Source organism: Erpetoichthys calabaricus, chromosome 11 (assembly GCF_900747795.2).
Source record: "Erpetoichthys calabaricus chromosome 11, fErpCal1.3, whole genome shotgun sequence".
Classification (NCBI taxonomy): domain Eukaryota; kingdom Metazoa; phylum Chordata; class Cladistia; order Polypteriformes; family Polypteridae; genus Erpetoichthys; species Erpetoichthys calabaricus.
The window spans coordinates 39,091,526-39,163,614 of NC_041404.2; the positions used below are offsets into that span (position 1 = coordinate 39,091,526).

Genomic DNA, 72,089 nt, shown 5'->3' on the forward strand with positions numbered 1-72,089 from the left:
AAAAAAGAAGAGCGTGTGTGGTGATATTTTAGAGGTAGATGAGCAGTTGAGACACAGGATTTCAGTCTAGAATTTTTGGTTTTGGTATTTTGTCTTCTCTCTTTATATCCTAATCCTATGCATTAATCATTGGATATTTGTGGCTCTCTTGACATTATTCCAGTTGTGCAGCAACCACACTAAGGCATTGTGAGAGAGCGTCAGTTACAGCATTATGTGGCGCATTTCCCTGAGGGTGATCCAGCTTGTAAGATCCTTATTGTTGGGAACCCGAGTGGCTGACCAGGCCAAGGGGTCACCCACGTAACACCTGGCGGCGGCAGATGGAGGGTCATTTCTGGAGTGTGGGACTGGACCGCGTGTCTAGCTGGGGGGGTTGCCAACCAGGATCCTGAGTTGTATCGTTGTGTGGTGCGTGTGGCAATGCACTGTACCAATGCATGATCCCCAACTTGACTTGACTTGTATTGTCAGACACATGAGCTTAGAGTGTGTTTTACAGAAAATGAAATTAAATGAATGAAAAGAGTGTGACACCACCATTAACTTCTCTTCTGTCTGTTTCTCCAGACTGAAAGAAGGGAATTCCCAGGAGAACCTCTGAGGTTACTTCCTTTTCCCTATGAGGTCTCCACCACATTTGACTGACAGCTCTAATGGAGGATGCCATTGAATGTTTTTGATGTGCTCACTTTTAATTTCGGTCCTTTGGACAACACAATTAATCCTTCAGAACCCTAACACTTATTTTCTTGTCCAATTTGAACTTTTTACATTACAGAGGCAAAGACAATGTGAAAAAGAAAGAACAGGGTCTAATTCAGTGAATACAACAAGGAAAGATACATGCATGAAAGTAAAAATGTGACTGGTAAATAAATTAATATCCTTTGATTGTGCAGATGGGGTGGTATCATTCTCAAAATTATTCTGTAAACCACCAGAATTTGAAATGATTCTTGTTTTAGTTATTAAAATTTTAAATTATTATCACTACTCTTATTATTATCATATCACGTGAGGAATACAATCCTAAACATCACATATACAGGAACATCATGTATAGCTAAATATGCCTAGAAACCTCATGCATTCTCAACTTCACTTTTCCTATACTTATTAACTTGTACATTATGCATATACTGTATGTTAATAGCTTCAAAGACAAAAGTACATCAGTAGCTTTAGATATAATGTAGCTGTATACAGTGATGTTATTTGGGAAGAACCCATGGCTAGAGTAGAAGCAGACAAAGCAGCTGTGCAGTCTCTGTGTAGTCTCACAAAAATCCATTAACCTGGTGAGGAAAAAGACATCTTGCTATTTCTTGCTATTCACGTGCAGCATCTCTACTTCCTGTGCCACCCCATGTTAGACCCAGCAAGAGTTCATGGTGATGCGCTTCTCTTGCCCCTGAAGATGAAATGATACAAGAGCACAGGAGACACACATCTCTCTGTCCTTCTAGCATCTTCATGTGCAACAGTGAATGGGTATGCGAGAGTGCTGACGCACACATCTGTAACTTTCTCATGCTACTGTGTGTCAGAGTGGGTGAGATAGAATGAGAGTACTTCATTGACTGTAGGATACAAAAGTGGTGAAGGTGAAGGGGGTAAATGAGCATGTAATTATTGTTAAGATGATCACTGGTAAGTGACTGATGAACACTCCAGGAGCGACAAAGAGAAAGGTGACTTTTGGAAAAAGTTGATGGGGTTGACATCTGTTGGGCCTCAGTTGTAGTTGATTGTAATGTTGATCACCATGTTGGACGTAGTGCTTATGTTTATGAAGGAATCAAAGGTTATTTTTAGCTTTGGAACCAGGGATGATGAAGGCAAAAGGATTTTGGATCATTGGCGAAGCAATGAAAATGGCAGCGTGTAAGACTGTGTTTAAGATGGAGGAAAATGAGTTAGTGACATTTCAGTCTGATGGTGTAAGGAACACAATAGACTACCTGCTTGTGAGGAGAGGGTACTGGGGCATTGTGAAAAATGTAAAGATGATCTTAAAAGAAAAGTATGTATCAAACACTGCTTGTCTATGAGAGATCTTTCAGTCAGAGACATGAAGAAAAGTAAGAGGAAGTGTATACTAAAACTGAAGTGTTAAGATTTGTAGGCAGAAGAAACTGCTAACAGAGAAAGAAAAACTAGAAAACAGAAAACATTTCAAAGTGTTAGATAAGGAATTGTCATAAGTGAGCAATGGTTGAATGCCAGAAAAAGGACAGGAAAAAAACTATTGTCACACTACCATATGTAATCCAAAAGTAGTAGGTAGAAATGTTAAATTCATAATATAAATTTCCTTTTCCTGGATTCTGAAGCCAAAAAAGGTTTTCTCGTTGACCTTTACATACAGTAGTAACTTTAAATAAGAGGATGCAAAGATGAAGGCCAATCACGTGTTAGTAACAGTACACAGTAACCAACTAGTGCACATATTATTATGGGAATGCAAAAATTCAAAATAATGGTGGATGTAAAGCTAATGAATAAGAAGGTATCTCAATGAAATAATTGTCATAACGACTAAAATATTTAACATAAATAAAATATACTAACACAATGATCGCAAACCTAGAGAGTGTGTTAGTAGCAAGGGTGTGTGAGGTTTCCAAAGCACCAGGTGTGAATTGGCAATGGGAAGAAATGAAGAAAATGTTGTTGGAAACAACAAAGAAAGTTTGTGGTTGGCAAGGAGGCCAACAAGATATAAGGAAACATGAGGGAGTAGCACTGATAAAGAGAAAGAAATTTAGGGGAAGTGGAGATGATGAAAATTGTGTCAAAGAAAAGGATGAAAGTAACAAGGCAATCAATATGGAAACAACATAAAATGTAAAAAAAAGCAACTGAGAGCATGTGAGAAACAAGACAGAAGTTTTGAGTGAGCTGGAAAATGAGGAAGGAAAGAGGAATCTGTTCAGAATCATAAAAGAGAACGCAAAAGACAGGATGTAGTAATGTGAGAAATGCTGAAAAGAAAGCCAAGATCGATAGCAGTGGGATTAAGGATATCTGCAAAAGTACATGGACAGTTACTGAAAGAAGAGAATGACTGGGACAATGATGTTCACTGGAAGAAAACAGAAGGACCCACAGTAGCTGTAAGTTTTCAAAAACAGTGGGCCCAATTGGAGTGGTGTCAAATATGTTCAAGGTGCTTGAATGTTCTGGGGTGGAATGGTTGACAGAACTTTGTAAGATGATTAAATGTGAAGGAAGTATTCTTGAAAACTGGAAAATAAGTGCTTCTTTCAGTATACAAAGGAAAAGAGTGATCCATTGAAGTGTAGGTCATATTGAGTAAATCCGACTTTTAAAGGAAGTGATCATGAAAAAGCTAAATAGAAAAGTCAGGGATCACGTAAACATTAACGAAATACAGTTTGCTTTCATGCTAGGAAATGCAACAAATCGATGTGATCTTTGTTGTCAGGAAAATGAAGGAGGAGAAACATTAGCCAAAACAAGGACACTGCATTTTCCAATTTTGGATCTGGAGAAGGTTTCTGACAAGGTGCTGTGAGAGGCAGGTAATGAGAAAGGTAGGTGTGCAGGAACGGTTAGTGTCTGTGTTGAGGACAGCAGATGTGGATAGTAAAAGTTTTGAAGTGAAGAATGGATTCATCCATTCAGAGTTCATTGCTTTTCGTGATAGTGACTAGTTTAGTTTTACATACTGTTGTGTGGAATTGGCACTAAAATTCATTTTCATGTGATTTTTGACTTCACAAAATGGAAAAGTCAGCAAAAAAAGAGTTTTTTGAGGATTACTTAAGGTTTTTTGGGTTCAAAAACAAGGAATATTCTTTCTTAAAACCTCATTCACATTACTGTGTTTAAGTACATTTTTTTCTGCAGCTGTGTAATGCAGGTAATCCACAGCACTCCAATAAAATTAATTCACATCAACACAGACGAACATGCAGCATTTTTTAAAATGGCGACATGCTGCGTATTTTCCATGCTAAGACAAGCCAAAATACATAATCTGTGTTGTCTCCTCAAGAGAACTCAGTATGTGGACAACCCACCCTTACCATCACCTAGTAACCACTCTATCCTGTTTCTTGATTCCTGCAGATGATCTTGAGAATATCCATGCTTCAAGTGCAGTGGAGGAATGAAATGAATATTGCTTGTCTCTCTGACACAACTTTAGAATTGTGATCGTTAAGGTTTGCTTCACAATTGGCACACAGGATATTGTAGTACCAGAATAATCACAACACACATCTCATGGCTCAAGAAAATGTCCACATGCTACATGCGACAGGGAAGTAGTCCTGTAATGTTTTTTGCTTTTCCAGTAGAGAATATTTTTTTAAAGGGAGGCACATATCAAATTAACACAGAAAATTGTTTCCAGATAAGAACTAAACACTTTCATTCCTGAATCAATAGCACACATCTTTTGGCAGGGTTTTTGCTGGAAATTCAGTGGTTCATAACATTGCTAAAAGTGATGGAGAAGTTGACCAGAGAATTGCATGAATGGTTGTCACAGGAACTCTTGTACACTCATAATGATATGGCAATGTCATAATGATGACACAAACAAATAGAATTAAATAAGAAGATACTGAAATGTGAAGCTAGTTTCAGAAGTGAGGGCCTCAAGGGGGGCAGGCATTGAAGAAGAAGTGAGTGTATGGCCATGCAGCAAGTGTAGTAAAGATATTGGGAGAAACTCAATCCAATGTGTACAGTTTGTCAGAAGTGGACACATAAAAGATGTTGTGGTATGAAGGGAAGTCGGCATGTATAGAGTGCAATCTTTGTTTGTAGAGAGTATGAGACAGGATTGCAGAATACTAATAATGTAAAGCTAGAGATGTTTTAGAGAAAGTAGGGAGCATCTGCTACAAAGGTGACATGTTGAGATGCAGGCGCAGCAGTGATAGGCAAGGTGAGTAACATTTTGAAGAAATTTCAATATTTTTCTGACACTGGACAGTCAAGTTTATGAAAGCTGTATGAGAAGTAGTATGCTCTATGGGAGAGAGACATGGGCAGTGAAAGCAGAAGATAGATAGATACAGTAGGTAAGAAAGATCTGAAGAATATGTGGAGTGTCATGGAGTGGGAGGAAGATGAATGCCAAATAAAGACTTGGTGTGGTGTTTTGTGAGGAGAACTAGACTAAGGTTGTTTTGGCAAGTAGAACAAAAGCGAGAAGATGAAATGGATGAAGAGATGCACCAAGATGGAGGTAGAGGGGATGAGACCAAGACTGAAGGTAAAAAGATGGTGTAGTTACATTTCAATGGCAACCAGCCAACCTTGGTAAATAAACATGGAAAATGCCCTTTAAGCCAGTGGTGATGATAATCATGATGCTGATAACGATGATAACAGAGTATTTCGAATAAATGTTGAAACTGTTTTTGTGCGGATCACACATACAACATAGTAGTCGAGTATTTTGTGACATGGATGTGACATCCTTGGCTCCAACTCCATTCACAATGGCATTGTTTGTGACTTTTGTACATTCTTTTTGCATCTGCATGGGCTTTTCTTCACATACTCCATTTTTTTTCTCACATTTCCAAAGCCTTTCATGCCAAGTTATTAATAATGCCAAATTGGCCTGGAAGAAAGTTGCTATATTTGTTAGTGGTTCCTGCCATGAGATACCATTCTGTCTAGGGTTGATCCCTCTCTTGATCCTGATACTGCCACAAAAGACTCTTGCCTACCATGACCCTTAATTAGATTAACTGGGTTTGACAATGTTACATTATTTTTATGTGACAAAATATTAGTTATTTAAAGTGAAACTCTTAATAGAATCAAGAATTGAAAAGAACCTAAAGCAAAAGCATCCATCATCAGAACTTGACTAGCTGTGTACTTACGGATTGAACTGTGGTTCCCAGCTAAAAATGTCACAAACTGGAAATGTCCCAAAGACATACAAGTCACCATCTTTTGCCAGCACACAATCTGGATCTGATGATCCTGGGTTCCAACAGAAACATCCCAGAACAATTAAAAATAACATAGTTGATAATTTTTGCATTTCCACAATTCTCCTAAAAAACAAAAGATTAATAAACAAAAAAATATTAGAACATCAAATCTTAAATTAAAACTGTTACAGTACTTCAATTATCAGAAACAGTAAAGACCATTTAACCATTTTAGTTATTTATTCATCTATTTTCTATCACCACTAAAATCTAAGGCGTCTTATGTTAATAATCAAATCTGAAGAACGGACAAGCACTTACACAAAATAGGATTGCCGTGGATCTCGTTTGCTTACAAGTGGCACCATTCTGGTTTATTGCACACTGATGGCTCTTTTTAAGCCGCAGGGTTTTTACCTGGGAAACTTGTTTGAGGCTCATTCTTCATTGTCTCTTCCTTTAATCATTTGTTACGGTCTATGTCCTTTCTCAGCTTGAACCCAAAGCCATCCATAACCAAGAACACACACAGACAAGATGTGTTGTAAAGTGTTTCATGTTTTTATTCTACAAAATCCAAAATGTGCAAATGGATATATGCATTACACATTGCCTGAATAAGAGGCCTAAGCTGCCTCGAAAGATAGCATATTGTAATCTGTTCAGTTTGCCAATAAAAGGTGTCATTTTGCTTGACTTCTCATTTTGAAAATAAGGAAATTCTGTGTATGATATTTGTTCTTTATTTCGCCTTATACAATTTCTTGTATTAGGAATTTGTTAGTTTCCGCATACCCCTTGGGGTCAGAGCGCAGGGTCAGCCATTGTACAGCGCCCCTGGAGCAATTACAGGTTAAGGGTCTTGCTCAAGGGCCCAGCAGAGTTGGATCTCTTTTGGCAGTGACGGGGATTCGAACAGGCAACCTTCGGGATACCGGCGCAGATTCTAATAGTAAAACTCATTTCCGACTTAGAAGACAGAAACACTTTCTAATCAACATCTTTAAATAAATAAGGATCACCAATACTAAGTACAGCATTACTCACTCTCAATAACAATATGGTGATAAATAATAATGATAATACAGCAATTGCTAATTACTATTGATCTGCCAGTGATTTTCACAAAATTAAATTTACAAGGATACTTTGGGTTTTAATTGAGAAAAAAAACTGTGAAACAGTGAAATTTATGACATTGACACAGGAACTGTCATTTAACATTTAAACAGTTAACTCTAGTAAAGCTCTAGTAAAAAGTAAACAATTAATTATTAAATCACTACACTTATTTCCAGACGCATGTAGACATTTTACTGAGCCATGAGAGGTGGTTTGTGGTTATTCTGTTAGTAGGATGCTCACTTTGTCAATTATGATGCCAATCTTGGCAATCACGACCTTAAAGATAAGTCAGTAACAAACAAAACTCAGCACATTCCTCCACAGTGCTTGAAGTGTGAATGTCCTCGGCCTCATCCGTAGGAATCAAGAAACAGGAAAAGGCCACTGCTAGTTAATGACAAGGAGGAAATTCCCATGTTGAGAATTGTCTGTGAAGAAAACATACAGTGTGCATGATGGTACATTTTGCTACACTTCATGTGAAAAATATACAGTGCGTCTCATTTTTAAAAAGTGCAGTATGCTGCTCTGCAGTGATGTGAATGAGAGCCTTAAGAACATTATTGATGTTACTGCCGTGTTTCATATTACCTGCATTATGCAGCTGCCAAATAAAGATGATAAAAGCAAAAGTATGAATGTGGCTTTAGGGAGCAATATTCCTTCTTCTCAACACCACTGGAAATGAACGGTTGTGTCAGTTTCATAAAACTGCATGCAAAATGAAACTCTGAGCTGTTTTGCACATTACTACTACTAACTGAATTAGTATTTTTCTCTAACAGAGTTTAATAATTAATGTATGATGAGCATGCCGGTGCAAAATGGCTGCCATCACATCATATATTGTAGGTGGGTGCTGCACATTGGTGGTGATTGAAGTGGCTCCCCCTCTCTATATTAAGTGCTTTGATTGTCATGAAAAATGCTACATAAATGCAATGGTGTCTTCTTCTTCATCTAATACAACTGATATCAAATCCCTCTAATAAATTAGTAATTCCCACATAATGTACATATTTGGATAAATACGAAATTATGCAGTTTGCCATGTCATTTGGTATTAGCTTGCAAATCTATAACTCTCATAATGGTGGCAATAAGAAAGTATCTCATTAAAGTAATGCAGACTGGCAGTTACCCTACTTACAAAATGGGTCACATGTCATGATATAAATCAGTGTTCTTGGCCTGCAAATTTGTTTTAACATAACGTAGCATAGCATAACATTATTAAACTAACTTACCCCAATTTACAGCCATAAGAAGTGTTGCCGGGATCAACTTTTTTTTTGTAATTAGCAATTTCATTACAGTATGAATAGCCTTATAGTAATAATAAAAATACATTTTATTTATGTAGCACCTCTCCCATGCTCCTTCAAAAGCACATTTAAAATGAATCAATGCCCTAGGGAGCATACTTACACACATGCTAATAACCTTGCACATATATGATGTCTTTAGTCTTTATTCTAAACTCCCTGTCTCTCTCCCCAATCCATAATTTAAAAAGTCATCAAATACCCAGCAGATAGACCTTAATAACAGATCAGTCACTGTTTTTATTAAATTTAAAACCACAAAATTACTTCAAGATTACTTCAGTTACCCAACTAAAATTTCAAAAAATATGTTCATCTTTGCCACATTACAGCATGATCCTTGCCCTTAACATTTTGATTGCCTTTCTTTTTTGTCCCATGAGCTTCAGTTTGGCAATGACTCTAGCACCAATAAAAAAGCCTTATGAGTCTGTTTATTAATTTGTCAACTTATTTCTTTGACTCAGATTTACAGATTTACTGATATCCTATGCTAACTCTTGCCAAAGTGTCTGGAGAGGCTTATTCTTTCTCGTCTTACTTCACAGGTCGGCTCCTCCTTGGATTCATCGTGGTTTGTAAACAGACAGAATCGTTCATTGAAGTATGCACTCATGATTGTCCTTCTTACCAGTTATAGACATTTGGAAAAACAATGCTCCTTTGTGAGAACACTGTTTATTGACATATGAAAAAGTCTGGGAACCCATCTTAATTCTTTAGATTTTTATTTATCATTGGCTGAGCTTTCAAAGTAGCAACTTCCTTTTAATATAGGACATGCCTTATGGAAACAGTAGTATTTCAGCAGTGACATTAAGTTTATTGGATTAACAGAAAATATGCAATATGTATCATAACAAAATTAGACAGGTGCATAAATTTGGGTACCCCAACAGAGATATGACATCAATACTTAGTTGAGCCTCCTTTTGCAAATAACTCTAGACGCCTCCTATAGCATTTGATGAGTGTCTGGATTCTGGATGGAGGTATTTCTGACCATACTTCCATACAAAATCTCTCCAGTTCAGTTAAATTTGATGGCTGCCGAGCATGGACAGCCTGCTTCAAATCATCCCATAGATTTTCGTTGATATTCAAGTCAGGGGACTGTGATGGCCATTCCAGAACATTGTACTTCTCCCTCTGCATGAATGCCTTTGTAGATTTCCAACTGTGTTTTGGCTCATTGTATTGTTGGAATATCCAACTCCTGCGTAACTTCAACTTCGTGACTGATGCTTGAACATTATCCTGAAGAATTTGTTGATATTGGGTTGAATTCATCCGACCCTTGACTTTAACAAGGGCCCCAGTCCCTGAACTAGCCACATAGCCCCACAGCATGATGGAACCTCCACCAAATTTGATGGTAGGTAGCAAGTGTTTTTCTTGGAATACGGTGTTCTTCTTCCACCATGCAAAGTGCTTTTTGCTATGACCAAATAACTCAATTTTTGTCTCATCAGTCCAAAGCACTTTGTTCCAAAATTAATCTGGCTTGTCTAAATGAGCATTTGCATACAACAAGCGACTCTGTTTGTCGCGTGAGTGCAGAAAGGGCTTCTTTCTCATCACCCTGCCATACAGATGTTCTTTGTGCAAATTGTGCTGAATTGTAGAACGATGTACAGATACACCATCTGCAGCAAGATGTTCTTGCAGCTCTTTGGAGGTGATCTGTGGATTATCTGTAACCATTCTCACAATCCTGCGCATATGCCGCTCCTGTATTTTTCTTGGCCTGCCAGACCTGGGTTTAACAGCAACTGTGCCTGTGGCCTTCCATTTCCTGATTACATTCCTTACAGTTGAAACTGACAGTTTAAACCTCTGAGAGAGCTTTTTGTAGCCTTCCCCTAAACCATGATACTGAACAATCTTTGTTTTCAGATCTTCTGAGAGTTGCTTTGAGGATCCCATGCTGTCACTCTTCAGAGGAAAGGGAAGCACAACTTGCAATTGACCACCTTAAATACCCTTTGTCATGGTTGGACACACCTGTTTATGAACTTCAAGGCTTAACGAGCTAATCCAACCAATTTGGTGTTGCCAGTAATAAGTATTGAGGAGTTACATGCATTCAAATCAGTAAAATTACAAGGGGACCCACATTTTTGCACACCCAGCTTTTCACATTTGATTTAATTTCATACAACTAAATACTGGTTCAGTAAAAATCTTTGTTCGGAAAACACACCAGTACCCCTTCCCTTCCATTTATTTCAGGCCCCTCCTCTTCGGAGTAGCAGTGAGCAGAAGCAGCGGAAGCACAGAGCAGCAGCATCTCCCACTGGCACGTAGCCCTTCACAAACACCTGAGTAAGTTCAACTGAACTAAAGCCGACAGCTGACCAGAAGAAATAACCGGCAGTGAGAAATGAAAGTTGATCGCTCAGCGGGTGGTGGAAACTTAAAGCCGACGGTCTCTTAGTGATTCAGCTGAACGCAGAAAGCGTTGAAGCACTGAAGTTACTACAAAAACTGAGAAGATGATATCAGCGCTAAATGTAAGTTCTATCTGCTCGCTGCCCATTGAGGGCACGTTTATATGTTGTGTGTCCTGCAGCATGTACAGTTCTGGTTTTCCGGCCGACAGTGTAGATAGCTTCACCTGCCAAAAGTGTTTAGTTAATTTAGAGTTGGTCGGGAAAATACGCGAATTGGAGGACCGTGTTAGGAACCTGATAGCAATTAGGCAAACCGAAAATTGAATTGATTCAGTTTGTTTAGACAATTCGGCTACGCCAGCCTTCTAAGGAAGTATAGTCGGCTCTGTACTTTCTTACACAGAGCATCAGTATTGGCTGTCCAGTCCAATTTATCATCCAGCTGCATTCCCAGGTATTTATAGGTCTGTACCCTCTGCACACAGTCACCTCTGATGATCACAGGGTACAGGAGGGGCCTGGGCCTCCTAAAATCCACCACCAGCTCCTTGGTTTTGCTGGCGTTCAGGTTTAGGTGGTTTGAGTTGCACCATTTAACAAAGTCCTTGATTAGGTTCCTATACTCCTCCTCCTGCCCACTCCTGATGCAGCCCACTATAGCAGTGTCGTCAGCGAACTTTTGCACTTGGCAGGACTCCAAGTTGTATTGGAAGTCCGATGTATATAGGCTGAACAGGACCGGAGAAAGTACAGTCCCCTGCGGCGCTCCTGTGTTGCTGACCACAATGTCAATTTGAGGCGTTCATTTAAAATATTAAAACAGATTCGAATACAATTATAGTGCTAGTCTACAGACCACCAGGGCCATATTCATTGTTCATGACTGAATTTAGCAACCTTTTATCTGATTTGCTTATAAATTATGATCACGTGGTACTGATGGGGATTTTAATGTACACATTGATGTGGAAACTGACACTTTTAGCAAATGTTTAACTTATTTATTAAATTTAGTAGGATTTTGTCAGATTGTCAAAGGTCCAACACATAATCATAACCACACATTAGATTTTAATTATAACTTGTATAAGTTGAAATTCAAAATTTAAATATTACTCCATTAAATGAAGTTATTTCCGATCACTACTTAATTACATTTGATTTAGTCCTGCCCTTGCCAATGCACTCACAGTTTAAAACAAAGACAGTGTGACATCTAGATTGTAATTCTGCTTCAAAATTTATAGATACTTTGAGTAAGTTGAGTGTAATTGTGGAAAACTATTTAGATCAGTTAACATCAAATGTAAACATGGCTAACAATTTAGATCAGCTAAAAGTACATTATAATTTGACCTTGACAGATGCTCTGGACGCAGTGGCTTCCCTTAAAACAAAAGTGATCAAAGCACATAGAAACTCTCCCTGGTTTAATGAAAACACTCGAGCTCTTAAATTAGAGTGTCGAAAACTGGAGCGCAGATGGAGAACAACAAAGCTACATGTCTTTCAAATTGCATGGACATAGAGTGTTAATAAATATAAAAAAGCTCTCTTTAAAGCTCGCTCAGAATACTATTCTACAATAATAGATAGCAATAATAAAAATCCTTGGGTACTGTACAGTTGCTAAATTATCAAGTGGGAATTCAGATCTACAGTGTATAATACCAACAGATATTAGCAGTACAGACTTTATGAACTTCTTCAATGAGAAAATTAAAAACTATAAGATCCCAGATCTCAGCATCACAGTACAAACTGCATACTAGCTTAGCAGACCCTGCCTCATTTGCATTCAGCACTTTAGTAATTTTAATCCTGTAACTGAGCAGGAAGTCTTAACTTTAATTGCTAAAATGAAACCCACTACTTGTTCCTTAGATCCAGTGCCAACAAAACTAGTAAAATGTGCAATGGATGCACATGCAGCACCTATCGTAAACATTCTCAATAGTTCATTATTGCATGGCACAGTACCTGATGCACTAAAAGTGTCAGTCATTAAACCATTACTTAAAAAGTCAGACCTAGACCCACACATACTAAATAAATATATGCCTATTTCAAATTTACCCTTTTTCTCTAAAATACTAGAAAAAGTAGTCGCCAATCAGCTTCAGTCACACTTTACGCATTACAATTTATTTGAGAAATTCCAGTCTGGTTTCCGCACTGGTCATAGTACAGAAACGGCACTAACATGGGTTGTAAACGACATTCTCATATCCGGTGATGAAGGAAACTCCACTGTAATTGTGTTGTTAGACTTAAGTGCAGCATTTGACACCATTGACCATTCTATTTTACTGCACAGGCTAGAATATGATGTTGGCCTTACAGGCACTGTGCTCGCTTGGTTTAGTTCTTATTTATCAAATCAATTCCAATATGAACAGAAATGTGCTGATAGTACTCCATCATTATACACAGAAGTGAGATATGGTATCCCGCAGGGCTCAGTACTGGGACCTTTACTGTTTTCACTTTACATGCTACCACTGGGATCTCTCATTAGGAAACACGATGTCAATTTTCATTAATATGCAGACGACACCCAGTTATACATTTCATTTAGATCAAATGAAGTTTCTCCAATGTTGTCTTTAATTAGTTGTGTTAGTGAATTAAAGGAGTGAATGGATGAGAACGACTTGTCTTTAAACACCGATAAAACAGAGATGTTAATTGTTGGAGGGAATGATGCTGATCACAACAATATTTTGTCATCATTTAACTCAGTTTAAGTCACCATTAATTTCACTGAATCAGCCCGCAATCTAGGAGTTATCTTTGACTCTAGCATGTCATTTAAAGCGCATATTACAAAGCTGCCCAAATCATGTTTCTTCCATCTTAAAAATGTTGGGAAATTAAGGCACTTTCTAAATAAACAGGATTCTGAGAAATTAATTCATGCATTTATTTCTACTAGGATTGATTACTGCAATGCGGTGTTCACTGGATGTTCAAACTGTTCTTTATACAGCCTCCAGTTAATACAAAATGCTGCTGCAAGAATTATTACAAGAACAAGAAAATATGAACACATAACTCCAGTTCTTAAATCCTTACACTCGCTCCCGATTAAGTTTAGGGCAGATTTCAAAATCCTCCTTTTAACATCTATATATATAATTCACTAAGCCGGAAGACAAGTAGCCACCCATGGAAAGCACGCCGGAAGGGGCGTGGATTCACTAAACCGCCGACAAGTAAGACGCCAATGGCGCACGCAGGAAGAAGCCACGCCCACCAACTCTTAGACCATTGGATACAACGAAAAAAATCACAGAGCCACGCCCACCAATTCGGACGCGACGCCTCGGAAAACATGCCGTCATTTCTGTTTGTCTGTGCCACAGTCCACTTGCAGCTCTGAGCCACGTTGACTTTTCATTAGTCAACCTCAGTGGAACCTCGGTTCACACAGAGGCAGCGCCAGAGAGAGAGCCACGCAATCCTTTAAAACTGAGGTTAAAACACAATGAAGGAAGCAGTCTTTAAAAACCAATAAGCCCTGTGCCTCTTTTTCATTAGCGTCTCACCTGCCTCACCGCCCTGCAACAGTCGAGACGCTTTCTCAGCAGCTGACCTTCTCTGTGCCTGACTCCACTACTGTCAGTCGCCTGATTAAAAATGGTGAACTCCTGCAATGTTACTATCTTGGTTGGCTTTTAAATAAAGTTCGGATTTGTTCAAATGTTCCTTTTTTTCCCTCTGTGCTTAAAATTCATTTTAAAAAAAAGTGTTTATACAACTGCTGCAATGTTACAGAGAGAGAGAGGGCTTGCGTGCTTCTGAGAGACAGAGGGGGAGGGGGCTCGCATGCTGCTGAGAGAGAGAGGGGGGGGGCTGGGGAGGCTCTGCTGAGAGAGAGAGAGGGGGGCTGGGGAGGCTCTGCTGAGAGAGAGAGAGAGAGAGAGAGAGAGGCGGGGCGGGGGGGTTATGGGGGGGCTGGGGAGGCTCTGCTGAGAGAGAGAGAGGGGGGGGCTGGGGAGGCTCGTGTGCTGCTGAGACAGAGAGAGAGAGAGAGGGGGTTGGCTGGGGAGGCTGCTGCTGAGAGAGAGAGCCTGCCCATGCAGCTGAGCAGGTAGCCTGGGTGTTTGTGTCAGTGTTATTCAATGTTTTTACTATTACACTGTGCATTCTATGGTGTAATTAACTATATTTGTGCTTAAAAATCTTTAAAAATATATATTTACATACAGTTCGTACGGTCTGGAATGGATTAATTGTATTTACATACAATCCTATGGGGGAAATTGCTTCAGTTCACGACCAAATCGGTTTACGACCAGAGGTTTGGAACGAATTATGGTCGTGAACCGAGGTTCCACTGTATATTGAGTCTAGAAAACATGATCAGCAAGTCTTTGATAGGCTGCAACAAAATGATGAAAGAACGGGCACATTTTTTCTCACCAGCTGGGTGGGTGGGTGTTAGTTAATTAGTTACTCAAAGGATTTCAAGATTTAATATGCAAAAGTGGTAACACTGCAAAAGCAGCCCAAACCAGAAAAGACGGCTGGCAAAATCTGGCTGACAAATTAAACGCGTGTGCATTGTACTTACTGAAAGCGGCGTTACGGATTTTGCAAATGTTCATTTTTTCCCTCTGCTTAAAAAACATTAAAAATGCGGCGTGATTATGCGGCATATGCCGCAGGTTGGTATGCAGCGTGTAAAACAGTTTGTTTGTCGCAGATAATTTGCCTTTTACTTTAACACGAAGACAATTTCCTGTTAGATTTGCCTTTGCGATGACAATTGATAAGGCACAGGGCCAAACTTTCAAAAAGATGTGCATGTATCTGCCAAACCCAGTTTTCAGTCACGGACAGTTGTATGTTGCTCTCTCCAGAGTTCCATCTTTTCATTCACTTACTGGTATGCCTGCAGGAACACGTGCAGCGAGCGAGAGAGAGCGAGCGACACACACACACGCATACAGGCGCGCGTGAGAAAGAGCGCTGGATGCATAAGAATAATAATACTTCATTACATTGATATACCGGTGTTTTCAGTATTCAAAGTGCTATCCACACAGGGAGAAACCGGGAAGCGAACCCAAAATCTTCCACAGTCTCCTTACTGCAAAACAGCAGCACTATCATTGCGCTACAAGGCAGTTAAAGAATGCACCGGCCTCGATTTTGTTTTCACTTCTGTTTACAGCGATCAGATCATAGCATGCATTGTTACAATGTTACTTTTCTTGGTGGCTTATTACATTACGGATGTTTCACATGTTAATTTTTTTCCCTGTGCTTAAAAGACATTAAAAAAGTGTTTCTCAACTGTGACTCCTGAACAACTCGCAAGCTATATTAAGCGTCAACAACGAAGATTTGCTACACCTTAATGAACAAGTGCTGAAACTTATCCCTACCGACGAAGTAACTTTCACCAGCGTGGCCTCCATCGTCACAGACGATCCCGCTTTCAGTCACGGACAATTGTATGTTGCTCTCTCCAGAGGTCCATCTTTTCATTCACTCACAGTGGTATCCACAAACCCACCCCATTTGGACAACTGTGTCGTTCAGCAAGTGTTCACCCATCAATACATAATTATGCGGCGTATGTTACACCGTGGGTTGGCTAGTATAAAGCATTAAATGGCCAAGGTCTGGCTTACTTGTCTGAACTTATCATGACTTACAAACCAAAGCGCACATTAAGGTCTCAAGATGCTGGTCAGCTTATTATTCCAAGGATTAATAAAATAACGGTGGGACGTCAAGCTTTTAGTTACAGGGCCCCTAAACTGTGGACTGGTCTGCCTGCTATTATAAGAGATGCCCCTTAGGTCTCAGCTTTTAAATCCTGGCTGAAGACTCACTACTTCAGTTTAGCATATCCTGACTAGAGCTGCTGATTAACTTTACAGACTGCATCTTTGTTGTTAGTCATTAGCACTAAAACGTAAGTAACATGATCGTTATAATTTGTTACTTCTTCTTCTTCTTCTTTCGGCTGCTCCCGTTAGGGGTTGCCACAGTGGATCATCTTCTTCCATAGTTATAATTTGTTACTAACCCTCACCTATTCTGTTTCTCTTCTCGGTACTCAAATGTGGCACTTGGAGCCATGGCCCACCTACCAAGTTATTTTGCCTGCCTAAGGTAAAGTCATCCCTGATGGGGGATCGCAGGAATCGTGGGGTAGAGGGATCCTTTCATCAGATTGGCTGGCCCAGCACTGTTTCAGCTGTGGAATGGCCAAATCCGGGAAACAGCTTGATGGCTGAAGTCTCCAGGACTCTAAACAAATCCAAATCATATTATGTGATATCATCTACTGTTAAATTCTGCTCTGTACTTGTAACGTTTTTATTTTTATACTGTATTGAGGATTTGTTCTGTTCTGTGTATTGTATTGTATTGTATTGACCCCCTTCTTTTTGACAGCCACTGCATGCCCAACCTACCTGGAAAGATTTCTTCCATTTTTTTCCCTACAGGGGTTTTTTTTGGGAGTTTTTCCTTGTCTTCTTAGAGAGTCGAGGCTGGGGGGCTGTCAAGAAGCAGGGCCTGTTAAAGCCCATTGCGGCACTTCTTGTGTGATTTTGGGCTATACAAAAATAAATTGTATTGTATTGTATTGTACTCAGATGTTCCTAGGAAATGAAAGACATACCACTGTTATCTTTTTTGTTGAAAGTAGAGTAAATTATTGTGCAGGCTGAGAGGGGTTCCCAAACTCTTTCATATGACTGTACTTCTCCTGTTAATTAACATGAAACCTGATATCCTTTGCAGTAAATTACAGGAGTTACAGGTGGATCCCTATCCAACCCTATGGATTATGGACATTCTCCTTAACAGGGAGCAGTTTGTTAAGGTCGATAATTATATCTCTACAGTCCATTAAACATCAACAAGAGCCCCAATAGTAGTTGCCCCTATACTCTATCTATACTAATAGCAGGAGAGGGTCTGACAGCAATTTGCAAGCTTTAATGTTTGCAGATGATAGAACTTTGAATGACACCTCTAACAATGTGACCAAGAGGTGATGCCAGGAGAAGAACCTCCAACTAAATGTGAGGAACACAAAAGAGCTACTCATTGATTTTAGGAAGAACTCTGAACCAGTGCATCCACTGGTCCTCAGTGGAGAACAAGTTGAGAGATTTAATGGCTTTAAGTGCTTGGGAACCATATAGAATAACAGCTTGAACTTGAATGAAAATATTCAATATATTTTTATGTATAAATGCTAACAGCACAGTCATTTAACATTTGCTTATTTGGCTGACACCTTTATCCAAAGCAACTTACAACATTTATGATACAATTGGTTACATTTTTTTTTTTTTGGTTTTCCAATTGGAGCCCAAGCGGATCAAGTAAGTTGTTCATGGTCACACAGTGTCAGTAGCCACATTTGAACCCGTAAACCTCAGGGTTTGAAGTCCAAAGCCTTAACCACTGCACAACACTGCCTGGCTCACTGTCTTTATTAAGAAGGCTGAAGAAAATTAACATTTATACTAGCAACCTACAGAACTATATTAGATATGTCATATTGAGAGCATAATAACTTTTTCATTCTTGGCTCGGACTGTTTGTTACTAATATAAATAAACTTAGGAAAATAATCCAATTGGGGTCTGCTTTCTGTGGACAATCAAAATTAGGACTTCAAGAATGATATAACAAAATAGCAAAAGAAAAGTGAATATTATTGTAAAGGACCAAACACCTTGCTTAAATAATTGTTTCTGAATTCTACCTTCTACACAGTTAAAAATCAAAGTGCCAGAGTCATTCTTCTGAGCAATACCTCGGGGGAACCATTTTTGGTTCCAAAAATACCCTCCACATGAAGATTCCAGAAGGAATTTTTATTTATTTAGATCTGTAACAGTGAATTACCATGAATAGATGATCACAGATTTGTGAAATACCAATTGGTTAGGATTTTAAAAGGACTCTTGCTGCACAGGTTCAGTAATAAAGGATAAGTTCAGGTTTTCTTATTCTTTTATTGACCTGCTCAGTAGCTTACTATACATTAAAGATTTCATGTTTTTCAACATTTAAGGAAGTTTTTCAAAGCACAAAGAACCAACTTCATATGCAAAGAACCCTTCCCAGAATGAAACAGAGCTTTGTCAAGCAATGGTTCAACGAGGAGCCACATAGCCCAGTAAACAGCCTTAAAATGCCATTAAAGAATCAGGATTTTAAGGAGTGCATGACATAATACTTGGTGCCAAAACTTTAATCAAATAGAAGTAGAAATAGTTTTATACCAAGGATAATAAAACTTTTAACTGCGCCAAATTCAATTTTGTTGAAATAAGCAAGTATTCTAGAGTTCTGTTGTATTTGTATCAGTAGAAATATGTCATTAATGTGTCATTTATTGCATGCCTCATACATAGGAATGTGCCCTTGTACGCTGCTGATTGAGTTCAAAGCAAATTTCCACTTGTGGAAAATAAAGGTGAGTTAAACTAAATGAACTTCCTCCATTTGATTTCTGAACACTCTTATAAGTCCACTAAGTACTGGCCAGAGGTGCAGAAGCCCTTCATTTTTCCCCACTTGCTGATCGCAACTCAATAACGTTAATTCTGACCTTTGTTTCCCTGGATAGTGTTCACCTGGTCTCTTGTGTGTAGCCAACCTCCTTCAACTGTTTTGATCGCGTGGTCCTGAAGAAGCTGATAACACTCAGACGTGTTATATTTTTAGAGTTCTTCATCTGTCAATCTTAACATCTAATGATCCAGATAATTCCAAGAATGCTTTCCTAACAAAAAGAAATAAAGTCATTTTTCTTACAATAAAACATGTCAAAATAGCACTTGACCATGCATTTATATCTACGCTTGGTTAAACCAGCACCAGTCTCAAGGTCGACGTCCCTTCAATTAAAGAGGGTCCTGCTATGCACCTGCATTTACACTGGACTGAAATTGACCTGGATGCACAGCTTTGATGCGTATGAAATGATATGGGAGAGAAAACGTTATAAAAATACCCATATGTTTTATTACTGGCATTCAAGTTTCTTAATAAATAATACAAATGAAAATGATTGTTTATTTAACACATATCCCTGAGAAGACACATGCATCAAACACAACACAGTAACTCCAAATAAACCCAAAACAAGCAGAAGAAACCAAGCTTACTCTACACAGCAGCAGCATACAATCCCGAAAGCTGAATGGAGTCATTACGCAGGAAAGGACAAACACAAAGCAGGCAATGCGAGTAGCACTGAGGTGTCCCATGGCAGCAGCAAGAAGAGTCAGCCTAGCTTTACTGTTTGAACGACTCCTTTGTGCACAAGGCTCACTCTTCTTTGCATGCGTCGTAATGGTGTCTTTTCCCAAAAGGAAATGATTATTAAGAAAAAAACTTTGCATATTTGAGCACTCTCTCTTTCCATGGAAACTACTTCTTTGTTTTTAATATTAAACTTAAATACTAATATTAAATTAGCAGCTGGGCAGCAAAAGGATAAATGTTTGTGTCATATCAACAGGGTCCAGGCTCAAGTCGCATGTTACATTTTCTCCCATTTGTTGATGAACGACTCTGAATTGACCAGTATGAGTGATCACAAGTGTGTCCCCTGGTGGACTTGCTTTCCTAACTAGTGCATGATGGTGCCAGATAGACCCGGGCCTGCCATGGACTTAAAATAGTAATAAGTTGGTTTATAAAATGGATGGATGTAAGGATTTTACACATTTGACTACTTTAAGACAATTTCAGTCTTTCTGAGGAAAACAAAATGAATTTTGCATCATGATATTAAATTTGGTGGGGCAGCATGGCTGTGCAAATGCAGCAGGCACATCACCTGAAATCCATATTTGTAGCAATTGCATGTCTGCATGTGTTTTTCAATATTTCATAAAAAAAATTTCTAGGAAATGGCCTTGTAAAGCCAACATTTTGTTATATTTCTGATTTTTTTTACAATATGCTTTTTCAATAGTTACATTTTATTCATTTTCAGATATGTACAGCCTCATAGTACAAAGGCCAGGATTTGTGCCCCAGTCCTTCCTACATGGAGTTTTCATGTTTTCCATAGTGTCTACATGGATCTCCTCCATTGTGCTCCAGTTTCATCCCTTTGTCCAAAGACAGGAAGGATAAATGAATTGACGACACTATAATGGCCCTGGTGTGTGTAGTCACCCTGTGACGGACTGGCTCCTTGTCTGGGGTTTGTTCCTATACCTTGTTCCCTGTGCTTGCTGGGATAGGCTCCAGCTCCCCTCAGGCCCCTGGTCTGGATTACGTGGGTTAGAAAACAACATGACTTGAGATATATTCATTAGGATAGATAAATTATGATGCAGCAATAAAACACACATTTTTATAAACAAAACCTGGAAAATCAGTCCAATCCAAGGTATGGTAACATCTTGTAAATCTCTGAACAATCTTAACATTCTTTAATATTAACACTAAAAATCCCCTCCCTGCCCAACGTGGAATGCTACGGTAATTAATAAAGAAAAGGCCATCATGTTATGCTTTTTCATACTGATTGAAACAAACGATAGGAAGTTCAACAGCAGTGTTAGCAGGATGCCAGATGACTTCTTTTAGAATAATTCATATTTTTCATGCTGCACGTGAACGTCTTTTTATTCCCTTTATGCTGCAAAAAGCTGGCAAGCACTGGAGTGGTGAAACTGGAAATGGGGGTGGTAGAAGTTTTAATTTAGTTGTTTATGGATTTTGTTTTTATTTTTTGAAAGTTAAGAAGCAATCCCCGGGGATTTTGAAATGTAGTTAAGTTAGTTACTGTGTGTAAGAGCAAAGTGATCATAAGGGAATGGATTCCCCCTTTTTGTTTTGAGTGGATCCATTGCCTTATGGCGAGTGGGGTGGAAGATGTTAAAAAGCCCCTGTGCCATTAGTTCAGGGTGGTCAGTGGTGAGTACAGGTGTCGCTGTTGTGCACATTGCAAAGATTTTTATTTAAATAAAGTGCTGTTGTCTGTGTTAAAGGTGAATTTCAACCTTGTAACACCAGAGTACCTCCTATTTTTTTTAGGAGTGCTTCAGAACTGGTTTGAAATATTCATTTTTGGGTTGCTACAGAGTCACTTCATCAATTATCTGACTTTTTTCATTATTATTATTATTTATATTTGGCAGCATTGGATTATCTGCATTTACAAAGCCCTTGCCAGTAATTACAGTTATTGAAAGTTTTAGTTATTTATTTAATTTATCATCTTTTCTTTGAGGCTTTGGATTTTTCTGGATTGCTGCATATTATTTTTGCAGATTGTTACCATTTTATTGCACATTTTCTTGTTATCTTTTTTTGTTCTTGTTCATTTTCTCACCAACAAATACTGGATTGAGACTGTTCATCCAATGAACATCTATGACTTTGGTTTATACAGTAACTACTGTAATCTTGTAAGGCTTTCTCTAAGTCCAATGAGAGAAGACAACTTCTACATTTACTTCTCTGACCTGCCAAAATGTTGTGGAGAGGGTGACTGCTATTGTCAAGGATGGCCTGTACCTTCTTCCCCATACACCTTTGCACCATCTTTCCCATTGAGCCAACCTTCTTCACCAGCTTATCCAGCCTCTTCATGTTCTTATCTGTGACATTCAGTGAGCTGTCTAATTGTTCAAACCCACTTTTAATCACAATTCACACATGGCTGTCTCCAGACAGACATATTATACGTCTGGCTTCAGTAAGATTAAAGGCAAGTAATCAGGTAAAGATATAGACTTCTGCACAACATGCTGTCACTGTTCATGTAGTTATAAAGAAAATGAGATTGGAAAGATGCAGTGTTGTGGAACTATAAATGGATGGTCGATCAGCTGAAAGTTGATCAATAGCCGAGGTTTTAGAAAGGTGTCAAACATTTTACTCAAATTGTTTTCCTATGTGTAAAGATAAGGTAACTCTCACAGTAAGGAAAAGTGTCGGAACAAAAGCATGTGGTTCCTCAAAGCAAAATATCCCAGTTAGTTTGAAATGGTGAGAGACAGACAGAGTGGATCTGTGGAACTTCACCGTCACCCAGGTTGAGAGTACATGGCTTTTTAATGCAAGTTTCTTCAGTTTAACAAGAGTCCATAAAGGATGTAGTTCAATTGTATTTTAAACCAGAAAACAAATTAAAAAAATAAATAATGCTGCTGGGCGGCACGGTGGCGCAGTGGGTAGCGCTGCTGCCTCGCAGTTGGGAGACCTGGGGACCTGGGTTCGATTCCCGGGTCCTCCCTGCGTGGAGTTTGCTTGTTCTCCCCGTGTCTGCGTGGGTTTCCTCCGGGCGCTCCGGTTTCCTCCCACAGTCCAAAGACATGCAGGTTAGGTGGATTGGCGATTCTAAATTGGCCCTAGTGTGTGCTTGGTGTGTTTGTGTTTGTCCTGCGGTGGGTTGGCACCCTGCCCAGGATTGTTTCCTGCCTTGTGCCCTATGTTGACTGGGATTGGCTCCAGCAGACCCCCGTGACCCTGTGTTCGGATTCAGCGGGTTGGAAAATGGATGGATGGATAGAAATAATGCTGCTACAAAGTATTTCATGTGGTCTATAGCTTTAAGCGTTTACAACTTTGAAGGAAAAAGTATACAAGTGAATATTTGTCAAAAATATCTGCAGAAACTTAAAGCCGCATTCAGTAATACAAATGTATAAAAATGTGCTACAATTAAAAATAAATTTTAGCCAATTTTTACAAGAGCCCAAACATCTACTGAAGTTTGAGGGGTGGGAATGGTGATTGTAATAGTAGTAGTAGTAATATTGTCACATGAAAGTGAAATTCATGTGCAACCTGCTTGCAACACATCACCACTCTTTGGTGCTATGACAAAAGAGAATGTACGGTATGAAGATAAAGCAAACAGCTCACAGCCACTTCACTAACAGACAAAAAATACACAAAACATTTAAAATGCTTTCAAATAAGAAGTACAGGATATATATGAGGCGGCAGTGGTAGCGCTGCTGCCTCCCAGTAAGGAGACCCGGGTTCGCTTCCCGGGTCCTCCCTGCGTGGAGTTTGCATGTTCTCCCCGTGTCTGCGTAAGTTTCCTCTGGGTACTCCGGTTTCCTCACACAGTCCAAAGAAATACATTTTAGGTGCATTGACGATCCTAAATTGTCCCTAGTGTGTGCTTGGTGTGTGGGTGTGTGTCCTGCTGTGGGTTGGCGTCCTGCCCAGGGATTTGTTCCTGTCTTGTGCCCTTGTGCTGGCTGGGATTGGCTCCAGCAGACCCCCATGACCCTGTAATTAGGATATGACTGGTTAGAAAATGGATGGATGGATGGATATATATGAGAGAAGCAATTACAGAAGACAACTGTTAATAAAGAGTGGATTCACCTCAGCAGAGCAACTCCAATCACGCATCTGTAACGGGGTTATGGTTGCGTTATCGACACCGTACCATGGATTCTTATCCTGCACCAATTCGTTGTGTATGTGGGTCTTGTGCTTTCTCCCGATGTATGCATGAATTGTCTTCCTGGTCCTCCAGTTGTCCTCCTATATTGTCAAGCATTTGCATAGTACCTGGGATAGGGAACTCAAAATTGGCCCCAGTTTGAGTGAGTGGTGTTGCTCATGTGTGTATGTGCCCTGTGATTGAGTGGCATCCTGTCCAGTGTTTCTTGCCTTGCATTTTATGGTGCTGGGGTAGCCCCCCCATAACCCTGAAATAGGGTTGAGGTTTGAGAATGCATGTATGTAGTTCTACCCATTACATATAAGCATGATCTAAACCCAGATTAAAACCTATTGAAAAAAATAAGCTGGAAATGAAAGCCTAAAACAGCAATGAGTCCATTCATTCACGTGTGCTGTGGTATCTTGAGACCTCACAAAGATGTTGTAGAGAAAACTTCTTCAGAAAAAACGAGCAGAGTCTTCAGAAAGGTAGTCAGAATTAGACTTTATTGCACAGTATAGGGAACCATTGCAGAGCACATCAAGCCTGTCTCAGTTCAATTGAAGTGAGCCTTTTGCTTAAGGTGAGCCTCAAATTTATTACAATTCTTATCTCAGAATATCCCCCCTTCACAGTGTTCCCCATCATCTGTTTTACAGGGTTTCTACATGATAATACGTTTTTCATAACAATCACCTGGTTTTGCAGACTTTCTCATAGCAATACCCTTGCCCCTTGGACTTCCCCATAGTAATCTTCTTCTTAGTGGACCTTCTGATTACAATTTTCTTTCCCAGTCCATCTTCTTTTAACAATCTCTTTGGCTTGAAGGACATTATTTGCCACCTGGAGGTGAGCATCACTAATCACCCCTGCCTTCATTCTAACATCCCTAATTCTGAGCTGTTAAAAACTGATAGCCTTTTGGTTAATCAATTCTCACCACTGAGTTGGAATCAGCAGACCCACATGTGAAAGCTGGACTGCTCAATTAATAATTCAATTAATAATAATTACTTGTTGCACTAGCATCCCTTAAGGCTAAAATAATAGGCAGAAATGCCGGTAAGGCAGCAGCACACAGCTTCACTGAAAAAGGCTAAGCTGTAGACAGCCTTGGCATGGTGCTTCCTGGTAACTTGAAGGAAAGGAAAAATACAAGCCTTTAACAATCAATTCTTACATAGCTAAAAGCTAACTAGTTTAACACATTCTGCTCTAACTTTATTTATTATCATTATGATTCATAAAGAAGCATTGACGTATAAAATTAAACGCTGTCTAAAATATATGTACTGTATGAGTGGCAATGTGAAAGCCTGCGAACAAAGGCTGTCTGACTTGCTAGCACAGGGGCTGAGCTGCTGGGTATTGAAGCAGGCAATCACCGCACCCCTCTCCTCGAGCTCACAGGCATCAGCTTAAAAAAAGGGAAAAGTCCCTAGCCTTCAATAATCAATTCTTTAACTCCTATTAAGCTCAGACTAGTTAACATAATGCATTTTACTTTAACCTGCTCACCTAAGGTATTAAGGAACCTTAATATATCAATTTAAATGCCATGTAAGTGCTTATGTGTTTATGCGCTAACGTGAGAACCCACTTAGTTTTCTTAAAATTAAAGGCCTTGAATGCATGCAGAAGCCTGTTCAGTCTACTGTCAGTCGGAAAGCTCAGCACCTGCATTCCCAAAACAAAATCTGCCTGCTTGCAAGCTCAGCTCTTTCAGAGAATACAACATCCTTGACTCACAGAAATTCAAAACAAAGGGAGATCTGGGGACCTGGGTTCGATTCCCGGGTCCTCCCTGCGTGGAGTTTGCATGTTCTCCCCGTGTCTGCGTGGGTTTCCTCCGGACACTCCGGTTTCCTCCCACAGTCCAAAGGCATGCAGGTTAGGTGGATTGGCGATTCTAAATTGGCCCTAGTGTGTGCTTGGTGTGTGGGTGTGTTTGTGTGTGTCCTGCGGTGGGTTGGCACCCTGCCCAGGATTGGTTCCTGCCTTGTGCCCTGTGTTGGCTGGGATTGGCTCCAGCAGACCCCCGTGACCCTGTGTTTGGATTCAGCGGGTTGGAAAATGGATGGATGGATGGAAGTAAAAAGACAGGCAGGCTAACAACCCTCATGCTAAAATAGATAGTGACCTTTTAATGGTGCCTCGGGCCTAAGCTTTTCATAGCTAATAGCACTAAAACAAGTAATAAAGCACATTGATCCTTAATCGAAATTCTCAACAAGTGGAGTTGCACATGTGTGTGTGCGTACTCTGCAATTGAGTAGTATCCTGGCCAGTGTTTCCAGCTTTGAAGTTTATGGTGCTGGGTTAGGCTTCATCCCCCTATAACCCTGAATTAGATTAAGTAGGTTTGAGAATGCATGTATGTTGTTCTGCCCATTACATATAAGCATGATCTAAAGGCCAATTTAAACCAATTTGGAAGTGAAAGCCTAAAACAGGAACGAGTCCATGCATTCACGGGTGCTGTGGTATCTTGAGACCTCATAAAGAAACTCAATGCTGTTTTACACGTCAACAGAAAACACAGTTTCTGCTGAAGAGGCATTCAAATGCTGAGCCTTAAAATTCAAATCAGCTTCGTAAGCGACATGCCGGCAGTACTCATAAGTTAGGTAGTTTATCCACTGTTGGGTATTCTTCTCTGGTCTCCACAGGATGATGAATACCTTAGGAAGGGTGATGCAACCCAAGATACACCAAGAAGACAAGACAATGGACACTCCAAACATTATGTCTTGTAGGTCTTTGCTTTGGTCCAGAGTGACAAGCAGTGTGCAGCCCCAAATGGTGAGGAAGAACAGCATGCTGAAGGAGATGGAGTGGGACTCAATAAAGCTTGGAGGAAGAGCTGTGCTCTTGATGGCCAAGCTCCATGTTGCCAAACACAGTAGCGCCAGATAGCCAAAACAAAGAATGTACCAAAGTGAATCAGTGCAGTCACACACCACGTTAGTGAACCGCTGTCCTTCTGGCAGATACACAGATCTCAGAGGGTCAATCAGCATCCACATCAAGCAAATGACAGCCTTTCCCAGAGTGCCCAATACAATAATAACAATGTAGAAATGCAGCTGAAACTTGCTTGGTCTTTCTGAAGTGCTGGAAAAAGCAAGAAGTATGCGGCAAGACTTGGCCAGAATACTGGAGACACAGAGTGAGAACCCCAGGGCAGGCAGAGGCAGACGTATGAGACATACACCATCTGTTGGCATTCCAGTGAATAAGAAAGCACTGGAGAAAGCAATGATGAGACCTGCTAGATAGCAGTAGAAGATACTCCCTCCGGAGGATTTAGCAATGGGCGTGTTGGCATGTTTCAGGAAGATGAAGAGTGCCACAGCACACACGAGGATTCCAGCTGGTGACAGAATATAGATCACATACTTATGGGCAACCATGATGGGCAGGCACTCTGCAAAGATGGCAAGATGCACAGAAGAAAGGAAGATTAGAAAAGATAAAGTATGCAGACAATTCCTAAACTTTGGACCGAGTGATCACTGAGATCCAGTCCATTAAGAGCAGAGCTTGCTCATTTTATTTTATAGAACATTTCATAATGATCCCTTCAACACTGGAATGCTGTGCTATGACATGTGAATGAACTTCTTAAACTCTGAGCTGGGTGATCTGCTCCTTCAGAAGGTTTTCAGGCCCCTTTTCCTTTTACACATTTTTATTACGTTGGTGCCTGGTGCTAAATCATTTATGTTCATTTTTTTCCTCATCAAGTAATACTCAATACCCAGGAATGACATAGCAAAAATGGGATTTTAGAAATTTTTGCAAATTTATTAAAAAAAAAACTGAAATATCACCTTGACAGAAGTATTCAGACTCTTTATTATGGCGCTTAAAATCTGGCTCATGTGTATCCCATTCTGTTCATCACTGGTTAGATGTTTCTACAAATTGTTTGGAGTCCACCTGTCATCAATTTAATTGATTGGACCTGATTAGGAAAGGCACACACCTGTCTATAAAACAGTCCAACAGTTGAACAAAAAACACAGAAGTCTCTCCTCAGTCAAAGACAAATGGAAGCCCGCTTGTGTTGCATACAGCAATAGAACAGATGTGAAATTGACACTGCAATTCATCTTTATTCAACTCACAAAAGCCCTTCTTCTTCCAGGTAGCTTCTTTCACCCCCCAGATTATCTCACAGCTTGGAGTTTACAAAACTACACCTAAATAAATATCAGACTGTGAAAACAAGATTCTTTCGTCTTCTGGAAAAAAGATTAGAGTCACGTCTTTAGGAAACCACTCATCACCTATGCAATGCTGTGAAGCCTGGTGGTGGCAACATCACGCTGTGGGGTTGTTTTTCAGCAGCACAGACCAAGAGACTAGTATAGTATAGAGATATCCTTAATGAAAAATCCTGGGAATAGCACTCTGGACCTCAGAATGGGATGAAGATTCACTTTCCAACAGGACAAAGTAGGGTCACCTCTGTGCCATAGCCAAGTCTTCAAGCCAATTGAACATCTCTGGGGAGACCTCAAAATAGCTGTCCACAGACAATCTCCATCCAACCTGACAGAGCTTGAGAAGATCAGCAGAGAAGAAAGGCACATAACCCCCCAAATCCAGGTGTGTGAAGTTTGTCCCATCAAACCCAAGTAGACTTCAGGCTGGAATCTCTGACAAAGGGGCTTCAACTAAGTACTGAGCAAAGGGTCTGAATACTTGTGTCAGTGTGATATTTCAGTTTTTGGTTTAAAAAAAAATTGCAAAAAATTCTGAAATCTTTTATTTGCTTTGTCATTTTGGGGTATTGAGTGTTTTTGATGAGGGAAAAAATGAATTTAAATGATTTTAACATTAGGTTGGAACATACCAAAATGTGAAAAACTGAAGGTATCTGTAGACCTTCTGAATCCACTTTATTTTTTCCACATTACCTGTTCCATTGCTGAAGGTTCCTTTGGGGCAATCATAACACTTGGCACAACAGGTCCCATATGTCACCTTTTTTGTCCATTTGGGACAGACGTTATTGCAGCTTGAAGGCGACAACTAATGCATCAAAGAATATGTCATATAGTTAGTTTTTGGAATAAAAATGCACTTTTGGAATCATTATACACTTGAAGTAACTCTCTGAAGAAATCACACATTATTTATAATATTTATCTATATATGTACTATATCTGCATATATATATATACTGTATATATATATATATTTATATATATATATATATATATAGTATACATACTACAGTGGTTTCCAAACTCAGTCCTGAGGACCCCCTGTGGCTGTGGGTTTTTTTTGTGTTTTACCATATACAGTATACTCACGTATAAGTCAGGTCTTGAAACCCGAAAAATCGATCATAAAATCAGACCCCGACTTATACACCTGTTCAAAAATGTGACACTTACATTTTTTTTTTACATCTTCTTGCCTCCTCCAATCTCACATCAGTTTCTCACACACATCAAATTTTGTGGCAGCAGCAGTTACCAATTTCTTTCACCACTTCAACTACTTTTAATTTAAAACCAGCTTCATATTTTCTTCTGATCGAATACTCCATCATAGATAAGGGATGCTCTTATGATAAAGGTATATGAGGATGTACAAAAAACACAAAACAGTGCCAACGTCGCTTTGGAATAGTTTGGGTATGACCATGTGGTCACGTAGGCGGCACAACACATAGAAGAAAAAAAAAAGGCCGTGTGCTCTGTGGTTACTCTCTCAGGTGCGCGTTAGAATATCACAATCTCTTGGACCAATAGTGTGAGTTTTCCGCATTCGACTTATACGAACGACATTAGAAATTATACGGTAAAATCAAGCCCCGACTTATCCGTGGGAGAACTTAAATGCAAGTAGATATGGTAATTAGAATCCTAGTCTAATTAAGTGAACGGTTATTTCCCAGTTCCTGTGTTTTGGGTCAATGTTGAAATTACAAAGCTAAATCTGGTGATTTTTTTTACTAAAATGTACTAGGCAGTTAAAATGGAATACATTTTGTATAGTTTAAACAATGGTTTCATACTAATTTTCTGCTTTTCCAGGTTATATTATTCACTAATTAGTGTTTCTGATGCTAAAGTAGCTGCAGCCTTTCATCATTCAGTGTTGTTTGCGCAGGTGTCTGCTTTGTATGTTTTTAATTGTCTTTATTAGGATACAATGATGGGAGTAAACTACTGTACATGAAAAAGGTCAATATAATAGAAAGGAACAAAAGAGAGTTAAGTATCTAACGCTGTAGCAAAAATAGAAATATTTGTAAATGTATTATAAATATAAAAATTCTGTTTCTCTGCTTTTCTGAATGTAGAATACGAGAAGGGAAAAAAGAGCAGCTAATTAAATGAGATCAATGATTGTCTGATCTGGTTGGAACAACAACCCACAGCCACAGTGGGTCCCAAGGACCAAGTTTGGGATCAAGTGACATATACTATATACTATGTACTACATACTCCATATTGTATGTACTATATACTGTATACTATATACTACTTACTGTATATACTATCTATACTATATATTACATGCTATATATACTAGATACTACATAGCATATACCATTTTCTACATACTATATGCTAAATCCTACTATATACTATGCTCTCATAGCCAAAATTGTTTTCTAGAGCCAACATATAGACAAATCTGTAATTTATTTATTTATTTTGGTACTTGGTGCACTTATTACAAAATAAAGCACAGAAAGAACACTTTATATTTAAAAACATGGAAGAAAAAGAGAATAGTGCCTGTTTTGTTTCCAGAGAACTGCCTCATAATTAAGACTGCTGAATTAAAATCTCCTCCCACGCGCGTGTTCTCCCTTATCTGTGTTATATTATTTCCATATATTCCACCTCTGGGTCAGGAAAGCTGTAGCCTTCCCCAGTTACACTGAGCACCATCTGAGAACCATAGGGTGTCAGTCCAACACAGGCCACACTCGTGTGCACAATCGCACACACTCACACACACCTGCCCAACAAGTGATTTCTATTTTAACCCCAAATGCAACTGTAAACTGGCTTTAGCTAAAGGCTTCATTGAGCTTACATTTTTGTCCAATATCCACTTATTAAAGGTACAGTACTGCCAGAAACAGCATCATCCTTACAATTTTAAGTAAAATCCTATAAGCATTCTACTCACAGGTAGACTGAGGTCTTTGCTGCAGGTCAAGGTGATTTCCAATTTGTCTTCTTGCACATAGTAAGCACTGAAGTTGCTTGCAACTTTGAAGTTCTTCAGATTTTCAATAGCTCTCTTAAATTTTGTCATCTTACTCTAAACAAATAATAATTGAGATACATTTAAAGTTTAAATTAACATTGTAATCAGTACACTTACATTGTTGGCTACTTTTATAGAATCCTGAGTGTTAGTAAAGCTGAATTCAACCTAAAAATTTAAACTGAGCTTTATTTAATGGCATTAAGTCTTTAAAATGATAAGGCATTGTGCTGACCTCATCAAGATGGGCAAGCTGTTCTAGACCTTAGGACCCTCCACTGCATGTACTGACTGCACAAGAAAAAGGAAAAGAGAGCAGGAGGAGAAAGCAGGCTGAAATTTATTTATTAATCAAAATGTCTAAACCAAAACACAAAACTAAATCATAGAAAGAATTCAGAAGCAAAAAATTAAATCACAAAAAGTTTTAAATGTATTTACAAATTTGACAACCAGAAAGTACACAGCTCTGTGTTTTATACCTTTGAGCCAGTGATGCATACACCTCACATTTTACTTTGACTTTACCTATCAATGCCATAGAAAAATAGAGACAGAAAATCTCTCAAAATGGCAGTGCACATATAAACAAAAAATGTGGCATTAGCTAGCGCAAGTTATTATTTTCTGCTCTTTGCTTGGGTTCACTTTTTTTATTTTTCAAAAGGTGAATCGAGCTGGTAAATTACTGGCTGGGCCAATAGCATGTGCCATCATAGGTATTGTGTGGGGAAAAGAGGCCATGGACAGGAATCATTCAAAAGTTTAAATATATGTGGATAAAATCGGTTTTGTTGTCTTGTAGTACTTGATTTCACACTCATATAGCATCTGCATAATTGTGGTGGGTGTTGTCCTTTACAGTGTTGTGGAATCTACTGATGGCTCTAGCATAGTAAATGTCCACCAGAGATAAAGAGTTGTTCCCGAAATATATTTGGCAATTCTGACCACCTGCGGAAGGGCTTTGTGCTCCTGACCTGAGCAATTACCTAACCAGGCTGTGATAGCTTTGATAAGAATGCTCTCAATGGCACCCCTATAAAAGCAACAAAGACCCTGCCTGGGATGACAAATTTCTTTAGCCATTTCAAGAAGTACAAATACTGTTGAGATTTCTTTACCAATTGATGGTGTTGTAAAACCAGGTAAGATCTTCAACACTGAGAAAGTTAAAGGTTTTCCCACTCCATCTCTCCCCCATTAATGTACAGTAGTGTGTGCTATCCTCTCTTTTTCTATGGGTTCACAATCATCTTCTTGGTTACTAACATTTAAGGAGAGATGGATTATTGTCCCAGCAACACCTTTCCAGATTTAGCACTTCCCTCCTGAATGGCTGCTTCATCTCTCCCAGTAATCAGTGCAGTGACTGTCGCAACATCAGCAAATTTGATGATACTTGTGTTATTCTGAGAGGCACCACAGTCACTTGTGAAGAAGGTATAAAGCAGAAGGCTTAGCACATAGCCCTGAGGGGTATATAAAACCAACATGTTGGAAATGTCCAGGGGCAGCACTATGTCACAGTGGTAGCGCTGCTGCCTCTTAGTAAGGAGACCCGGGTTTGCTTCCTGGGTCCTCCCTGCGTGGAGTTTGTATGTTCTCCCCATGTCTGCGTAGGCTTCCTCCGGGTGCTCCAGTTTCCTTGCACAGTCCAAAGCAGGCAGGCAGCTGGGAGGTGAACGAACCCCTGCAGATGAGTGTTTGGCCGACACTCGGTGAGGCTGAAGAAAGTGGTCGCTCCAGCTGAGCGATCACGGAGCTGGAGTGACCGGTATTGAAGACAACTGGCCATCAAAAGGCAGCGGCAGTCGTGGAAGCTTTGGGCTGGTTTAGCCCCAGTGTGAGCGCCCTGGCCACTGTGGAAAGAACCCAAGTCTCGGTCCGGATGGAGCCCGACGTAGCCAGGGATCGGAGGGCTACCGGACCAGTGTGGAAGGCAGCTGCACCTGCAGGTATAGGGCGACTGCCCTGTTGCGAAGCCCAATGGGAGAAGAAGGCACCGTTCTTTGGATTTTAAAAGACTGCTTCCAGCCATTGTTTTAACCTCATTTGCGTTGTTTTTAAAGATCTTGTTTTTTTACTAATGGATTTTAAGGTCCACTAATTCACTCATTTTAATGGATTATTTATTTAATGAAGACTTTTGATATACTGTACTTTATTTAATTTGAACACTGTTTTGTTGTTTTCTGGTTTTAAAATACCTCTCACCTTCCAGGAAAGAAGGAAGTGCATGCATAAAATATAAAGAAGAACTCAGGATTAAAAAAAAAATAATCATTTTATTCTAACAGGCCGGTTAATCTGTCGATTGGTTAATGCGAGGCCAGTTAAGAGGGATTGTACTCTATCTATCTATCTGTTATATAGTGCCTTTCATATCTATCTATCTATACATTATTACTTCAAAAGGTGTCAGCATAAATACAATTTTATGAGGAACAGTTCTTCCACCTCCAATGCTATAGAGAAAACTCAGAAATGCCCAAATACATTGGATACTTGTGTAACTTCTTGTGGGTTTGAATGCTCACCAACAACATGAGGCATCAAACAGCAACATGCTTTGTCTGTGGCCATCAAGCTTATATGTGGCTACCTTTAGACTGGTGTGGAGGGGCTTACTTGGCCTATGTTCTGCCTGACATGCTAGGCTCCACCTTCTGCTCAGATTAGGTTATGCTTCCATCTCAGTTCCTCAGATAACTCCTATCAGCAATGGCATGCAGTATGGAGAAATTTTTTGAGCCCCAAATTTTTGGGCCTGCAGCTGGAGCACAAATAAATAAACTGTTGGCCGTGGCTCTTACTACAAGAATTGTGGTCTTGCAAAAACAATTGGCCCCGAATATGCTCTTAGAAGCCCAGGGAGGCACCTGCAAGGTCATACAACAGACATGTTGCTTCAACATTCCAGACACTTCTCACAATATGTCTTACCTGGCCTATAAAATTGTCCATGCAGTTGATCGAGGTTTTTTTCCCGATTGGACATCAGGACTGAATATTGACTGGTTTAATGATTTTCTTTCTTTTTCCCAACTTGGATAAAAGTAGTGCTTCTTGCTTTAATAACTTTTGTCATCATCATTCTATTGTGCTACTGTATTTTAAATGTACTATGCTAGCCTTTATGTCATCTGTCATCAACATCACAGTGAAGTCTTCTGCTCTCCCTAATGATTTTGGTTATGCTGCCTTGTCACTTGAACCGCCTTATGCTAATGTACAGTAGACTTACCTTCAACCAATTGCTTAAAGTAAATGTTAATTGATTAGTGTTGTTTTAGAAGGACATAAAGAGGGGGACTGCCAGAGATGGTTTTTGCTGTTAAATATCTATCCATCCATCCATTATCCAACTCGCTGTATCCTAACTACAGGGTCACGGGGGTCTGCTGGAGCCAATCCCAGCCAACACAGGGTGCAAGGCAGGAGCTGTTAAATATGATTTTCACTATTTGCTTATTATACAGGGCTATTCAAAATGAAACAGCAGATTTCAAAAATGTATTTCAAACAAACTGTATAGTGCAGAAAAACATTGTGCGCATCACTGGATAGAGGAAAGTTCAACGTTTGGTCCTATGGTCTTTGAGGTTGCATTCACTCAATATGAGCACCATGTGTAGCGTGACAAACATCAAAATGGTAGACCATTTCTTGCCACACATGAGTCAACTGGGGCCTCATGCATAACGGCATGCATAGAATTCACACTAAAACATGGCGTACGGACAAAAGCAGAAATGTTCGTATCCACAAAAAAATCCAGATGCATAAATCTGTGCATTCTCCAACTTCCACTTTCTTCCGCTCCATAAATCCCAGTCAGGGTGAAAAGTAATGCACGTACCTGCTGCCACTCCCCAACTCCTACCAGAATTACGCCTCTTTGAATATGCAAATCAATATAAACAGCCGTTAAGCTCAGCGTTCCTTGAAAAAGCAATGGCAAAGGCACGGGGGGAAATAGAAGAATTTCAGCGAATACTAAGTGGAGTCAAGGAAAAACGTACTATTTGTTGGTTTAAACAGTGGTATAAACAACAAAAGGAACTTGATCGAGTGACATAGAGTGTTGGAGAAACTCGAAAGCTCAAGTTCACAAATTCGCACAGTGCCTGAAATAAAAAAGAAGTTGTCAGATATCAAAGTCGCAGTGAAAAGGCGAGTCTTAACCCACCGTCTGAGTGTCATATGAAAGCTTATTAGGGTACAGAGAAAAAAAAATAGAGACACAGTGGGAAAAAAGCATGAAATGTCAACTTTAATCACGAAATTTCCACTTTAATCATGTAGTTTATGTTGTCATTAAAGCAAGACATCATAAACTTCATCTTAAAATCGTTTGATTTACTACTTTCTCAAATCCCAACGTAACTAAAGTAGCACGTTAAATGCTTTGTTTTGTATGTGCTCTTCTATGTGCTCTATGTGTGTGAATCACTACATGCTTCTTAAATGGGCTTTCTCTTTCTCTAACTGGACACAGAATCCATTACATTCATGATATTACAGCTCTCTGAATAATTTAAATACTGAGATGTATACTTGATATAATTTTCATGATGATATGAGTTAAATCTTGTTATTAAACATGGCAACATGGTTGTGCAGTGATAGTGACAAGCTGGCGCCCCATCCAGTGACTGTTCCTACATCCCGCAATATGCTTGTTGTGCTGTGCGCGACCTTCGATGAAATAATTTATTGCAGCAGTACTGTCTCTTTCAAAAGTACTAACCCCCAATTCTTGTCCTTCCTTTTCTTTCTCCAAATATCCAATCACCACACAATCAGCTCTGTGATAGATGTAAAGCCATCTGTAAGCTGAGAACACCGATTCTTCAAACCTTTTAAGGAACATGGAAATATCATCGTAGTATATGTTTAATTATTCTATCCATCTGTCCTTCCAGTGTCACGCCAGTCCCAGCAAGAATACAGTGCGATGCAGGAACAATCCCTGAACGGGGCACCAGCTCCTTGCTAGCCCTGCGACACCGTGTCCTCACATGTTTAATTATTAACAATATAGATTACTTAAATGAAGTTAAAGTTTTATCTGTATAATATAATAAACATATTTTGTTGCATTTCATCTTAAAAATGATATTATCATCATGTGTCAATACACGCTAAATTGGCTCAGGTTGTGCAATATTATAACTATCGCAAGTTTACAGTGAGGTGATTGTACTTCTACTGTAAGTACAAACAGTTCTACAAGGAGCACTTGATGGACTGATTGATTACGTTTATACTGTAGCTCTTGGGATGAAACTGTTTCTGAACCGCGAGGTCAGTACAGGAAAAGCTCAGAAGCGTTTGCCTATGAGAGCAGTTCAATAGACAACGTGGCTGAGGCAGCGTGTGCTTGATGCTGTATATCAATAATTCTCTTTCTGATCAGCTGCTGTAGAGCTGTGATTTCACACTCAGATACAATGGGATAAATACTCCAAGTGGAGCACTGAGAGTGATATGGAAAAAGATGATTAGGCAACCCCTAACAGGAGCATCTGAAAGAAGAAGAAGAAGGTCAGTGAGAGTAACAACAGGCCCAGCCTTAGGCATAGGCGAAGTAGGCGACCGCCTAGGGCCCCGGCGTCTGGGGGGTCCCGGATTGACTCCTAGGTCTAATTTTCACGCATTTCACAGAGCTTCCAGGGGGGCTCTGCCCCCCTCAGGGGGCCCCTGGACCCCCCTTTCGCCTAGGGCCCCATAATACCTAAGACCGGGCCTGGTAACAACGCTAAATCAGCTATGGTATTTGGAATAGTTTGGCCATTCCATGGAGCATTATATTGTTACAGGTTAATTACAATCAGATGCCTTAAACTAATAAACGATATGTGTGTATATGATAGAGCTGCATCGGGGATGTGGATCTAAAAAAGAAAGGGAAACCACACTAGAACAAAAGCACCGCTTTGACGCTGGGTGCTGGCAGTTTGCAAAACCGAGCGGAGAACTTGCATACGCCAGGGTTTGAGCTACCATGAAAATGTGTGTGGCTTTACGCCAAGTTTAAGTTTTATACATTGCGATTTGAGCATGGAAACAGGAGTACGCAACATTTTTGTGCGTACGCACCATTTATACATGAGGCCCCTAGTCCCTAGTTACTGAATTCACAGCTTCCTCAATTCGATGTTGCAAATCTTGAAGATTAGTGGGCATATTTGGAACAAACACTCTTTCTTTAATGTACCCCCATAGATAAAAATCACAAGGGGTAAGGTCTGGAGACCTGGGAGTCCATAGACGATGAGCTAGATCTTGTTGTCCACCTCTTCCAATCCAATGGACTTGCACTTCGCAAATTGCAGCACACAAAATGATTTCGGGTGGCATGGTGGCACAGTGGTAGCACCACTGTCTCGCAATAAGGAGCCCCGGGTTCATTTCCCGGGTCCTCCCTGCGTGGAGTTTGTATGTTCTCCCCCTATCTGAGTGGGTTTCGTCCGGGTGCTCCAGTTTCCTCCCACAGTGCAAAGACATGCAGGTTAGGTGCATTGGCATTTCTCGATTGTGCTTGGTGTGTGGGTGTGTGTCCTGTGGTGGGTTGGTGTTCTGCCTGGGATTGGTTCCTACTTTGCACCCTGTGTTGGCTGGGATTGGCTTCAGCAGACCCCCTGACCCTGTATTCGGAATTAGCGGGTTAGAGACTGACTGACTGACAAAATTATTTCTCTTGTGGTGTTGTCACCATTTTACTATAAATGAGAAACAGCGCTTGGTAGCATTCACTGGTACTTTTAGGCAGGCTTTTAAACTTTGAACTTTCCTCTATCCAGTGATGTGCGGTATGTGTTACAGTTTGTTTGAAATAAATTTTTGAAATCTTCTCTTTCATTTTGAATAGCCCTGTATTATTAAATACTTTTTACTGTTAGATTTTGCTGTTACCATTTTAATTAAAGCCTCTTGATCTGTGACCCAGTCACACTGGTATTCCATGTACAATGTTAAGAATCATTAAGAAATCAGTGTAACAGACTTTCTGACTCTGCAAGTCCACTAATCAGTAACTTGCAGGGACACAAGGAATGCCACAAATCACATATTTCTATAATTAGCTGTATATTTAAGAAGTGTAATCAACAGCTGTAATTCAGTCATCCCCTTCACAGCTGTGGTGGCTCCATGCATGTAATAATAAAGGTATTCTACCCATCCTGAAATGGCTCTGCGAATTTGACTTTGACACACTTCATCACAATAGGAGTCAGTGCACCTGCTCAATATAACTAGAAACTTGAAGAACTGAATTTCAGTGATTAAAAGTAATGATACAATGACATATTTTTAAGAAGTCAACTATGAAGAAGTTAAAATAAATGATGACAATTAACTATAGGCTCTTTGGGAAACAGTCTGCAAGTCAAAATCAAAAATAAACCAAAGACTGGAAAGTTCCAGAAATGAACCTACTGTCACAGAATTTGACGAGTTGCTGGCCCATGTCTTGCATGCATGGAAGTTTGGAACACACATTCTGTTGATATTTTCATAAAGGCTTCTGGTAAAATTGTAAGTCCAGAACATCTGCAGAGTATCCAGTTCATTCATATAACTGGCAGTTTGCCAAAGCTTATTTTCACAATTCACAGTGATAGTGATGTTTGTATTTTTGTATTTCCTGTAATATTGCTGGAGACTCATCATGAATGTCTAAAGAAAAGCAAAGGAAATGTCAGCACATTGTAAGTACAACAAGGTGACACCAGAGGGGTTTTTAGGAGGTTAGCACTATTCAAAGCAAAACATAATCATTCTTTTAAAAATGGCCCAGCTCTTCACAGCCATATAAATCAGACTTCATTAAACACAAGGGTTGTGAATGTTATTTTAAGCAATGCCAATGTGGGCTAAAATTCTGATTGAGTGATGCAGCAAAAAAGAAATCAACCTTATCAGAACAGAAAGAATTCAGGTTAGGTGGCATACCGTAATGTATCTTTCAAATTCATTACCAAAACCTTGAAGATCATAGTAGAGAAGAACTATGCCAGTTAAGTCTGTTTCTCCATAATCAGATTGCAGATCTTGTAGATTTTGAAGACAACAGTATATAAATGTCTTTCTTGTGTTGTTAAATGTTTTAAAAAGTGTCACAAAATCCTTAAATTTACCAAAATATGCAGTAGCATTAGCACTGGACTGCATGACTTGATTCTTAATGACATCTTCCTTTGTACTGAAATCAGTGAATATCAATTGCTTGTTTATACAGTAATTAGCACTGTACTCATTTTGAAACTCTATGTATTTGCTGGTTCTTTCATACACAATTTCAGTGACGTTCCAGTGTAGCTTTATAAATAAATCATCAAATGCTTTCTTGACAGCTTGTGGAGATGGACTTGTAGGTAAAATGTCTTCGGTCAGTTCAATCTTGGAAGAGAAAAAAAAAGACATTGCGATCAGCCATGCTCTCTAAATGTTGGCTGTTGGCTCAACACAGAAGTGAAAAGAGCCTGACTCAACAAAAAGTAGATAGATAGATAGATAGATAGATAGATAGATAGATAGATAGATAGATAGATAGATAGATAGATAGATAGATAGATAGATAGATAGATAGATAGATAGATAGATAGATAGATAGATAGATAGATAGATACTTTATTAATCCCCAAGGGGAAATTCACATACTCCAGCAGCAGCATACTAATAAAAACAATATTAAATTAAAGAGTGATAAAAAAGCAGGTATAACAGACATTAACTTTGTATAATGTTAACGTTTACCCCCCCCACCCCAGGTGGAATTGAAGAGTGGGGGAGGAACAGCAGTCTGTGCCTGAAGCTGCTCCTCTGTCTGGAGATGATACTGTTCAGTGGATTCTCCATTATTGACAGGAGCCTGCTCAGTGCCCGTCGCTCTGCCACGGATGTCAAACTGTCCAGCTCCATGCCTACAATAGAGCCTGCCTTCCTCACCAGTTTGTCCAGGCATGAGGCGTCCATCTTCTTTATGCTGCCTCCCCAGCAAACCACCACGTAGAAGAGGACGCTCACCAAAACCGTCTGTTAGAACATCTGCAGCATCTTATTGCAGATGTTGAAGGACACCAGCCTTCTAAGGAAGTATAGTTGGCTCTGTCTCTTCTTACACAGAGCATCAGTATTGGCAGTCCTTGTAGTAGCAGTGTAGCTGCGTTTTCCCAAAATTACCAAAGTTCAGCAGCTCTATCGTAAAAAATGGGATTCAACAAAAGCCTAACACGTCGAAATGATTCCACAGACAAAATATCTTTGTTTTTAAAAGTTTTAGTTAAAAGTCAAAGTAAAACAGTTCACACAAAAAAGAAAAAATTAAAATGGCAAAAATTAGAAAAGTATTTATTTAAGAGAAGTTCTTTTCAAAGCTTAAGTCTTGTTACATTTCTTATTGTTACAAAGTCACTACTAAACATTTCTGAACCATTTCTAAACATTTCTGAACCATTTCTAAATCTTTCTGAACCATTTCAAAACATTCAGAAACTGTATGCCTATCCCATTTCTATGTTGAAATGGGTCTTTTAAGTCCCTGAGGACTGGGAGCTATTCTAAACAACAACCGACTCAATTATCACACTGTATCTTAATTATATCAAGAAAGTTCTATCACTTATTAACTTCTTCTTCTTCTTTTGGCTACTCCTGTTAGGGGTTGCCACAGCGGATCATATTGTCCGCATATTGATTTGGCAAAATGATATATTGGATGTCCTTCCTGACATAAACCTCCCCATTTATACGGGCTTGGGACCTGCACTTAAACACACTGGTTTATGCATCCCCTGTGACTGGGTTTCTATCTCTTATTTACTTACAGGGGGTAAAAGGCTATACCATTGTCTATGGCTATGACTAAGCAAACACTAATGTGAATTTAACTTAACTTAAAGCATTGCTTTCTAGGTTGGCTCTTACAGGTAGAAGGGTTTGAAGCAGGAATAATAATAATAATAATACATTTTTATTTCTATAGCACCTTTCCCATGCTCAAGGCGTTTGAACAAGGGAAGAACAAGTATAACGGACAAAGCTTGATCTGGTCAAACATCAAGAGCATGCCCACAGCCCATGTATATGATGAAGGCCTTCATCAGAGAAGACTACTGGATTGCACTGTCAGCTGTTGCTGCACATTTGGTTATTACCTATGGATCAGCACACGCCATATAGTGCATGATGAGTTGGGGTACCATAAAGTTTGTGCAAGATGGGTACCCAGACAACCTACTGATTTTCCCAAGCCAACATCCTTTAGTGCATTTTGGCAGGTTTCACTCCCTCTGCCCAAAGAAATCTCACTTCAGCGTGTGGTTCAACAATGGTGCAATCCTGCAGCGGAGTGTCCACATTCATTTGACCTTGGCTTCAACTAGACTAATGGCAGAGCACTGCCCTGTGTATGTTTGAACTACCCAAAAGCCATCATTTTGTATTGTGTCAGCTCCTATTCAATGCAGTTAATGCGTAACTTTCAAATTGCCTTTACTTTTTGCTTTACCCTTCTATAAACACAGATTTACAACAAAATCAATTTGAATCAAAAAAGTATGCAATTTTACATCCAGCGGAGACTGCATGGCCATGTGTTTCAGCTTAAACACCAATAAAATCAATAATTTAGAGGGGTGTACTCATACTTTTGGACATTTAGTCAGTTAGTGATTTGTCAGAAGGGGACCTTGTTTTTCGATTTCCTGGATAATCCAGTTACTGATGGTGTCAGGGTTGTCTGTGTAGGTATTTGCTGTCTTGCAAAGGAGTCACCGCTTTGAAGTCTGGCTGGTTGAGTATACAAACAAATACCAAGTTGTGATAAAAGAACTGCTGCTTCCTTGGAGGATGTCTGTATTTACCTGAAATTAACATGTTTGACAATATTGATTTCTAATCAGCAGATCTGTACTCATTAATGGTTGGTAACAATACATTTTGTTAACTTGTGTTTTCATTAATTCTTAAACCCAGGAAATTTAGATGTGCCATTGATTAAACTGATTGTCCAGGACTGACAACAGCAGGGACTGAAGGAGATTTAAACTCCTGGGCAGCAGAAGGCAGAGGGGGACGGTCAACTGAGAACTCTGCCAAGACACTCGAACAGAGCACAGGGGCTTGTAGGCAGACGAGGGTACCTGGCTGGCACGACGTGAGGCACAAGGATGGCAACACTTACTTCCAGGGAGGAAGAGACAGCTCCACAAGGAGACGCCAGTTGTGGGTCCAGCGAGAGAGGGAAGCCGCATGAAAGGACCAAGCAAAGCTGACAGATGAGAAATGAGGCGTGCCTAGGTCACAGCAACACAAGGAGCCCAGAGTGGAAAGAAAGGAACAACAAAGAGATGCTGACAGGGATTCAATGATCTGGCACAACTTCTGTTGGGAAACGAGTGTCTGGCGAACAGAGTGCATCCGTGGACAGTTGAACAATTAAGTGTTGGGGTAACACAGTGAGCAACTTGGACTCTGCACCACTAAAGGTTGTATCCTCCGATTCTTGTTTTTAATGGACTTTTAGAGTGTGGACTGGTATTTTCCTTTTAAAAATGGAAATTAATTTCTGATATGTTTAGATTTTGTTATGTTCGTTTATCTTTTTAATGTACCTTATATTGTCTTGTGTAATAGATCTTACTGTTGCTTTTTTCTGAAATTACTGTTGTGTCTTTCATTGTGTGTTTACTCACCGCCCAATTTAAAGAAACCTGTGTGCTATTATTGGTAAATTTCAGGAGTTCCCAGTCTCTTAATAAAACTGGGTGGCGTAGTCGGATATTTAAATGGTGTCTAAGTTAGATTACCTGTAAGTGTGACCAGACACCTGTTATAGATTCCCTAACCCATTTAGTCCTGAACAGAGTTGTGGGGGTTTGCTGGCACCTATCCCAGCTAGCATAAGGCGCAAAGCAGTAACACACCCGGGATAGGGTGCCAGTCCATTTGCAGGTGAACACACACACACACACACATACACATCCACCCCAATCACACATTAGTGCCAAATTAGTATAGAAATTCCACCTAACCTGCATGTCTTTGGACCGGTGGAGAAAATCAGAGCATCCGGAGGAAACCCATGCAGACATGGGGTGAACATGTAAACTCCACACAGAGAGGAACCAGGACATGAACCCTGTTCTCCTTCATGTGAGGCAGTAGTGCTACCACTGCACCACTCTGTGTATTCTGTAAGTTAGGAGGTCATTCTGCATTTAAAATTGCAAAGCGACTTACCTAATTCCTTATAAACAGAAGCAAATCTGATTTGACACTTTGTTCAAGCACTGCACATTTTAAATAAACCAATACAGCAATAATTTTGTACATTTTCACATTATTTGCGGTCTCAAACCATCTACTTGTTTATGCTCCGTTCATCAATGTCTACTAATACTTCGTGGGAATGTTTCATATTCTTCCCTCAGTTTCCCTGATCGAATTTTAATATCTTTTTCATTTTGCCTAACACTCCAATATTAATTTCTATCCTTTAAAAAAAGTAGATAATTTAACTACTCATACAACATCAGTTTAAAGTTTTTGTTACCTTAGCAGGTGCATAAAAATCAAAATTGAAGTTAACTGATCTGCTTGTCACGTGAACAAGCACTGTCAAATTTTTCTCAGCAGTTTGGTTAAAGCAATTTCCGCACATTGTAAAGATTTTGTAACCCATCACAAATCCAGTAAAATTGCCCAGGAATATGTCCAGTGCAGGTGTGAGTTCCTGGACAAAATTTTTCCAAATAGAGTTGCTGAAAATAAAACAAGACAAAGAAAGTGTTAGCTGTGCATTTAATGTAAAATGTCAGTCACAGTGTTATATGTTAAAATGCCGAATCGCATACACACCTACAAAGGGTCTACAATGGAATTGCAGATTAACCAAATCTACATGACTGTGAGAAAAAACCAAGAGTACCCGAAGGAAAGTCCATACAGACTCAGGATGATTGTGTTGCCTCAACATGGACAACACCCAGAATTTGAGCCCAGGATTCTGGATCCATGAAATGGCAACACAATCCACCATGCCACCCACAGTTATAACCTCTCATAAGACTGCTTTAATAGTTGGCACAGTTACCCAAAGCATCCAATACCCTGACACTGAATCCTGCACATGATCACTGTCTCTGGACTTCCCAGCATTTATTCTGGTTCTCTTCAGAAATATCAAAGACATGTTTGCCACCTTAATCGCTCAGTGTGGGTGTGTGCATGATAGGATCCTGTGTTAAACTTTTACTCCATTCAAAGCCAATTCCTGGCGGTTTAGATACGCAACGGCTACCTGCTACTGTAAATTGAATTAAGTGGGCTTGAGACTTTTGTTTTCACTGTTACTTTGTGGTGTTTTTGTTAAGTAAATTGAACACCTATTTGTTCTTTTTCTAAGTCTAACAAATCTGAAACACATTTGTGGGGGGCAGAAGCCCATCTCAACAGTGTCACTGAGAATCAACCCAAAATGTATTGCTGAGTCTACCATTTATGCAACATTGGGGCTGGGTCTGTAACACTATGATTCATATAATTCTCATCTTAGGTTGAAATCAAACTATGATGGGTCTCTCAGAACAGAAGCCCACCTGTATTTAAATAGAGTGCTTTTTCATCGATAATCCTATGATCGAAACTGCTTCTAAAAAATACGCAGAAGAGGTTTTACTCATTGAAAATAACATAAAACAATGGCATTAATATTACAGGATCAGTATCTGATGTCCAGAAAAGAATTTGCAATATTAATTTACAAGTCTTTTCACTCCTTGTAGTGTGCATTCTTTAAATCTGGTAGTCAGTAAGGCAGTTTCATGTTACATACAGGCAAACCTGCTTTGATTGGGTACAAAAGGTTTCTGTCTCAGCTCATTATTGGGATCTTTTGAAATGTCATAGATCAGATTTAACAGCAAAACCACTGAGTGGCACAAGATAGTCTAGTCAAGTTGATACTTTAACACTCTTCTGCTTTCAACTTGGTAGAATATATGAAGCTTTACTTGAAAATTAGAACATTAGAACAACCTAGAAGCAAATGTGAAATTCAGCCCAACAAAGCTCACCAGCCCCATCCACATTATTCTTCCTAAATAACATCAAGTAAAGTTTTGAAAGTCCCTAATGTTTTACTGTCCACCACATTTCTTGATAACTTTTTCCATGTGTCTCTGGTTCTCTGTTCACAGAAAACGCTCCTAAAGTTTGTATGAAATTTACCCTTAACAAGTTTCCAACTGTGTCCCCTTATTCTTGATGAACTAATTTTAAAGTAACAGCCCCAATCCATTGCACTAATTCCATTCATAATTTTAAACACTTCAGTCATGTGTCCTCTTAATTTTCTTTTTCTTAAACTGTAAAAGCTCAGCTCTTTAAATCTCTCCTCATAATTCATCCCCTGTAGCCCTGGAATCAGCCTATTTACTCTTCTCTGGACTTTCTCAAGCACTGCTATGTCCTTTTTGTAGCCTGGAGACTAAAACTGCACCCAGTACTCCAGATGAGGCCTCACCAGTGCATTATAAAGCTTGACTATAACCTCCTCGGACCTCTACTCTACACATCATTGTGCTATATAATAATAATAATAATAATTCATTACATTTATATAACCTAACATTCTGTTAGCCTTCTTAATGGCTTCTGAACACTGACTGGAATTTGATAGTGATGAGTCGACTACGACTCTTAAATCCTTCTCCTAAGGTAAACTTTCAATTTTCAGACCTTCAATTGTATAATCAAACATTTTTACATCTTATGTGTAATACTTTACATTTACTTATATTAAATTTCATCTGTCACTAATCTGCCTAAGCCTGTATTCTGTCCAGGTCTCTCCAATGGATCTTAATTTTCTTTTTTGTAAAATGAAAAGGCTCGGCTCTTTTAATCTTTCTTCATGATTCATCCCTTGTATCCCTGGAATCAGCCTATTTACTCTTCTCTGGACTTTCTCTAGCACTGCTATGTCTTTTTTGTAGTCTGGAGACCAAAACTAAACACAGTACTCCAGATGAGGCCTCACCAGTGCATTATAAAGCTTGAGCAGAACCTCCTTGGACTTGAATTCTACACACTTATCATTGTGTTAGCCTTCTTTATGGATTTTGAACACTAAAGGTGTACTTATTATCCTATTGTGTATTCAAACCTCACATTTTTACCTCCTACATGTAATACTTTACATTTACTGACATTAAATTTCATCTGTCACAAATCCACCCAGGCCTGTATGCTGTCCAAGTCCCTCTGTAATGATTCATCTGATTCAAGATTGTCTGCCAATCCACCTATTTTGGTATCATCTGCAAACTTAACCAGCTTGTTACTTATATTCCTATCCAAATCATTTATATATATTAAAAACAGCAGCAGCCCTAACACTGACCCCTGCTGGACACCACTCTTAACATCAGCCAATACTGATAAGGTTCCTCGCACCATCACCCTTCCTGTGTCTGAGTCAATTTTGCACCCATCTACACACGACACCCTGAACTCCAACTTCTTTTAGTTTGATACCCAACCTCTTATGTGGCACCTTATCAAATGCTTTTTGAGGAAAATGCTGAAGATTCTTCTCTAACAGGTTGTTTTGGTAATATTACACATTTACAAGCACAAGTAACTTGAAAAAACAAATATGTGTTTAGCTTCAAGTTTTGGGTTTCCTTAGTCACATGGTACAGCGTCCTCTTTCAAATAAATATTTCCAGCAAACTTCTATGTAAAGATTTTTCTGTCTACAATGCAGTGGATGAATTATAGAAAATGAAAACACTTGTTGAAAACTGTTTTGCTTTTTTGTTTATGTTATGAACATTCAGCATACACGTCAACACCACACACATGTGTACACACACCTGCATAATATCACAAATAGGGTTTAATAAATTCTTTTGTTTTATTAAGGGAACAATATTTTTTTGTTTGCAGCTTAGTTTGTTTTAAAGGCAAATGCACTTTTTTACTGTTAGGGTCTGAGACCCTGGACTGAGTAGGAGTCCTAGAAAAAATATCACAGTGTAATTCTGACTAGTTTTTGTTTCTGTCCATCTGGCCTTCTGCTTCGATGTAGTGACTGTCCCAATCCTGTAAGCTGCCTGTGTGACGGGTGGCTTTGTCCTTTTTGTTCACCCTGAATCTCTGATTTACTTAAGTGATGACAGTCTTGGCCTTGTTTATTTATCAGCTCACTATGGCAGATAATGTAATAGATAAAAATATTTGATTTTATGTTTTTTATCGTACAGATTCTGTTTTAAAGTTTTTTTTCCATTTCCACTTATTTTTAGAAAGTCTTATTTTTTTATTTCCCGTCTCATTCTGTTTATGCATCAATGAAAACAATTCTAGTGTTAGCATTCAAACAAGTAGGTTCAAACAAGCGGTCAACCCAGTCGCAGGCGGTGGCTCTATGGAAGGAAGTAGGGCAGTGGCTAAAGCCTCCGGACAAATGTCACCCAGCCAGACTGGGGAACATTTAAAAATATGTACGAACTGATAAAGCTTATTGAGATGACCAGGATAGCCTCACCAACTGCAAGGGCAGAACGGCTCCTTAGTGGACGCCAGAAGGAGTATGTCCTAAAATCTCTGCCTCCCCCTCACAAGCCAGAGCCTGTTCCAAAGTCCCCGGATTTGCGGACGCGCTGTGAATGAGGGGGAATACAGGGAGAGACAGAGAGAGGATGTTGGTGTGCTCTGACATCTTCGTTGATGGTCTCACATACAGGAGTGGAGATTGTAAACGGATTTAAGACTGAAGCCATGTTTGATTCTGGCAGCAACATTTCCATTGTTACCCGCTGGTTTGTGCTACCGCGACAGTGGTTAAAAGTTAAGCCCAGTCTAACCTGCATCCACGGAGAAATCCGCTGGTACAGGTCCACCACCTGTGTCATCAGCTGCGGAGGATCGCTGAAAAAATTAACCATAGTTGTCCTCCCAAATCCACCACTCCCAGTGATACTGGGGCGGGACTGGTCTGATATTAAAAGCGGTTGGGCACATACCACTCCTAAGTCGAATTTGGGCCTAATTATAGACGGAGATGAACTGTCTCAAGCTGCCTCCACGCCGTGTAACTAGCCGGCAGAGAGAGACGAAGCGGACTCTCTGAGTGATGTGGTGACTCCCAGACCATCGCGAGACGATACATCATCAACCAAAGCCAAGGCAGAATGGGAGGAAACCACACCCCTTCAGGTTGGCCCTGACCCTCTCTTTATCTTACAGAACCAATTTAGAGAGACGCCGGCTTCTTTTAAAAGGGAGCAGTGGAATGACGACTCCCTTAAGTTTGCAAAAAATGCAATGGTCCTTGTCAATGGCCAGCACACTCATCAGCCCATGCCACAGGGTCTTCACTTTCTTTTAGAAAATTACCTTCTCTATCGTGTAGCAGAGCATTAGGGGGAGGAGCGAAAGCTGTTGCTAATCCCATGGCCCTTCCAGCAGCAGGTCTGTGAGTTGGCGCATGCCCTCCTAATAGGAGGCCATCTGGGCACTGAACAAACTCTGGAGCGGATTAAGTTTCGCTTTTATTGGCCGGGTATCAATGGAGAGGTTCAGAATTTTTGCACTTTTTGTCCGGAGTGTCAATTGCGACAAATTCCTAGGAAGGACCATGCTCCTCTTGTTCCCATTCCCCTAATTGATGTCCCATTTCAAAGAATTGGAGTCGACTTAGTCGGACCCCTAGAACCCTCAGCCCGAGGACACAAGTATATTTTAGTCCTTGTGGATTATGCTATAAAATACCTCAAAGCTGTTCTGTTGCTCTCAGCTACTTCTAAAGCCATTGCACGGGAATTGGAAGGGGTCTTTGCACGAGATGGCATCCCTAAGGAAGTCCTGATGGACCAAGGTACGCCTTATACCTCAGAGACGTTCAAGGAAACAGCCAAGTTACTTAAAATAAAGCATCTAAACACTGCGGTGTATCATCCTCAAACCGACGGTTTGGTAGAGAGATTCAATCAGACTCTCAAACAAATGCTTCGTAAGGTGGTCAACGTGGATGGAAGGAACTGGGATCAGCTCCTCCCCCTCCTCCTTTTTGCATATCGGGAAGTCCCACAAGCCTCAACGGGGTTCTCACCTTTTGAATTATTGTATGGATGACAACCCCAGGGCATATTGGACATTTTAAAAGAGGGATGGAAAGAAGAGGATCTTCCCTCTACAAACATATTAGAATATAACTCGCAATTACGTGATAGATTTGTTCAAATTCGGCCCCTCCTTAAAAGTCACATGGAAGATGCACAAGCAGCACAGGTTCGATATTACGACCGAGGAGATTGAGTCATGGTTCTGGTACCTACCTCCCACTCTGAATTACTAGCCCATTGGCAAGGTCCATACAAAGTTAAGGAGAGGAAAGGACTCGTCAACTATTTGGTGAAACAACCCAATCGTCAGCCAAGGGAACATGTTTATCATATAAATCTGCTGAAACCATGGAAGGACAGGGATCCCAATCCCTCCTCCAGTCAGCCCCGCTCACTCTTTGCTCACATGAATAACCTTAACTTCAGTGCGGATTTAAGCCCCAGATAGCGACGGGAGCTGGAAACAGTTATCCTGTCCGTCTTGGATTTAGTGAGTTAAAAACCTGGAAGGACCTCTCTGATTGAGAGCCCGGGGTTATAGTCTGGGAATGCCTGTATCGCTTTCCCGAGGTTACGTGGAGCTTGAGATTAAGTGCGTGCTGGAACTAGGAGTAATTGAGGAAAGTTATAGTCACTCGTCCAGTCCCATCATTTTAGTCAGTAAGCCTGATGGGAGTTGGAGATTTTGCAACAACTTCTGTCGACTTAATCAAGTTTCCCAAATTGATGCTTATCTGATGCCACGAGTGTACGACCTCCTCGAGAGCCTAGGACAAGCTAAGTATTTGACCATGCTGGACATGACAAAGGTGTACTGGTAGATTTCTTTGACAGACTCCACAAAGGGTAAAACTGTGTTTTGTATCCCTAGCGGGCACTGGCAGTATCATGTCCTTCCATTTGGGTTACATGGGGCTCCAGCAACTTTCCAGCATCTGGTGGACAAAGTGCTCAGGCCTCATAACTTATATAGTGCTGCCTACCTGGATTACATGGTCATCTATTCCAGCATGTGGACGGAACACCCACAGCAGGTACAAGCAGTATTACGGACACTTGGTGAGGCCGGACTTCGGATTAATCCCAAGAAATGTTTATTCGGATTAAACGAAGCCAAGTATTTAGGCTACCTGGTTGGTCGGGGTACCGTGAAGCCACAGTGCTCCAAAGTAGATGCTATTTTGAAATGGACCAAGCGGCAGGTCCAAGCTTTTCTCTGGTTAGCAGAGTACTACTTCCAGTTCGGAGAGAGTGGCACCCTTGACTGATTTGACAAGGAAGAGGGCCCCAAACAATGTGGTATGGACTGATAAGACAGGTACTGCATTTAGTGACTTGAAGCAGGCCCTTATGTCTGTTTTGAAAGCACCTAACTTTTCTATACCTTTCATCTTCCAAACAGACGCTTTGGACACAGGCCTGGGTGCTGTGCTGAGCCAGAGAGTTGATGGTGTGGTACACCGCATCATGTTCCTGAGCTGGAAACTGTTGGAACGAGAGACCAGGTATGCAGCATTGGAGAGGGAGGCCTTGGTGATCAAATGGGTGATTACGCAGCTGAGGTATTACCTGCTGGCCCTGGAATTCATCCCTGTCACGGACAATGCACCTTTACAGTGGATGTCCCTACACAAGGAGTAGAATCCGCGGGCCACCCGGTGGTTTCTTGACCTATAGCCATACAAGTTTTCACTCGTTCATCGTCATGGCTCTCTTCACGCCAATGCTGATGCTCTTTCTTGGGTTCATGACCTCTCAGCCTTGTCACACACGTGGGAGGCAGCTAAAGGGCTAGAATGAGGGCTATTCCGAATCAGATCGGGATGTGACAGAGTGCACTGATTCTTTTTTTTTCGCTTTCCTGCAGACCATTCACGGGAAATTCCGCCTGGCCCTGTTGATGTCACTTCCGGGTCCAAACCTATGGATGAAGACCTTTCTGGTTCAGGCCCCCTTGATGTCATGTCTGGGCCTGAACCTATGGCTGACAACCCTTCCAGCCCTGGCCCCTTTGACATCACTTCCTATACTGACCTTTAAAATCCTCCACCTTTTCCCTATTCCCTCATTTCTGTTTTGGACTCTGGTTTGTGCACATCAGTGCTATCATTTGTTTTGCAATTTAGCAGCCAGAAAAACAATATACAGGTGGCTTCCCCAAACATTGCTATGGCTCTTATGCGAGTTTGTGACAAACATTAAAAAGATTTTCAATTGCTGAAAAAATTGAAAGAAGTAATTGATTTTTAGCCCTTGAATACCTGATGATGTTTGTAGAAGGTAAGCAGACTGGAAGGGTCACTAGGACATACATGTCCCCTTTCTTCTCCAGCACACATGGTATGTCTTGTGATTCTGTGTTCACCAAAAAGCAATCCAGTATGAGGAAAGCACAAACAATTAGTGTTGATTGCATTTTTGGAATTTTCCTGGAAAAAGAGAAAACAAGAGAAAAGCTAGAAGACACAATACTCTCACTTTTGATGATCTGAGCATTTCATAAGTCCATTTCCACGACTGGACAACTTTCTGGAGTATCATTTTATACAGGTTTCATGATTAACTTAAAAACATTAGTCTAAGAAGCAAACTGAACCAAGACATTTAATAGGACAAATAAAAAGGACAGATTTCCGGTGAGTCTGATATAGGTTAATGCAGTGGTGGAATTTAATTTGTAAAAATGACTGAATAGCGCATAACAACTAATCATATTTTCATATGTGTAAGATGCAATAATGTGATAAGGCTCATCCATTTTCTAAATAGGTTTATAAAGTTTAGTATTGGCTTATGGAAGATTGAAATCAAGAGAAGCCCACCTAATCAACAATCTAATTAAGAGGGCATGCTCAGTTATGGGATACCCACTTGACCCCCTGTATGTAATAATGGAGGAAAGAATGAGCAGAAATGAACAATGCTGCCCATCCTCTGTATGACACACTAGCATTGAGTGCTTTCAGCCAATGATTCCTTCAGCAGCAAGAAACCCGACTGGCACTCCTTTACACTAATGACAATTCACTTTTATGATGCATCGCTGGAACTGCTCTCTTATCAGCAGCCAAGTTGTAGCAGCACTGCTTAAATTTCCTACAACTCTGAGCAGCCCCAGCAGTTTTACAGCATTGGACAGCTTCAGAGTGGCTGGGATTGCTGGGAATTAGGCACTCTGTTATTAAAAGAAGCAAAACGATGCGGAGAGGATCGCACTCAGTTGTATACATTCATATATTATGTATATGTCTATGCTTCTCACCCCTCCTCTGGAATGCAATTTTGCTTGTATTACAGTTTCATTCTGGATTTATGTGCTTGTCCTGAGCCTGCTTGTTTGTGCAGTTCCATCTGAGTCGATAAGCATTATCATCTGGGAAAACAATTCCAACTTTAACGTACCTTCACATAACTAGAACATGACAGGACAAAATTTCAGAACTTTTAGGAAACTGTTCACTTGGCATCACAATTCATTCTCTCCATTATCCGCATTTGTTGTGCTGAAAACTTGTTTTGGATTGAGTCATAACGTCTAGTGTTTAGCGTTTCGTTAAGTTTCTTCAGTGTACTGTTTGTAAATTATTATTGCTGTCAGAAGACAGAACTTTTTCATACATCCATCCATCCATTTTCCAACCCACTGAGTCCGAACACATGGTCACGGGGGTCTGCTGGAGCCAATCCCAGCCAACACAGGGCACAAGGCAGGAACCAATCCTGGGCAGGATGCCAACCCACCGCAGGACACACACAAACACACCCACACACCAAGCACACACTAGGGCCAATTTAGAATTGCCAATCCACCTAACCTGCATGTCTTTGGACTGTGGGAGGAAATCGGAGTGTCTGGAGGAAACCCACGCAGACACGGGGAGAACATGCAAACTCCACGCAGGGAGGACCCGGGAAGTGAACCCAGGTTCCCAGGTCTCCCAACTGCGAGGCAGCAGCGCTACTCACTGCGCCACCCTTTTTCATACATGTTTGTTTAAAATTTTTTTTTACCTTTTCATTATTTGCTTAATATATACTTTGTTATTCTTATTATATTTTTATTATTGATTGATTAATTGAGCCTCTTTGTCTCTGTGTGTTAAGTGTATGTGTGTAGGGTCAAGGCTGGATGTGTTCTTAGGGTCCCCGTAATAAAATAAATAAATAACTTGTGACGGATGGCCAATGGCGATTACCCAGCTGGGACGCTGGCCAGGTAGACGTACCAAGGGAAAGACCATATTTAGGACACTAGATGGCAGACCCCCAGGTTGCAACAGCACCACAGATCCTTGCAGGGCATGTCGGGATTTGTAGTTGGGAGCTGCCCCGTTGGGCCTCGTGGGAACTGCCAGGGAGTGCTGCAGGTACAACTGAGTCCTTTGTGGCACCACTTCCATCTCCCGGTCAGGAAACACCTGGAGCACTTCCGGGTCCACTATAAAAGAAGCCACCTCAATCCTAGTCGGAGAGCCAGAGTCCAGAGGAGGTGGACAAAGCTTGCAGGAGGATGAGTGAAGACAGAGACTGAGAGAAAGCACTGTGATTATAATATTTGGTGCTCTGTACTGTGCTAAGGGGAACAAAAGAAAAACACTTCCCCATTTTAATAAAGGTGTGTTGTCTGACAAGCCTTGTATCTCAGACTGTCCGTGTCGGGGTTGGAGGAGCCGTATGCCCCCTAGTGGTCCACACACTGTAATCAGTCTGTGTGAATCTTAGCATCCATGTGACCACTACAAAGTTACAAGTTTCTTTCATTTGTATAATACTTGTGTGTGATTGAGGGGGTTGTTGTTATTTGTTATAATATTTTTATATTTCTTTAGCTTCTCCTTAGAAAAGATAAAGCACCATCTGTCTAATGGAAATATTTTCCACTATTTATTATTCAATTTTTTTTTTGCAGCATGAATGGCATTGCACATTCAATTTCTGACCAGTAGGTGGATGGATTTTAAAAACAAGGGTTTTTGATTAGCAATGGTCTTATCTTTATAACTAATAACAGAAAGACATTTGAGGTTTTCCAAAAATATTCAAATATAATAAAGAATTTCAGACTTATAAAAATGCATTAGTAAATGAATAATTCCTCTTAGCCTCTGACTACATTTTGCTAAACATTTTAAGATTTTTCAATCTCTAAGCTGCCCAAACTACTGAAACGTCATAAACACCATCTCACATGTCATTTTTGCTACTGTGAAGATAAAGACAGAAAAATGCTAAATAAAAAAAGCAACAACAGTATCTGAGAAGAAAGTGCTATCAATGAAACAACATTTTTCAAACACAGCAGCACAATGATGTTGATATCACAGACTGACAGTACTGAGCAAAGAAGGTAGCCAGCATTTAGTGAAGCACTCAATCTATTTGCAGCCAAACAGTTACACTAGTATCAAATTATTAAACTTATTTTCGTCATATAAATATACAAATACACAAACGTAACTTAGTTAAAGTAAAAGTCAAACCATGAGGTGTGAACAGTAGACTGGAATCCCATTACTGCCCAGTTCTGAAGAAGTCACCACAGACGTTGTCATTTGCTCTTCAGTGTTTACACAGAACCTCCTTACTCTATCCTCTTGTCTTTTAATAAATATTAAAATGAGATCCATTCAAAACAAGGAGTAATTATTTATAAAAAAAAAAAGAAGTCAATTTGCAAATACTGTCACGCAAAGGCAAGTTCCTTCTTTCTTAGATAAACAACATGCTTTTCATATGAAAATCGGTTGCCATAGTCTACCAGTTCTTCACACATGTTTGTTTTCTGTTAGGTCAGTGCTACTGTTTGGCAAATAATGAAATTTGGGCCAGGGGGGTATTTTTCGTACGTCGCTTAAATCATCCGAAATCAGGTGCCTCATCTTGGATAAGTTAATGCCGGTGAAACTCATCCAGTTAAGTCAGTTTTTCAAACACAGCCGTGTATTAGATTAGTCTAGCTGGATCTAATCATACGAGATGAATGTGCACGCCCACGCTGAGTGAAAAGCCCATATATATTGAGTCTAGAAAACATGATCAGCAAGTCTTTGATAGGCTGTAACAAAATGACGAAAAGAACGGGCGCATTTTATTTTCACACGCGCGGCGCAAAACCTTTTATTCAAAGGACATGAAGAATTTCAAGATTTAATATGCACAAGGGGTAACACTGCAAAAGCAGCCCAGACCAGAAAAGACGGCTGGCAAAAAGTGGCGGACAAATTAAACGCTAAGTAGTATGCATTGTACTTACTGAAAGCAGCATTTTATTTCCTATGTGTCAGATTAATTATTATTTAATATGTCATAATTCCAGATCAAACGTGAGCACAAGGAGAACATGGGAACAGGTTAAAGTGAAGTACAAGAATATACTTCAAACTGGTAAATATTGGTATATAACTATGTAAAGAATTGTTGACATAAATAATCATATATAATATAAAAAACATTAATTTTAAAGCTAATAAGAAGGCAGATAAGCAAAAAACAGGTGGAGGTCCACGCGGTCCAGACCTAACCCCTGCAGAAGAGTTGGCTCTCCAGCAAAATGCCCATCGCCCTGTTTCTGAGGGCATTCCAGGGGGAAGCTCCTCCTCAGAACCAGTGGCAGGATGCAGTGGTCACTTCATTTCAGGTAAAGGGTGGTCATTGCATATATTTGTCCTCCATGTGTGCCATAGGTATGTTCCATATAGCCCTCTTTTTTGTTGGGTCAGTTGCAGGGAATGTCATATCCCTTGAACCTGTGTCTGACCAACGAGATATTGACAAAGGTCAAATATTTGATGAAGACACTGTGTCTGATTATTCATCAACAGGAGGAGAGGTACATTTTCCAAATAATGTTTGACCAAAATCCACTCTGATCAGTCCCATGTGCCCCAATCACATTTGGAAATCCTGGAAATGAGAATGTTAGGCTGATTGTCAGATTCTTCATGGAACTGTGGGTGTTTTTGCCTGTGTATTACCTACCTGCAATGGCATGAAACGCCTCTTTTATTGTCTGTAAACGCAGGCGTCCAGGAAACACTATGAAAACCCAAATGAAATCTTTCAGAGCCAAACAGAGTTTATGAATTGCCTGGCAAACTGCACTTTTACTTAGATTTTCCGCATCGCCTACAGTATATAAAAAAGTGCCGCTTGTAAAAAACCTCAAAGCAATGCCTACTGTCTGTGTGGTTGTGAGAGCCCAACTTCACTGAGTTTGACTTCGAATATAAGGTGCTAATAAATCTTTGAGGTACAATATTCCCCCTCGGCTAAAGCGGTATCTTTCAAAAAGAATTTCCTCCAGGAGCAATGAAGGATCTTGCCGATCGTGCAAAACCCTCCCTATATGAAATTCTCTTCGTATAATTTGCGCACCAATATCAATTGGTCGCTCATTCATGAACGGCAAAGTCATGACTGGATGACTTCCACGCACCGTCACCGATTACGTGTGTAAACTACAGTAATCCCTCCTCCATCACGGGGGTTGCGTTCCAGAGCCACCCGCGAAATAAGAAAATCCGCGAAGTAGAAACCATATGTTTATATGGTTATTTTTATATTGTCATGCTTGGGTCACAGATTTGCGCAGAAACACAGGAGGTTGTAGAGAGACAGGAACGTTATTCAAACACTGCAAACAAACATTTGTCTCTTTTTCAAAAGTTTAAACTGTGCTCCATGACAAGACAGAGATGACAGTTCTGTCTCACAATTAAAAGAATGCAAACATATCTTCCTCTTCAAAGGAGTGCACAGGCTGTCAGAAACAGAGAGGAAAGCAAACAAATCAATAGGGCTGTTTGGCTTTTAAGTATGCGAAGCACCGCCGATACAAAGCTGTTGAAGGCGGCAGATCACACCCCCTCCGTCAGGAGCAGAGAGAGAGAGAGAGAGAGACAGAGAAAAACAAAACAGTGAAAAATCAATACGTGCCCTTTGAGCTTTTAAGTATGTGAAGCACCGTTCAGCATGTCGCTTCACGAAGCAGCTGCACACAGAAGGTAGCAACGTGAAGATAATCTTTCAGCATTTTTAGACGAGCGTCCGTATCGTCTAGGTGTGCGAACAGCCCCCCTGCTCACACCCCCTACGTCAGGATCAGAGAAAGTCAGCGCAAGAGAGACAGAGAAAAGTAAGTTGGGTAGCTTCTCAGCCATCTGCCAATAGCGTCCCTTGTATGAAATCAACTGGGCAAACCAACTGAGGAAGCAAGTACCAGAAATTAAAAGACCCATTGTCCTCAGAAATCCGCGAACCAGCAAAAAATCCGCGATATATATTTAAATATGCTTACATATAAAATCCGCGATGGAGTGAAGCCGCGAAAGGCGAAGCACGATATAGCGAGGGATCACTGTAATCCTTGTTTACGTAGAACAAACCTGCTCTGAGCAGGTTTGAGGATTAGGATGTGTTGCTATGACAACACTTCCAGCAAGTGTTTCGAAAAACCGACAGATCCAGGATCAGGCCAAACAACAATTACATCCGGCTAAACGACTAATCCATGTACGAAAAATAACCCCCAGGTCTTAAACTCACAGTGCACAGCCATAGTAGCAGCCATGATCCTCTTCCTTGGTGTCCTTATTTGTTTCTTCAAATGACAGACTATCTTGCCACTTTTTAAATATTACACATAGATTGTTACGATCCTGCTGCTCAATAGTCTTAAATTAAGGGATGCGTGTTGTGATCCTGCCTTTCAAAACCGGGTGCAGGTCCACAAAAACTAAAAGCCAGACCTATCTTCTTTACATGTCTAAACGTCTAGAGTGGGCCTCACACCAGGCAGCCTAGCCCTAACTTTGGAAGGCACCAAAATAGCCAAAGATCAAAGTGAAAAGTGTTCACAAAAATGAGTAGAGGGAAGCCATACCGACCTGTAGTTAAAGGAAAAAAAAGGTCTTTTGATATTTAAAGAATTAATTAAGCAGATTTGAAAAAGAATTACCTATAGTAAGGCAGTGACAAAATTAAGAGTAAAAGTAAGTCTAGCAAAAGCAAGTAAATCAGGAAACACCAAGTTAAAAAACATATCTTGAAATTGGAGCAGCAATCAAAACCCGCGAATCCCACAAAGAACCACAAATCTAAAAACAGAAATCACAAACAGAAGTAACACCAAATTTAATCTGCTGCTTTGTGTTAAATACCAGTGGATGCAGCTCCTCAACTGGCCTCACATACAGACTTCAAGTAAGATAATTTAAAGAGCAAGACACCACAGGTCAGTCGTAGCATACCTGAGTTTATCGCACTAGCAGCTGATCAACACCAGACTACATAGTACGGAACTAAGAGGAGGTGATCCTCAGGCCTAAGTGCCATCTCAATGAACAGCTGAACAAGATCATTACCACGTTTAACTAATCCTCAGCTAGTCTTGTTTTAGTTTCTTTTTTCTCCTCGGTTTGCCCAGCTGGTCACTGGATAGCCAATTAATGGCGGTATACTGGTAATTAACGTCTCTCCCTCTCACAATTTAATGACATGCTGCTACATATTTCTCTCAATTTAAAGGATCAGAGCAAAGAGAGAAAGTATGTCCTCATGTAAATTTATTTAAATTGCAGTTGTTAAGCTTCATTAGACAGGCTGGGATTATTGTAAAAATCATTCATTTGAGTTAACGAAAAAGATCAGAAATCCTTATATGGAAAGTAATGACAACGATAGATAAATGTTAATAGAATTATATTTGAACCATGATTGTCTCTCTGTAACTCATGGGTGGATCTGCCATCAGTGTAGCATGGTTGTCAACTCCAATGGAAGAAACTGGCACTTTAAGAACCAACGGCTGGGCATTTTTTTTAATTAGGGACACTGAGTCTGCATCTTTTTATGTAAGATTAAGTGTTAATTATATACTAATCCATAACTTTCCATTTTTTATAATACATAATTTAAATATTTCCATGCATAGTTAGTCTTTATCTGTAGCATTGAGTTAATTATAGTTGATTCAGTATTATGCTGTACTTTAGTCCAAATATAAATATAAAATATCATTACTTTCTACTGTAAATTTAAAACCACTAATGTTAATTAATTTTAATGTAATTTAAAACCTACTACACCTGAACACCAGCAAAACCAAGGAGCTGGTGGTGGATTTTAGGAGGCCCAGACCCCTCATGAACCCCGTGATCATCAAAGGTGACTGTGTGCAGAGGGTGCAGACCTATAAATACCTGGAAGTGCAGCTGGATGATAAATTAGACTGAACTGCCAATACTGATGCTCTGTGCAAGAAAGGACAGAGCCGACTATACTTCCTTAGAAGGCTGGCATCCTTCAACATCTGCAATAAGATGCTGCAGATGTCCTATCAGACAGTTGTGGCAAGCGCCCTCTTCTACGCAGTGGAGTGCTGGGGAGGCAGCATAAAGAAGAAGGACGCCTCACGCCTGGACAAACTGGTGAGGAAGACAGGCTCTATTGTTGGCATGGAGCTGGATAGTTTGACATCCGTGGCAGAGCGAAGGGCACTGAGCAGGCTCCTATCAATTATGGTTGGAGAATCCACTGCATCCACTAAACAGTGTCATCTCCAGACAATGGAGCAGCTTCAGCGACAGACTGCTGTCACTGTCCTGCTCCACTGACAGACTGAGGAGATTGTTCCTCCCCCAAACTATGCGACTCTTCAGTTCCACCCGGGGGGGTAAACGTTAACATTATATAAAGTTATTGTCTGTTTTTACCTGCATTTTTATTAATATTGTGTTCTGTATCAGTATGCTGCTGTTGGAGTATGTGCATTTCCCCTTGGGATTAATAAAGTATCTATCTATCTATCTATCTATCTATCTATCTATCTATCTATCTATCTATCTATCTATCTATCTATCTATCTATCTATCTATCTATCTATCTATCTATCTATCTAATGGTACTTTCTAATTTGTGCTTTTCATGTCTGTAACAGTCACTCTAATGCATGTATCATTAATTTTATGACATTACCCACCATACTAAGTACTTTAAACCTGCTTACAAGGTGGTCTAAGTTAGTACACAACTTAGTTTCCCTTCTCAGACTCCAGGAAGCACACTGCAATGGCTCTTAGTCTTAGTCCTGGTCTGCTGCTAATCTGTTGCTCTTAGTCACACTGCAATGGTGCCAAACCAAAACATTAGTCTTGTTACCATAAATACCTAGTAAAACTAGATCAGCACGGGATCATCTTGAGCTGACAGCACACTGCATCTGACCCTACAAAACTAATATCACTCATAAACCCAAAATGATAATTGATAAGACATTAATCATATAATGCAGCAAAATGAATGGAGAGAAGGACAAATTAAGTAAAACTTACTAAATAATATTTAAAAGACAAAAAAAAAGTAAAAAAAAACACTTGAGCCAGGGATAAAACCACAGCTGAACCATGAAAATGCAGACATTAAAGAAAACATAAGCCAGACCTTCACCGAGGTGTGGCTTCAACAGAGTAGGCCTCACGTACTGAAGGCTGCAAATTGCAGGCTTTGTGTCTGTACAGACCCAAAAATGATCAGTATATCATAATGTAAATGTATATAGGATGAATTAAAAATTAGATATATAATATGAAGGCTAATTGCAAGAATACCTCATTCTCTCTCAGTTCTTTACCATATATAATTTCATATTTTAAATATAAGGAAGGTCTATTGTTCCTCCACTGAATATCAGATAAATGGCCACAGGCAAACTTTGCCACACCCTGCGCTACTCCACTGATCCAGAAAGGATTTATTATGCACTCTTTCTGTAAATGCCTTGGGGGAATAATGGGGGCTTTAGCACACTGTTTGTATTGTTTTGTTTGGGAAACATATTCCAGCACCAGGATTACTCCTCCTGTGTGTTAGAAAAAGTCATTTGTAAATCGGTCTTCGTTCTTTTTTGTTATATAAAAATACTGAGGCACAAGACTCAGAAAAAATTATATACTGTATTTATCATTTAATTACCTGGAGTACAAAAATTTTAAGTTACCGTGAATCAAAAATGTTTCCTAGGATGAGTTACTCTGGGTCAGAATTTGAAGTTATTTAGAGTCATAGAATAAATTACAAGTATTCAGTGGACCAGTTTCTTTTTTTTGTATAACTAGGTCTGTGAGCAGCAGATAGAGCTAGTTGCACTTTTATTACATTTCTAAATTTTTCTTGTAGTTACTTTTTATTCAGTAATGTATTTACTTTCTCTGTTTCATGTCATTTATAGGGACAAGGCTCTTGCCTCATAGCTCCAGTGTTCTGGGTTTACATCCCACACCAGGGATCAGATTTTTAAAACTTGTGTATGTACATAATGATGCTCAAAATGTGCGTACACAGCTTTCCGCTCAAACATCGGGATTTATAAAAGAAAGCTTAATGGGTGAACATGCACATATTTACAACATGTACAACATATTTAAAGCATGTAACATTCCATTCAATCAAGTCAAAGTTAATAAAACTAAAGTCAATTCAACCCCACCCATGAGAAAGAGAGAAAGGCCAACAGCCAGAGTAAAACTTTTCAGAGTAGTATAGAAGGGAAGGAGTCTTTCTCCCCAATTCAGGTGTTTATTCTCAAATATTATTGATTAGATCCTGCCAGGTTTTAAAAAAGTTTTGAACAGATCCATTTTCAAATAGTATTTAACATCAGTTACCCAGTGACTTAATAGAGGTGGGTTAGGATTTTTCCAGTTGAGCAAGATAATTCTATGAGCTAATAGTGAAATACAGGCAATTCCAGTTTGTTTGTCCTTCTCCCCTATTATAGAAATGCCATCTGAGTCTTCAACACTAACCAATATCTCTTCTGGAATAGAAATAATTTGGAGATAGTGGAAAAATTGTGTTGATGGGAAACTAAATTTAGAGTGTAATTGTTCGTAGGATGCAAAGACATTATTTATATAGTCTCTAAATGATTTAACCCCATACGTTTTCCAAACATTAAAAACTGTAAGTTTGAGAGGGTGGAAAAAAGTGGTTATCATGTAGAGGTGCTACTGATAAAATATTCTCTAACTTGAAGTTCTTCCTACACTGGTTCCATATTCTGAGTGAATGAAGGACAATTGTGGTGTAAATATATTGAAGATAACTTGTATTTACTGGTGTACAGAGCAACCAGAGGTACTGCAGGATTTTATTTCTATTGTAGACCATGCTAGTGTGTGTTCATCTATTTGTGTCAGCGTCCAGGGGCCTCATGTATAAACGAGTGCGTATGCACAAAAATGTTGCGTACAATCTTCTCCATGCTCAAATCGCGATGTATAAAACCTAAACTTGGCGTAAAGCCACCCACATTTTCACGGTAGCTCCAACCCTGGCGTATGCAAGTTCTCCGTTTGGTTTTGAAAACTGGCGGCACCCAGCGTCAAAGCAGTGCTACTGTTCCTGTGTGGTTACCCTTTCTTTTTTAGATCCACATCCCTGACGCGGCTTTATCATATACACTGAAATTAACTGCATATTGTTTATTAGTTTAAGGCATCTGATTGTAATTAACTTGTAACAATATAATGGTCCAGGGAATAGCCAAACTATTCCAAATACCATAGCTGCTTTAGCATTGTTACTCTCACTGCACCTTCTTTTTCTTCTTTCAGCTGCTCCTGTTAGGGGCTGCCACAGCGGATCATCTTTTTCCATATTACTCTCACTGCACCACTCGGAGTATTTATATCACTATATCTGAGTGGGGAATCACAGCTGTACAGCAGCTGATCAGAAAGAGAATTCTCGGTATACAGCATGAAGCACATGCTGCCTCAGCCATGCTGCCTATTTGAACTGCTCTCACACGACAAACGCTTCAAAACCTTTCCAGTACGGACCTCACGGTTCAGAAACAGTTTCATCCCAAGAACTCTAAACACACTCAATCAATCCATCAAGTGCTCCTTGTAGAACTGTTTGTACTTATAAGTGCAATTACCTCACTGTAAACGTGTGATACAGTTATAATATTGCACAGCCTGAGACACTTTATAAAGCGCGTATTTACATATGATGACAATATCATTTTTAAAATGAAATGCAGCAAAATATGTTTATTGTATTATACAGATAAAACTTTAACTTCATTTAAATAATCTATATTGTTAATAATGAAATATGTGAGGAAATGGTGCCGCAGTGCTAGTGAGGAGCTGGTGCTCCGTTCACGGATTGTTCCTGTCTCGTGCTGTATTCTTGCTGGTGCTGATGCAATACTGGAAGGACAGATGGAGAGAATAATTAAACACATACTATGAAGATATTTCAAGGTTCCTTAAAAGTTTTGAACAATCGGTGTTCTAAGCTTACAGATGGCTTAACGTCTATTACAGAGCTGATTGTGTGGCGATTGGGTATTTGGAGAAAGAAAAGTAAGGACAGGAATTGGGGGTTAGTACGTTTGAAAGAGACAGCACTGCTACAATAAAGTATTTCATCGAAGGTCGCGCATGGCGCAGCAAGCATCTTGCATGAGACATGAACAATCACTGCGCCACCGTGTTCCCATGTTTAATAACATGCTTTAACTCCTATCATCGTGAAAATGATATCACATATACATCTCAGTATTTTAATTATTCAGAATGCTGTAATATCACGAATGTAATGGATTCTGTGTCCTGTCGGAGGAAGTGAAAACCTGGAAGCATGTAGTGATTCACACACATAGAGCACATAGAAGATCAAATGAGAACAAAGCATTTAACGTGCTACTTTAGTTATGATGGCATTTGAGAAACTAGTAAATTAAACGATTTTAAGATGAAGTTTATGATGTTCTACTTTAATGACAAAATTAACTATGTTATTAAAATGGAAATTTTGAGATTAAAGTTGACATTTCGAGTTTTTTTCCCACTGTTTCACAATTTTTTTTTTCTCTGTACCCTAATAAGCTTTCATATGGCACTCAGACGGTGGACTATAACTCGCCTTTTCACTGCGACTTTGATATCTGACAACTTCTTTTTTATTTTGGGCACTGTGTGACTTTGTGAACTTGAGCTTTCGAGCTTCTCCGACACTCTATGTCACTCGATCAACTTCCTTTTGTTGTTTATACCATTGTTTAAACCAACAAATAGTAAGTTTTTCCTTGCCTCCACTTGGTATTCGCCGAAATTCTTCTATTTTGCCCAATGCTTTTGCCATTGCCTTTTCACAGAACACTGAACTTAAGGGCTATTTGTATTGATTTGCATATTCAAAGAGGCATAATTCTGGGAGGAGTTTGGGGGGGTGGCACCAGGCGTGTGCACATGCGTTACTTTTCACGCTGACTGGGATTTATGAAGTGGAACGAACGTGGAAGTTGGCGAACACACAGATTTATGCATCTGGATTTTTTTGTGTGTATGAACATTTCTGCTTTTGTCCGTACGCCATGTTTTTGTGTGAATTCTACACACGACGTTATGCATGAGGCCCCTGCTGCTTTCCCACTCTGAAGTGAATTTGCAGTGTCTAGTAATTCTGCACTGAGAGTATCTAGCTGTGATATCTGTAATGCATCAAAAAACGCATTAGACTGTTTCTTGTATTCTTAACTCAGTAGAATATAATGACTTACAGTAGTCTCTAAATTTGTGTATTATATTTTTATGGCCAATGATTCTATCTCCGTCTGAGTGCCGCATTTGACACCATTGATCATAATATTCTTAAGAATCGCCTTAGTCAATGGGTGGGCCTCTCTGGCAGTGTCTTAAATTGGTTTGAATCCTACCTGGCAGGCTAGAAAATTCTTTGTTAGTTGTGGTAATTACAACTCAAAGACACATGATATCCTATATGGTGTTCCACAAGGCTCTATCCTGGGTCCGCTGCTCTTCTCAATCTACATGCTTCCATTAGGTCATATTATCTCGTGACATAACGTGAGCTACCACAGCTATGCTGATGACACACAGCTGTATTTATCAATAGCACCTGATGACCCCGAATCTCTTGATTCGCTAACACAATGTCTAACCTGTATCTCAGAATTGATGAATAGTAACTTTCTCAAATTAAATAAAGAGAAAACCGAAATCTTAGTGATTGGCAATAATGGATACAATGAGGCTATTAGAAATAAACTGGATGCATTAAGATTAAAAGTCAAAACAGAGGTAAAAAGCTTAGGGGTAACCGTTGATTGTAATCTGAATTTTAAATCGCATATTAATCAGATCACTAGGACAGCATTTTTTCACCTAAGAAACATAGCAAAAGTTAGACCTCTTATATCATCGAAAGATGCAGAGAAATTAGTTCATGCGTTTGTTTTCAGTCGGCTAGATTACTGTAACGCACTCTTCTCAGGACTACCCAAAAAAGACATCAATCGTTTGCAACTAGTGCAGAATGCAGCTGCTAGAATCCTTACCAGGAAAAGAAAATCCGAACACATTTCTCCAGTTTTGATGTCACTACACTGGTTACCTGTGTCATTCAGAATTGACTTTAAAATTCTGCTTATGGTTTATAAAGCCTTAAATAATCTCGCCCCATCTTATATATCGGAATGTCTGACACCTTATATTCCAAATCGCAACCTCAGATCCTCAACTGAGTGTCTCCTTAGAATTCCAAGAGCAAAACTTTAAAGAAGTGGTGAGGCGGCCTTCTGCTGTTATGCACCTAGAATCTGGAATAGCCTGCCAGTAGGAATTTGCCAGGCTAATACAATGGAGCACTTTAAAAAACTACTGAAAACACATTATTTTAACATGGCCTTCTCATAACTTCACTGTAATTTAATCCTGATACTCTGTATATCCAATTCATTATAATAACTATTCATTCAAAATCTGTACTAACCCCTACTCTCTCTTCTGTTTCCTTTTCCGGTGTCCTGTTGGTGGTGGCTTGCGCCACCACCATCTACCCAAAGCACCATGATGTTCCAACAATGATGGATGGATTAAAAGCCAGAAGTCTGTATGACCATCAGCATCAAGTGACTCCGTGAGAACCCTAACTACAAAGAGGACTATTTCATTTATGTTAGGTAGAATGCCCAGAGGGGACTGGGCGGTCTCATGGCCTGGAACCCCTGCAGATTCAATTTTTTTTCTCCAGCCTTCTGGAGTTTTTTTTTTTTGTTTTTTCTGTCCACCCTGGCCATCGGACCTTACTCCTTTTCTATGTTAACTAATGTTGTCTTATTTTAATTTTGTATTTTGTCTGTTATTTTTCTTTTCTTCATTATGTAAAGCACTTTGAGCTACTTTTTGTATGAAAATGTGCTATATAAATAAATGTTGTTGTTGTTGTTGTCTGTGTTGGTGATTACTGATATTGCATTGCGAACTTCCTGCTTGTGGATTTGTTGAGCTAAGATCTTATTAGCCTTCTGTCCATGTTCATAGTAATAATGTCGTGATTTAAAAATGAGTTGTTCTGTCTTTTCCTAAAAAGTGCCTTATTTGGAGACCTGGCATGTTCTTGATCTATTCTGAAAATTTCATTGATTAACTCTGAGGCCTTTTTGGTTTCTGATTTATTTTTGTGGGAGAGACATGAGATAATCAGTCTTCTTAAAAATGCCTTCAGAGTTTCCCAAAGTATTCCTGCAGAAACCTCTGAGGATGCATTTGTCTCTAAAAAAAAATCAGTTTGCTTGGATATAAATTCTGTGCAGTTCTCGTTAGCTAATAACATGGGGTCAAGACACCAGCTGCAAGATAAGTATGTGGGGCATAGTGACGTGAGCTCCATGATCAGAGGGGCATGGTCGGAGATAACAATAGTGTCGTATTTGCAAGATAATCAATTCTTGAGTAACAATGATGGTGAGAAGAAGGAGTATGCTCTTAAGTATGAATTCAGAAATCTCCAGGGGTCTGATAAGTTATGATCAATTAAAAATTGTGTGATTATTTTTTCAGTGTTAAATGTTGTCACCCCTGTAGCTGAAGACCTCTGCAGGGACCTTATGTATAAATGGTGCGTACACACAAAAAATGTTGCATACAACCATTTCCATGCTAACATTGAGATGTATAAAAACTAAACTTGGCATAAAGCCACACTCATTGTCTTGCCAGCTCAATCCACTGCATACACAAGTTTTCGGCTTGGTTTTGCAAACTGGTGGCACCCAGTGTCAAAGCAGTGCTACAGTTCTTGTATAGTTTCCCTTTATTTTTTAGATTCACATCCCTGACGCGGCCTTATGAAATAACTGAAATTAACCGCATATTGTTTATTAGTTTAAGGCATCTGATTGTAATTAACCTGTAACAATATAATGGTCCACAGAATGGCCAAACTATTCCAAATACCATAGCTGCTTTAGCGTTGTTATTTTCAGTGCACCATTAGAGTATTTTAACTCACTGTATCTGAGTGTGGAATCAGCTCTACAGCAGCTGATCGGAAAGATGATTATCGGGATACAGTGAGTTAGCATATGCTGCCTCTGCCATGCGCACAGACTATTTGAACTTCCTCCATACGGCCAATGCTTCAGAGCCTTTCCTGAACCTCGCGGTTCAAAAACAGTTTCATCCCAAGAGCTCTAAACACACTCAATCATTCCATCAGTATATCATTATTTGGAACATATGCATTTCATGTTTGTTCCATGTCTACAAAGATCTATGTAAGTGTAAGATGACAAGAAATACCAGAAATGTTGAACACATACCTAAAAGACAAACTTTTTTCATGTTTTAGTACTAATGACAAAATTTTGACATGAAGCACTTTCGCAAATGGTACAAGTATAACAAAACAAGTATGCTTTTATTCAAGACTATAACCAAAGAAAAAGAAATCGGGTTAGTGTACTTCATGGTCATGACTGCTTTTGTAGTACAGCGGTAAGAATTAGTGACTCATAATCAGGAGGTTGTGGGTTTGAGCCTTGCCTTCTCCCAAAATAAATGTTTTGAGTAGTGAGCTGCTCTTATTGTTACTATTATACAATAAAACATACATTTGATTTGAGTCTGTAACAGCCAGTATAAATGTATGGTACTTATAAAGGTTAGCATTTTTTTTTATTCAGTTGTATTCCCTCAGTTGCGTTCATGCTCCCCTCAATCTGACACTGCTGTTTTCAAATAAAGACATACTATCACAGAGGTGAACTCAGATGAGGATGAGGGTTCTACGTTGGAGAAAGAGAACAGAAGACATCCCCACAAGAAACATCCACTCACATACAAGAACAATGCAGCTGCACCAGGTGTGAAGGTGAAAAATGGCACTGTTTGGATGCAGCAAGAGGTCTGGTGTCATCCTGCCAGTCAGTCTGCCCCACACCTGTCCTTCAACGAAACAGCATGGCTTACAGAGCTTGACAAGGTATCGTGCAAAGTCCAGTTTGTGATTATGTTTTGTTATGGTCTTTATATAAAAACATTTACCTTGATTTATTTACTTATCTTCCTACAGCGTAAGGTCACAAGTAGCCTGCAGAACTTCCTCTGTTTGATCAACATGGGCATGCTCACAAAGTACATGTGTACTGCCTCTATAATCCACACTGGGTGTGTAGATATTTATCAAAATCGCTTTATAATTAAATTAATTACTCATCACCATCACATATCGCCCTATAGGATTAGATACTACATATGATACTTCAAATTAAATTGTTCTATGAATTAAGATTCCCACACCTCTAGTTTTCTTTGTATAGCTGGAGTGGAATGTTAGGCCAGTCCAGTCTCTTTGCAGCCGAGACTGATCCTTGCTGATTAAGCGAGTCTCCTGTAAAAATATATTTTGTTATTTATGGTGTTTATTCATTTACCAGAGGAAATTGTGTTCTAAACTGAAGCATTTTTGTAAACCTAAAATATACACTGTCTATGTTTTCAGTTAATAATGGACTCCAGTGTGGCATGATTCCAGTTGTCCTGCGGTGGGTTGGCACCCTGCCCGGGATTGGTTCCTGTCTTGTGCCCTGTGTTGGCTGGGAATCCGAGACCCCCGTGACCCTGTGTTCGGATTCAGTGGATTGGAAAATGGATGGATGGATTCTGCTGTGTTTCTAGATTCTTTTTTAATTGTTGCCTTTATATCTGCTTTCTATCTCCATTTAGACCTGCAATGACACATTGAAATTGTGAAAGGAGACTCATTGCTTGTATTCATGACCTGTGGTTTAAAAGATCTCTTTTTATTTGGAGGGTATTCATCGTAAGTGTTTAATATTTAAACATACACCAGAAACATTTAAAATATCTTAACATAAAATTAGCATGACAAAACAATAGAAATGCCAAGAACAATTAAGTTAATATTGAGGAATCAGTTAAAACAACCAACAATAAATCATGCCAAAGCAGTTTAGAACTGTTAACCTACAGTGCACCACAAACACAATCTAAAATCACTTTAAAAATAATTAAGACAATTCAATGGTGGCAACTCAAGTTTACAATAAAGGGATGTAGGAAATGCTATATCATCTCAGACATTGGAGGCCTCTTTCTAGGCTATCAAAAGCATGGACACTGTGACTGCTTCCTTTTCACTGCTCTTTTACTCTGCGCTGTTTGCTGAGGCCCATCAGAAGATAAAGTAGCCTGCTGTGTTCCAATCTGTGCATTACTGTTTCGCTTGTGGAGAAGAGAAATGTAAGCGATGACTTCCAAAGTTCAAGTCAGCCTTAAAAGCAATATGGCGACAGTACTCATATGTGACATAGCTCATCCACTGCTCGTTGTTTCTTTCTGGCCTGAAAAAAATGACAAATACTTTTGGCAGAGTTAGGCAACCCAGGATACCCCAGCAGGACAAGACAATGGATACTCCAAGTATCACAGATTGAAGGCCTTCATTTTCACTGATGATCACGAACATTGTGCATCCCCAGATGGACAGGAAGATCAGTATGCTAAAGGAGATAGCACGGGTTTCAGTAAACCTTGGAGGAACATCACTTTTGATTGTCAGGCTCCAGGAAATAAAACACAGAAGAGCAAGGTAGCAGAAAGAAATGTAGTACCAATATTGGCTGGTGCAGTCACAGGCCATGTTTGTGATGACCTGTCCTGTTTTCAGGTAAATGAATTTGAGGGGATCATTCAGCATCCATCCCAAGCAAATGGCTACCTGCCCTAGAGTGCCTGCCACAATAAAGCCAATGTTCAAATGTACCTGGAACTTACTCAGCTTTTGCAAAATTTTTAAAGTCTGGCAGGACTTAGCAATCATACTGGAGAAGCACAGAGCAAACCCCAGAGCAGACAGAGGCAGGCCAGTGAGACACTTGTTATCTGTTGGCTTCCCGGTGAACAAGAAGGTGCTGGAGAAAGCAATGAGGATCCCAGAAAGGTAGCAGTAGAAAATGTAACCACCAGAGATTTTTACAATTGGGGTATCTGCATGTTTTAGGAAGACACAAAGTGACACAAAACATAGCAGGATACCCGGTGGGGACAGGATGTAGATGAAAACCTCATGGGCAATGGTGAGATGGAGACATGCTGTATCAAAGAGAATGAACAAAAGAAAGAGTCAACCGTCAGGCTGCAGTAAATCAATGAAGCTTTACTTTTCTTGCCTAGCTTCCCGTCATCTAGCTATCCATTTGTTTTAATTAAATCCATTTTTTTAATTATATGGGTGAAGAGGAAATCTACTCTGAGAATGTGACAGTCTACGACAGTGTACATACATACAGACGTGAACAAATTTGTTGGTATCCTTACAACTCATTGAAAAAGTGATGTATGCTTCCCGAAAAGTGATTAAATGAAGAACAACTGTCCAAAGTATACCTGTATGCCTTTGATAGGTTATTGAGTAAAGCAAAGTTAGTGTGACAAGAGATCAAGTATTGCTTATTCTACAAAGATATTCTATAATGGCCTGGACACATTTGTTGCTACCTCTGGGAAAGATCATAAATAATTGGATTTGAGTGATTTTTCAAACTAGCTGTTTGCTGTGAATGAGTATCACACATGTCTCCAATTGTGCAATTCAGCTGATTTAAATGGGGGAAAGTCATCACTCTGCTGTTAGGTATCATTGTGTGTTCCACACTGAATATGGACCAGAGAAAGCGAAGGAGAATGTTTTCTGAGGAGATTAGAAAGAAAATAATAAGAAAATGATGTTAAAGGCAAAGGCTGCATCTTCAAGCAGCTTGATGTGCCTATATCAACAGTTTCAAATATTATTAAAATGTTTAAGGTCCATGGGACTGTAGACAACCTCCATAGACATGGCTGCAAGAGGAAAATCAACCCTAGAATGGGCAGAAGGACAGTGAAAATGGTAGGTAAAAAGCCAAGAGATACAAGCTGAATTGCAAGGTCAAGGTCATTCAGTGTTTATCGCTTTATGAGTGAGAGTGGGCTCAATTGTAGAAGATCCAGAAGGATTCCACTGTTGACCAAAACCTAAAAAATTCCAGACTGGAATTCGCTAAAATGCATATTCACAAGCCACAGTGATTCTGGAAGAATGTGCTTTGGAGTGGTGAGACAAAACTGGAGCGTCTTGGCAACTCACATCAGTTCTATGTGCAGAGATGAAAAAAATGAAGCTTTTAGAGAAAA

General features: G+C 39.7%; 1 protein-coding gene across 1 annotated transcript; it reads right to left on the bottom strand.

The window, feature by feature from the left end:
• Positions 1-26,272: 26,272 nt before the first annotated feature.
• LOC114660338 (extracellular calcium-sensing receptor-like) lies at positions 26,273-31,483 on the bottom strand. The gene is made up of 3 exons (XM_028812974.2): positions 31,355-31,483; positions 29,116-29,230; positions 26,273-27,617 (listed from the first exon to the last, which is right to left on the bottom strand). Exons 1-3 carry the CDS (start codon positions 31,481-31,483, stop codon positions 26,710-26,712), a joined length of 1,152 nt encoding a protein of 383 aa, XP_028668807.2. The 3' UTR covers positions 26,273-26,709.
• Between the last annotated feature and the right edge of the window lie 40,606 nt (positions 31,484-72,089).

Coding starts and splice junctions, on each gene's coding strand:
- LOC114660338 (XM_028812974.2), bottom strand. CDS start 31,483: ATGACAAAATTTAAGAGAGCTATTGAAAATCTGAAGAACTTCAAAGTT. Junction 29,231..31,354: donor GCAAAGACCTCAGTCTACCT/GTGAGTAGAATG, acceptor TTGATGCATTAG/TTGTCGCCTTCAAGCTGCAA. Junction 27,618..29,115: donor AACCTTCAGCAATGGAACAG/GTAATGTGGAAA, acceptor CCATCTTTGCAG/AGTGCCTGCCCATCATGGTT.